This window comes from Neoarius graeffei, chromosome 4 (genome assembly GCF_027579695.1).
Source record: "Neoarius graeffei isolate fNeoGra1 chromosome 4, fNeoGra1.pri, whole genome shotgun sequence".
Classification (NCBI taxonomy): domain Eukaryota; kingdom Metazoa; phylum Chordata; class Actinopteri; order Siluriformes; family Ariidae; genus Neoarius; species Neoarius graeffei.
In genome coordinates, this window is record NC_083572.1 from 76,706,756 (window position 1) to 76,778,844 (window position 72,089).

General features: G+C 41.5%; 1 protein-coding gene across 3 annotated transcripts; it reads right to left on the minus strand.

Moving 5' to 3' along the window:
- Positions 1 to 28,031: 28,031 nt before the first annotated feature.
- Positions 28,032 to 47,093, minus strand: znf326 (zinc finger protein 326). 3 transcript variants are annotated; one of them, XM_060919735.1, is made up of 13 exons: positions 47,017 to 47,093; positions 46,883 to 46,926; positions 46,321 to 46,378; positions 45,900 to 46,206; positions 44,648 to 44,798; positions 43,842 to 43,858; positions 43,716 to 43,761; positions 43,364 to 43,445; positions 42,816 to 42,963; positions 42,654 to 42,747; positions 38,655 to 38,785; positions 38,458 to 38,553; positions 36,057 to 36,440 (listed from the first exon to the last, which is right to left on the minus strand). In XM_060919735.1, exons 1-13 carry the CDS (start codon positions 47,091 to 47,093, stop codon positions 36,351 to 36,353), a joined length of 1,341 nt encoding a protein of 446 aa, XP_060775718.1. In that variant the 3' UTR covers positions 36,057 to 36,350. The 3 variants fall into 3 exon arrangements, 2 of the variants coding, with proteins under 2 accessions (XP_060775718.1, XP_060775717.1); XR_009654573.1 differs by lacking the exons at positions 46,883 to 46,926; positions 47,017 to 47,093 and adding an exon at positions 28,032 to 28,132 and having other exon boundaries at positions 36,276 to 36,440; positions 46,321 to 46,373; XM_060919734.1 differs by lacking the exons at positions 46,883 to 46,926; positions 47,017 to 47,093 and having other exon boundaries at positions 42,654 to 42,729; positions 46,321 to 46,373.
- Positions 47,094 to 72,089: the final 24,996 nt, after the last annotated feature.

Sequence of the window (72,089 nt, forward strand, 5' to 3'; positions counted from 1 at the left end):
ATACCCATCTGAAGCAGTGAACACACACATGCGAGCAATGAGCACACACACATACCCAGAGCAGTGGGCAGCCACGCTAACAGCACCCGAGGAGCAGTTGGGAGTTAGGTGCCTCGCTCAAGGGCACCTCAGCCCAAGGCCGTCCCATATTTACCTAACCGCATGTCTTTGAACTGTGAGGGAAACCGGAGCACCTGGAGGAAACCCACGCAGACATGGGGAGAACATGCAACCTCCACACAGAAAGGCCCTCATCAGCCGCTGGGCTCAAACCCAGGACCTTCTTGCTGTGAGGTGACCGTGCTAACCACTTACACCACCGTGCCACCCACAATACTGTATACAACACACAGTTAAACTGCATCCAAATACTCAGTATGTACTAATGTTGGTTAAGTACCTACTACCTGAGCATTACTATAGTATGTTCTATGAGCGAGCAGTAAGTATACAATTCATATGTACTCCACCACCATCTTACCTATCCTCTAACCCATGTTCAAAGATGACTTGTATCCACATATGCCATGAAAATCTCATCTCATCTCATTATCTGTAGCCGCTTTATCCTTCTACAGGGTCGCAGGCAAGCTGGAGCCTATCCCAGCTGACTACGGGCGAAAGGCGGGGTACACCCTGGACAAGTCGCCAGGTCATCACAGGGCTGACACATAGACACAGACAACCATTCACACTCACATTCACACCTACGGTCAATTTAGAGTCACCAGTTAACCTAACCTGCATGTCTTTGGACTGTGGGGGAAACCGGAGCACCCGGAGGAAACCCACGCGGACACGGGGAGAACATGCAAACTCCACACAGAAAGGCCCTCGCCGGCCCCGGGGCTCGAACCCAGGACCTTCTTGCTGTGAGGCGACAGCGCTAACCACTACACCACCGTGCCGCCCCCATGAAAATGTGTAAAAAAAAAAAAAATAATAATAAATAAAATTAAAAAAAATCTACAACAGAAATGTTTGAACTATTCCTGATACTTAAATTTGGATTAGGAGGATCCCTACAAAGACACACCAATGTCTGTTTACCTCAATAGCTAAAAAGAAATTGTAGAAAATGACTCATTGTTTTACCTTTCACTTCTTCTGGTCTCTGACACAGCGCCCCATTCAGTGCCTGTAGTCGATTATCGCACAGAGGGGCTGTTTTCTGATGTGGAAAGGAGAAGTCGTGCAGAATTTGTGAAGAAGACTATTTCTAAGGTAATACCTGACTAGTTAGCCAATTGTAACAATATGAATGAGTGTCTGACAACATGGAAAGGATCCCTTTTGTAAACATCAGAAAACAGCCCCATGTGATAATTGACTACAGGCATTGAATGGAGTGCTTAAAAAAAATTACCAACAGCGAACAAATGGCCTAAACAGTAAAAACTTTACTGTGCATATACATGACATGCTTACAGTAAATGTTAATATTTCAGTCTCAACAAGTTTAGCTTAAACTCATCACCTAACTTTTCATATGACCAGTTATAAAATTATTTTCCTTCAAGCATTTGGTTTTTACCCACAGGTTATTTATTGTATCATTTATTGGAATTGTACCTTTGCCTGTTTGACTGATGCGAGTCTTTATGAGCAACAAGAGAGTAGAAGGCCAAAGATATGAAACAACTCCACTGGTGCAAGGCTCAAAAGAGGGAACAAAACATGAACTCCTGAGCTAATAGTTCCGAGTATGAACTGTGCTTTCTGTGTCAGGCTTTATTCTACCGTTCAAAGTTAGCTTGGCATGATAGGGAGTCATGTCTCACAACCATGGGTGTTACATGTGGGCTCACCTGGAAAGAAGTTTGGGTTTGCAGACATGACAAGCGCTGAAAGCTCTGTTATCTTTTTCCACAGTATAGACGTAACCGCTCTCTTAAACAGCATTGTTTCTTCTCATCTGATAGCTTGGCATACATTTACTAGGGGATCCATAATACTTCTTGGGAACTGCAAGCGTGGGTTTAAACTGGTCACTACCAGGTTTGTGAGGTGAACTATGGATAGGTTGAATATGTGCTGGGGTTAATTAACAACATACCAGTTTAACAAACTGATAAGTGCTATCCAAAAATTGCATCCAGAAAGCAGACATGGGACAACATGTAAAAGACTTCACAAACTAAGTACAGAGATAAGACAAAGGCCCTAGCTAAACACAGAAGTCAAAAAGCAGGGGAAAATATGCAGGGTTTATATAGTTGAGGAGCCAGGACATCCACCATAAAGGAAGTGCTGCACAATCCTTGGGAGATTGTGCCCTCATCTGGCTGGGAGGGGTAATGCAATGAGCTAGCGTAACCATACCATTTAGTGAAGTTAACTTAATTCTATGGTGGTGTAGTGGTTAGCACTGTCACCTCACAGCAAGAAAGTCCTGGGTTCAAGCCCAGCGGCCAACAAGGGCCTTTCTGTGTGGAGTTTGCATGTTCTCCCCGTGTCTGCATGGGTTTCCTCTGGGTGCTCTGGTTTCCCCTACAGTCCAAAGGCATGCAGGTTAGGCTAATTGGTGGCTCTAAATTGACTGTAGATGTGAGTGTGAATGGTTGTTTGTCTCTATGTGTCAGCCCTGTGCTGACCTGGTGACTTGTCCAGGGTGTACCCTACCTCTCACCCATAGTCAACTGGGATAGGCTCCAGCTTGCTTGCGACCCTGAACAGGACAAGCGGCTATGGATGGATGGAACTTAATTATATATATTTACATATGCACAAGTTATGGGCCAATAAATCATCAGCAACACTACTTTCAACTTTCCCAAGATGTCCAAACAGCTACAGTGGGGCAAAAAAGTATTTAGTCAGTCACCAATTGTGCAAGTTCTCCCACTTAAAAAGATGAGAGAGGCCTGTAATTTTCATCATAGGTATACCCCAACTATGAGAGACAAAATGAGAAAAAAAATCCAGAAAATCACATTGTCTGATTTTTAAATAATTTATTTGCAAATTATGGTGGAAAATAAGTATTTGGTCAATAACAAAAGTTCATCTCAATACTTTGTTATATACCCTTTGTTGGCAATGACAGAGGTCAAACATTTTCTGTAAGTCTTCACAAGGTTTTCACACACTGTTGCTTGTATTTTGGCCCATTCCTCCATGCAGATCTCCTCTAGAGCAGTGATGTTTTGGGGCTGTCACTGGGCAACATGGACTTTCAACTCCCTCGAAAGATTTTCTATGGGGTTGAGATCTGGAGACTGGCTAGACCACTCCAGGACCTTGAAATGCTTCTTACGAAGCCACTCCTTCGTTGCCCGGGCGGTGTGTTTGGGATCATTGTCATGCTGAAAGACCCAGCCACGTTTCATCTTCAATGCCCTTGCTGATGGAAGGAGGTCTTCACTCAAAATCTCACGATACATGGCCCCATTCATTCTTTCCTTTACACGGATCAGCCGTCCTGGTCCCTTTGCAGAAAAACAGCCCCAAAGCATGATGTTTCCACCCCCATGTTTCACAGTAGGTATGGTGTTCTTTGGATGCAGCTCAGCATTCTTTCTCCTCCAAACACGACAAGTTGAGTTTTTACCAAAAAGTTCTATTTTGGTTTCATCTGACCATATGACATTCTCCCAATCCTCTTCTGGATCATCCAAATGCTCTCTAGCAAACTTCAGATGGGCCTGGACATGTACTGGCTTAAGCAGGGGGACACGTCTGGCACTGCAGGATTTGAGTCCCTGGCGGCATAGTGTGTTACTGATGGTAGCCTTTGTTACTTTGGTCCCAGCTCTCTGCAGGTCATTCATTAGGTCCCCCTGTGTGGTTCTGGGATTTTTGCTCACCGTTCTTGTGATCATTTTGACCCCACGGGGTGAGATCTTGCGTGGAGCCCCAGATCGAGGGAGATTATCAGTGGTCTTGTATGTCTTCCATTTTCTAATAATTGCTCCCACAGTTGATTTCTTCACACCAAGCTGCTTACCTATTGCAGATTCAGTCTTCCCAGCCTGGTGCAGGTCTACAATTTTGTTTCTGGTGTCCTTTGACAGCTCTTTGGTCTTGGCTATAGTGGAGTTTGGAGTGTGACTGTTTGAGGTTGTGGACAGGTGTCCTTTATACTGATAACGAGTTCAAACAGGTGCCATTAATACAGGTAACTAGTGGAGGACAGAGGAGCCTCTTAAAGAAGAAGTTACAGGTCTGTGAGAGCCAGAAATCTTGCTTGTTTGTAGGTGACCAAATACTTATTTTACAGAGGAATTTACCAATTAATTCATTAAAAATCCTACAATGTGATTTCCTGGATTCTTTCCCCCCATTCTGTCTCTCATAGTTGAAGTGCACCTATGATGAAAATTACAGGCCTCTCTCATCTTTTTAAGTGGGAGAACTTGCACAATTGGTGGTTGACTAAATACTTTTTTGCCCCACTGTAAGTCACTGGCTGGCTTCAAATGACAACTAAAGACTTACCTCTTCATAGAATCCATCCATCCATTTTGGCATATAACTACAATGAGATGGCCACTCTGACAGCTTCAGCCATCAGATTGTCTAGGGAATATTAGAGTAGTGGTTTCCTGTTGCCTTCTACTGGATTATTATAGAGGTTTTCTCCTCTCAACCATTCACACCTATGGACAATAGAGCCACCAATTAGCCTACCTGCATGTCTTTGGGAGAAACCAGAGCACCCAAAGGAAACCCACACAGACAAGGGGAGAACATGCAAACTCCACACAGAAAGGCCCCCGTCGGCCACTGGGCTCGAACCCAGAACCTTCTTGCTGTGAGGTGACAGTGCTAACCACTACACCACCATGCCACCTCTTCATAGAATACTTTTGTTGTGTTGTCTGTGTGTTTCGCAGTATTGTGTGTAACGCGATGTTACACACATTTCAAAGATGTGCAAGACAGATTCCTTGTCTTTTATCTCATCTCATTCATCTCATTATCTCTAGCCGCTTTATCCTTCTACAGGGTCACAGGCAAGCTGGAGCCTATCCCAGCTGACTACGGGCGAAAGGTGGGGTACACCCTGGACAAGTCGCCAGGTCATCACAGGGCTGACACATAGACACAGACAACCATTCACACTCACATTCACACCTACGGTCAATTTAGAGCCACCAGTTAACGTAACCTGCATGTCTTTGGACTGTGGGGAAAACCGGAGCACCCGGAGGAAACCCACGCGGACACGGGGAGAACATGCAAACTCTGCACAGAAAGGCCCTCGCCGGCCACGGGGCTCAAACCCGGACCTTCTTGCTGTGAGGTGACAGCGCTAACCACTACACCACCGTGCCGCCCCTTTTGTTTATATCATTTACATAAATAAGCAAAACTGGGGATAAAAATGATTTTACATTTTCTATAAAATGAAAAGGGATAACTTGGGTTAAAGAAATTGCCTTTGCTAGAAAATATACGTATCAGTACAGTTATATCATATGATGGACTCCTGACTAGCCTGTTTGGTGTCAGCCAGTAGTACATAGCGTATACAGTAATTAAAATACAGCATTACTATACTGACTTAATCAAACTGATTTTTTTATGCATTGTGTCCTCATCCATCATCAATTATAGTACGCATGCACACAACCCTCATTAATCTTTCTGGTCAACATCCTTTAATACTGCAGAAGCCATTACCATGATAGTATTAAATGAAGTCCTCACAGGCCCAGATCACATATTCAGCAAGCAGATTTCTGGCTATAATGAGGCCTTGTGGCAAGGTTTTTTCAGATCCCCTCCTGCACCAGTTAAAGGGACCTTTAAGCTTTCATACATCATGCACTGTAAAGTCAGGACCTGTGGGCAGTGCCCTGATGTGTATTACATATAAAGTGAACTCATAAACACAATAGAATATATAGCAGAAGAATATAGCTTTTAATCTTTTGAATGGGAAACAAAATTTTATGACAAAAAATACCCATGGACTCCAAGGCCTGACCCTATGAAAAGGTTACCCTGGTGAAAAATAAATGTACTTTATTGTATTTAAAGTATATTCATATTTTCAATAGTATATTGAAAATGTACTTACACAAATTGTACTTTTTGTAAATATATAAAAAGTATACTAACATCACGCTTTCACGCTAACACTTTTAACACACTTTAAAATAATTATACTATATTACACTTTATAGAAATATATTATACTAAAATATACTTTAACTGAAAGTTAAGTGTAATTTAGCACATAAAAGTACACTAAATACACTTCAAGTTGCACTTTTCTACAATTTAATTACAATTAAAATATATTTAGTACAAAATTAGTTGTTCCAAAATAGCATGCCTCAAGTTAACTAATCATAAACGCACTTGAAGTATATAGATGATTAGTGTGGCTTCAAGTACACAAAAGTATGCTAAATTTTAGTATACTTAGCACATTTATTTTTCACCAGGGTATGCATTTTTGGAAGAGGAAAGTCTCATAGAAACCGACCTTATACAGTATATACTCTTATGCTTCTCTGCTTGATCAGTCCTGGGCAAAGGAGAGCAAAAATTATAAAAATGATTGAATAAAAATTTAGATAAATGATTTTATTGTGTAATGTGTGCAATCAAGTTCATTACAGAGGTATACTACATCACAGGGGAACCCATGTGGCCATGAATTTTTCAGCACAAACATTTCTCCCTAAGTTTTTGCCTATAAATATTTCTGGAGGTCTTGGATGAATTTTTCATGGCCGAGTGAAGGAGATGAAAGCGGTGATGTTGGGATCAGGGGGACGAGAGCACCAGGCTGCTGACACAAAGTAGAAAGCTGCCTCGTATCCAATCTTTATCAGTGACATCCTGTGTATGTTATTGCTGTAATTATCCAGTGCTTTGTCCCAGCCCAGCCCTCGTTACCAGGACCAGGTGAAAAGGAAGAGGAGTGAGAGAATGTCTGGATGTGAAGTGTTCAGGAGGAGCACAGTTTATATTGTATGCAGCTTGTACATAAGCCTTTTTTTAAAGAGTGAAATGTCATAAGAAATGAGCATGTTCACACTGCAATATGTTCAGAACCAGTATGAGCTGCCATTGATGACAGCAACATGGTGGTGAGACCCAAAGTTATCCAAAATTTGTAGCCATTCCAATGATTAAGAGGAGGTTTGTTGTATTTGTTATGAATGAAGTGAATATAAATTCATATGAATAAGAAAAATTACAAGGGCTAACCTGTTAATCGGTCTTAAATTTTTATAAAATTGGTTTACATTACGGGCGGCACGGTGGTGTAGTGGTTAGCGCTGTCGCCTCACAGCAAGAAGGTCCTGGGTTCGAGCCCTGGGGCCGGCGAGGGCCTTTCTGTGTGGAGTTTGCATGTTCTCCCCGTGTCCGCGTGGGTTTCCTCCGGGTGCTCCGGTTTCCCCCACAGTCCAAAGACATGCAGGTTAGGTTAACTGGTGACTCTAAATTGACCGTAGGTGTGAGTGTGAATGGTTGTCTGTGTCTATGTGTCAGCCCTGTGATGACCTGGCGACTTGTCCAGGGTGTACCCTGCCTTTCGCCCGTAGTCAGCTGGGATAGGCTCCAGCTTGCCTGCGACCCTGTAGAAGGATAAAGCGGCTAGAGATAATGAATGAATGAATGAATGAATGAATGGTTTACATTACGATTGACTCTTTGGATTGATTGATTGAATTGTTTATCATTTGACAGCAAATATGTGGGCAAACCTTATGGCTATTGGCATTACCTTTAACCATATTTGGCACCAGGCAGCACAGTGGTGTAGTGGTTAGCACTGTTGCCTCACAGCAAGAAGGTCCTGGGTTCGAGCCCCGGGGCCGACAGAGGCCTTTCTGTGTGGAGTTTGCATGTTCTCCTTGTGTCTGTGTGGGTTTCCTCTGGGTACTCCAGTTTCCCCCACAGTCCAAAGACAGACAGGTTAGGCTAATCGGTGGCTCTAAATTGACCGTAGGTGTGAGTGTGAATGGTTGTTTGTCTCTGTGTGTCAGCCCTGTGATGACCTGGTGACTTGTCCAGGGTGTACCCTGCCTCTGGCCCATAGTCAGCTGGGACAGGCTCCAGCTTGCCTGTGACCCTGCACAGGATAAGTGGTTACAGGTAATAGATGGATGGATATTTGGCACCAGTGCAAAACTAAACAAGCAAACATCTTCAGACTAAAGGCCTGTACTCGAGTTGAGGGGGGATGGGGGGATGCCATCCCCCCTGGAATAAAAAATGGTCAAAATCATCCCCCCTCTAAAACGGGCATCCCCCCTCCCTTCCCTTGAGCAATTTTATCAATAAATGTGGACATTACTTCTATTTAACATTGGAATTAGAAATGCCATTCCACGTAGCTTTGCTGAAACTGAGCATGCAATAAGCTACCGCAAGAGAGGGCACGCGCAAGCGAAGCGTTTGAGGAGGTGACATTCAGTTGGGGTTCCGTTATTTTTTATTTCATTTGGCATCAGTGACAGCAGCGGATTGCAGCATCATGGCCAAGCGGAGTGGACAGCAAGACCTAAGCAAGTTCGGATTTAAGATCGCAAGAAAAAACATTTCAGGAGGTAAGTCAAGAGTTACGAATGTCAGTCACACTTTCTGTGAGCCCACTATCATGCTGTAAAGTTGCCGATATGTAGCCTAATTTGTGGGCGGCGGATAACAACACAGCTATCATAATGAATGTTAGTTTGGAGTCTAGCCAGCTATCGATAGCTTACTCAGGTTCATGTTAGCTTTGATTTCTTGTATAAGGCCATTAATTTAATCAGCCTGGACGTTCGTTTGTTATTCTTCAGGCAACAAAAAGTGTTATTCAAGACAGGAAGGCTAAAATAAACAACACTAGCAGTTTTGAAGGCTTCATTGCCTCATTAAAGAGCCAGTCACAACATGTAAGGCAGAGCAGGATTGGTGTAGGACTCGACAAAGTGTCTGCTAAAATGCAGCTTTCTTTTTCTTCGTCATAGGCTCTTCTTCTGTCTCCTCAATGGGCCTTTTCCCCTTTCCAAAGAAACTTTCCAAAGATGCCTGCTTTTAACTCATTTTGCTAGCTTGTATCCAGTATGTATCAAAGTGCTGCTATGTATCGAAGCAAAGTATCAAAGTATCCAAGGCAGCTCCTTAGTAACCGTCAACGTTAAGGTGTCACGTGACCTAGATAACAGCGGGAATCAACGTTACAGAAAGAATCCGGTCATTTTTCAAAGCTCAAATCCTCGTTCAGATAATAAATAAATCAGAAATAACATAAGTAATTTTCTTTCCATTAAAATAATAAACGGTATGGACATGTATAATTTGCATTACTCATAAGAATAAACACAATAATAACAAAAAGGAAAAAAACAAAAAAAAATGCATAATGCCTCAAACATCTTTTAGGAAGTTTAGTCTGATTTACAATTTACTGTTGCTTGTTTTAGCTTATTGGTTACCTACCTACTGTACCTCTGTATTTAACTCAATGTTCCCAATGTTCAGCTTTGAATAAAAATTCTATTGACTTGATATGAAAAGATTCAGTTGTTCATTTACATTGCCTGCTGAGGTTTTAATAAATTATTTACCAAACGATTTAAAAGGAGCCTACCATGACTATGAAGTACACTTCAAATTTGTCATCTGCATTTCACCCTAATATGGAGAATGTGGTAGGTATGTCAGCCAGGAGACTGACTAAATGTGACACATGACATCCACACTGTGCATGTTTTACAGTAAAATACCAGTGTATTATGTTTTTTACAACAATAAAAAGGGTACACAGTGTGTACTACACACTTTATCAACACAAAATACTGTATGTCTGGTAAATGAACAAGGTCCACAGACCTACGTTGTGTGCAAACCCTCCTAAAAGCAAACCAGTTTCCCACCGACGGACCAACCGATGGGTCGACATACAACTAAAAATTTCACCATCCCCCCTGGTTTGATTTTACAACTCGACCATTGCTAAAGGCACATATTATGCTCAAGTACTAGTTATCTGGGAATGTGGCATTGTCTCTGTCAGTGGTGGATGATGAAATCAGCAAATGTACCTGCTAAAACTCAATGAGTAAATCTGTCCAAACCTTTGACTGGTACTGTGTGTGTAACGATAGCAATTTTGTTGCCCTCTGTCACTGATAATTCACAAACTACTAAGTAAGCATTAGCAGTCTGAGCAGTTTGCAGCCTACACAGATCACAATGCATGATGTCAAAAAATACTGAACCAATATCCTAATTTAAATTAATGAAGTAACACACATAATGGTACACCATTCCCTCTAGACACTGAATGCTAGTCATCCAAAAAGTTTGTAGCTTTAGGTAAAGAATAACACATGACAGGATGTGCTGTTATTGGAAGATAATCAACTTTAGAGTGTTAAAACTAAAGTTGATTACTTACCAATAACAGTACATCCTAAAGCACTTTATTCTACTTATACCACAGCAGTTTGTCAGGGCCCTGTGATGACCTGGCGACTTGTCCAGGGTGTACCCCGCCTTTCGCCCGTAGTCAGCTGGGATAGGCTCCAGCTTGCCTGCGACCCTGTAGAAGGATAAAGCGGCTACAGATAATGAGATGAGATGAGATGAGTTTGTCAGGTTTTTTATTTATTAATGACAAACACATCACACTTTTTAAACATTTATAATTACATTTACTATAAAAAGGCATAGAATGCCTTTATTGTCACTGCACAATGAAATTTAGTTCATCATAGGAGAGCAAAACCACTGCACATGTGTGCACCGCCACTCTTGGGCACTTCAGCCTAAGGCCGTCCCATGTTAACCTAACTGCATATCTTTGGACTGTGGGGAAAACCGGAGCACCCAGAGGAAACCCATGCAGACATGGGAAGAACATGCAAACTCCACACAGAAAGGCTCCTGTCGGCTACTGGGCTCGAACCCAGGACCTTCTTGCTGTGAGGCAACAGTGCTAACCACTTACACCACGATAAAAGTTAGTACCTGTTATTACATATTATAGCAGCTATAAACAATAATTCCCTTAGCAGCTTCCCTTTGTTATTTGCCATTAAGTTAATAATATAAAAACACAGCTGTTACTATAGGAATGATAACTTGAGTTGGTCTTGATATAAGTGAGTAATGAGTTCATTAAATTATGTTAATTAATATAAATGAATATAATTTTACAGCCACCATTGTGATCAAAGCTGCTATTATAGAAACTTAACACTATCTAATCATTTAGATTTGAGAATTCAACAGTGCTGTGTTACTGTGTAAAATATTTAGTATACTGAGAATATACAGCTTTTATTAATTATGACTGCTCAAGAATAACTACAGTTATCAGTGCAGAAAGAACATGTTTACATGGTGTAAATGACAGCAGTGGGGTTTCAAGAAATCTGTAATACAAATACAGCATTTGTTTATGTAATTATTGGGGATTCTCCCATGGCCCACATTCAGAGATGACAAAAGCTGTTTGTTTGTTTTTTTAAAATAACATCAGATGTCTTGGGTCATCATATATGATGCTATAAAGGTGGAACACATTTGTTAGAAGGGTGATACTGCACCACTAACGTCTCTTGGGATGTCACTGACTTCCACATGATTATTTAATCAATTTTCCATTCAACACATCAAAGTACCAGTAACAAGTATTATACAAGCAATCACTTCAAAAGCTATGCTATCTGACAATACCTCATTCTTTTAACTAACTATTTTCTCATCCAAAAAAATTCATTGTAGTTTGTCTTGTTCTCTTGCATTTTAATGGCTTTACTACAGTAGGTGTGAAAGTGCTATGTGTAACTAATACTCAAGATTCAAGATTCTTTATTACCATGTAGCTATATTGGTTTTAGTACAGCTCTGTGTTGGCCCAAATTAGCAATTATGCATTAAAATATTCAAGTACAAAGCAAGACAATATGATTGAATTTCAGTGTCTCTCCCCCATTTGTTTTAGCTGTTTGAAAGAAGGATAAATAAAAACCAACATAAGAATAAAGGTTCATCTCATCTCATCATCTCTAGCCGCTTTATCCTTCTACAGGGTCGCAGGCAAGCTGGAGCCTATCCCAGCTGACTACGGGCGAAAGGCGGGGTACACCCTGGACAAGTCGCCAGGTTATCACAGGGCCGACACATAGACACAGACAACCATTCACACTCACATTCACACCTACGGTCAATTTAGAGTCACCAGTTAACCTAACCTGCATGTCTTTGGACTGTGGGGGAAACCGGAGCGCCCGGAGGAAACCCACGCGGACACGGGGAGAACATGCAAACTCCGCACAGAAAGGCCCTCGCCGGCCACGGGGCTTGAACCCAGACCTTCTTGCTGTGAGGCGACAGCGCTAACCACTACACCACCGTGCCGCCAAGAATAAAGGTTAGTTAAAAAAATTAATCTCTCAACAAATTCGTTACTGTTAACTCCTCATCCACCCAGGGTTTCCTTTCCTACACAAACATGATGATAACATGCCTGTATTGTCAGCTGTGCATTACCTCCATCCATCCCTCCATTATCTGTAGCTGCTTATCCTGTGCAGGGTTGGGGGTAAGCTGGAGCCTATCCCAACTGACTATGGGCGAGAGGCGAGGTACACCCCCGAGTGACAAGTCACCAGGTCATCACAGGGCTGACACAGAGACAAACAACCATTCACACCCACGGCCAATTTAGAGCCACCAATTAGCCTAACCTGCATGTCTTTGGACTGTGGGGAAAACCCAGAGTAAACCCAAGCAGACACGGGGAGAACATGCAAACTCCACACAGAAAGGCCCTCGCCGGCCGCTGGGCTCAAACCCAGGACCTTCCTGCTGCGAGGCGACAGTGCTAACCACTACACCACCATGCCACCCACATCAAAATCTTGATTTAGTGGAAGCATGTCTTATCTCATCTCATTGTCTCTAGCCGCTTTATCCTGTTCTACAGGGTCACAGGCAAGCTGGAGCCTATCCCAGCTGACTATGGGCGAAAGGTGGGGTACACCCTGGACAAGTCGCCAGGTCATCACAGGGCTGACACATAGACACAGACAACCATTCACACTCACACCTACAGTCAATTTAGAGTCACCAGTTAACCTAACCTGCGTGTCTTTGGACTGTGGGGGAAACCGGAGGAAACCCATGCGGACAACATGCAAACTCCACACAGAAAGGCCCTCGCCGGCCACGGGGCTCGAACCCGGACCTTCTTGCTGTGAGGTGACAGCGCTAACCACTACACCACCGTGCCACCCCGTGGAAGCATGTGATGTTGATAAAATTTAGGATGCTGTATAATGCTGTCCAGTGGATTGGCAGACCTAAGCTTTCTGTTCCTGGTTGTAATCAAATAGATCATTTATTTTATCTTAAGTGCATTTTTATTTGTAGCTCAGCCATTTATACATTTGTTCATGAAGAAAAATAGAACAAAGATAAACAAGAAATGACTAAGAATAGCAGAATTGTTCACTCACCTGGTGTTTTCTACAGCAGTGTTAATGTCCAGTGGAATGACGCATGTGCTGATCTCTATAGGAAGAAGTGTATTCTGTACACTATGGCAGTCAATAAATGCCAAAACTTTGTCCAGTTCTTTTAACATTTTTTATATTAAGTTGATGCTTGATAAAACGAGAAAGTCTTTAAAATAAGAATAGCAGAAACTATTAAAAAGATTGATGAACACACAACTGTTTTTCCCACAAATGTTCATTTCAGTTGAAACTTTTATAATTCATGATAAACTGGACAGAGGAATGAACAGTTAAACATGTTTAAACTTCACGCTGTGTCATTCTACCAGACATGTTTGGGACTTGACGGTATTATTATACAATGTTTAAAATCTTTATTTATTAGCAAGAAGGAGGAATTATAATGTAACTAGTAAAAATCAGGACAACAACATGTACAAGATAACATGATCAAATTTATTGAAATGTAATATTTATTCATTCATTCATGTTCAGTAAGGGGGTGGTGTAGTGGTTAGCACTGTTGCCTCACAGCAAGAAGGTCCTGGGTTTGAGCCCAGCGGCCAACGAGTGCCTTTCTGTGTGGAGTTTGCATGTTCTCCCCGTGTCTGTGTGGGTTTCCTCCGGGTGCTCCAGTTTCCCCCACAGTCCAAAGACATGCAGGTTAGGCTAATTGGTGGCTCTAAATTGACCGTAGGTGTGAATGTGAGGGGGATTCGTGGGCGAATAACAGGCCAAGGCATGGTCCGACCTGGCCTTGCCCATGCTGGTTCGAAAGGGCACGGGGAGGTGCCTGTAAAATTTGGCTTTGGTGGCCAAGTTATGAATTTGTAAAGGATTGCTGGAGCCTTTCTGTGTGGGGTTTGCATGAATACAGTACACCGGGATGAGATGCCAGTTCATTGCAGAGCACCCCATGCCCCACCTACAGTGGTGCTTGAAAGTTTGTGAACCCTTTAGAATTTTCTATATTTCTGAATAAATATGACCTAAAACATCATCAGATTTTCACACAAGTCCTAAAAGTAGATAAAGAGAACTCAGTTAAACAAATGAGACAAAAATATTATACTTGGTCATTTATCTACTGAGGAAAATAATCCAATATTACATATCTTTGAGTGGCAAAAGTATGTGAACCTCTCGGATTAGCAGTTAATTTGAAGGTGAAATTAGAGTCAGGTGTTTTCAATCAATTGGGATGGCAATCAGGTGTGAGTGGGCACCCTGTTTTATTTAAAGAACAGGGATCTATCAAAGTCTGATCTTCACAACACATGTTTGTGGAAATGTATCATGGCACGAACAAAGGAGATTTCTGAGGACCTCAGAAAAAGCGTTGTTGATGCTCATCAGGCTGGAAAAGGTTACAAAACCATCTGTAAAGAGTTTGGACTCCACCAATCCACAGTCAGACAGATTGTCTACAAATGGAGGAAATTCAAGACCATTGTTACCCTCCCCAGGAGTGGTCGACCAACAACGATCACTCCAAGAGTAAGGCGTGTAATAGTCGGCGAGGTCACAAAGGACCCCAGGGTAACTTCTAAGCAACTGAAGGCCTCTCTCACATTGGCTAATGTTAATGTTCATGAGTCCACCATCAGGAGAACACTGAACAACAGTGGTCTGCATGGCAGAGTTGCAAGGAGAAAGCCACTGCTCTCCAAAAAGAATATTGCTGCTTGTCTGCAGTTTGCTAAAGATCATGTGGACAAGCCAAAAGGCTATTGGAAAAACGTTCTGTGGATGGATGAGACCAAAATAGAATTTTGGTTTAAATGAGAAGCGTTATGTTTGCAGAAAGAAAACCACTGCATTACAGCATAAGAACCTTATCCCAGCTGTGAAACATGGTGGTGGTAGTATCATGGTTTGGGCCTGTTTTGCTGCATCTGGGCCAGGACCGCTTGCCATCATTGATGGAACAATGAATTCTGAATTATACCAGTGAATTCTAAAGGAAAATGTCAGGACATCTGTCCATGAACTGAATCTCAAGAGAAGGTGGGTCATGCAGCAAGACAACGACCCTAAGCACACAAGTCGTTCTACCAAAGAATGGTTAAAAAAGAATAAAGTTAATGTTTTGGAATGGCCAAGTCAAAGTCCTGACCTTAATCCAATCCAAATGTTGTGGAAGGACCTGAAGTGAGCAGTTCATGTGAGGAAACCCACCAACATCCCAGAGTTGAAGCTGTTTTGTTCAGAGGAATGGGCTAAAATTCCTCCAGGCTGGTGTGCAGGACTGATCAGCAGTTACCGAAAACGTTTAGTTGCAGTTATTGCTGCATAAGGGGGTCACACCAGATACTGAAAGCAAAGGTTCACATACTTTTGCCACTCACAGATATGTAATATTGGGTCATTTTCCTCAATAAATAAATGACCAAGTATAATATTTTTGTCTCATTTGTTTAACTGGGTTCTCTTTATCTACTTTTCAGACTTGTGTGAAAATCTGATGATGTTTTAGGTCATATTTATGCAGAAATATAGAAAATTCTAAAGGGTTCACAAACTTTCAAGCACCACTGTACACACACCCACACACTTACACATTCATTGACAGGGGCAATTTAGTGTAGTCAATCCACCTACCGGCATGGTTTTGGGAAGTGGGAGGAAACTGGAGAAACCAGAGGAAGCCCATGCAGGGGGTGGCATACTGTATGTGTATGCATACTATACTGTATGTGTGTGCACGGTTTCATGCAGTGGACTGGAATCCCATCCACCTGTATTCCCACTTCATGCAAAGTGTTCCCAGGATAGGCTCCAATCCCCCACAACTGTGACAAAGATAAAGCAATTACTGAAGATGAATGAATGAATACATGAATCTCAAAAATGCAGGAATGTGAGAAAGGCAGGTCAATGTATGATTTTCCACATACAAATGGAATAAAGAAAGCATTTTTTTTATCCTCATCAACTCCTTTTTTTTCCACTTTATTTTGAATGGTCCAGTTTACAGTTCTTGTTATTTAGTAGATGATTTGTAGAGTGTATACATTGGACTATGCAAATAAAGTGTGGCCAATGCTTGAATTCAAGCTCTAATTCTACGCAATTCATTTACATGATGTTAACAAATCAACTCTCTGGACTCTGAATCAAGTAAGTCATCAATGAAAACAGTGCTTTAAAATCTCACACCAGCTTCTCTCTGCCAATGAGAGTTACATCCCTGCCCTCTTTGCTCTTGTTCACTTCTTCTCATTTCGTCTTGTCCTCTATCTCTCTGCACAGCATCGACTCTTAGCTTCTAGGCTTCGGCGGAGGCATGAGAGCCCCTGTATATGTTACTGATAATAAATTTATAAACCAAAGCTTGGAGGGAGGAGTATTAAACAAGCCAGCGAATAGCCGCAGTTCGCTTTACTGAGCAGACGTATCCTTTTGATCAACCAAAATAACTCTTCAAAGGCCGTAAAAGCATGCTTAGAAAGTAAAGGGCCATTTGAGCAGGCGTGCAGAGAATCATAGAGGGGTGGGGGTGGAACAGAAACGATTCAGTTTGAGAGTGAGAAACATTCCCACCAACCTACGAGCTAAATCAGGCCTTTGAAAAACATATAGTGCTTTTAATAATTCAGTCTTTGGTGAGATTGAGTAGCTTCTTTAGCGTAAAAAAATCTGCTATCTCCTGACATAAGATCAGTCCCCATAGGGTTCTCCCTCTCTCTCTCTCTGTGCACTGAGTTTTCTCAAGCGACCTACAATAGCACCAGATTAAGGCCTGTTCAATAACAGAACCCAAAATTTCTCCTTAAATCTGATAATTAACATTAGAGCTTTATTCACAGGCAAAAGGAGGATGGATTTTGAACGAAGTAGTTATAGTAGATGGCTGGCATCTGAACTGGGGTTGTAAACTAACACGAAGTTGTAAATATTTAATTAACTTTGCACCCTGAACACATTTATATTTCATCACGTAACATTTTCCGTGCAGTTTATTCTCCGAGCAAAGTGTTGGACTGCATAAATATTCCAGTTTAGCATTTTCTTTTCCAGCCTATTACTTACATAAATACAAAAATTTGAGTTATCATTCCTCTGAGGGCTAATTTAAGAGAAAACACACATTAATTAATATAACCTAGATAGAAAAGAAGAAATCCCTGAATACGTCGCTGCCGACCATCAAGGTCCGTTGCCATCTACAAAGGAAATTGGGATGATTTTTGGAGGAAAAGGTGATTATTATTTTACACTTTCAGAGACCTGGGTTGCTCTGACTGGCAGGTAGGCTGATCTTCTAGTTTCCTCAGGACAAAAGCTCCAGAAACCACAGATGATTCAGAGTTTGATGTCAAAGCAAGGTCAGCGAATGCATACAAATCATTCATATATTCAGTTAAATACTCATTCAAGACCTTTAATGCCCCTTGTATGAAAAATCACTGACACATCAGATATTAAAGACTACAGAGTTTATCATAACTAATGAACAACTAATAGCTTTTTAAAAAAGCAGTGATATAAATATATCTTTAAATATTTCAAAGTGTTTTCCTGCCAGGCCATTTTTTTCTGCTTCTGTAACAAATGCATTGTCTGCTCTGCCTGGCCCAATCCATCACTCTTTGTCTGGCTTGGAAAAAAGCACTTTCCTGCAGTGTATGTCTCATTCTTGTAGCACTCAAGAGACCAGGCTGATGGACACTATGGACAAAGCAATGCTACAGCAGGTCGGTAAACCCCTGCGCTCCCAAAATCCACTTTTGCACTCACACTCCAGGCTAAATTCCTCTGTGGCGCATCTCTCCATCCCTCCTGTCTCAGAGGAAAGAATGGTCTTGATGCTAACCTGTAAACCACCGTATATATACACACCAGACTATGAACAGAACCTTCTGCCCTGAAGGTGCAAAGTTATGAGCTATGTTTACACAGAGCTAAGTAGACAGAAATTAGACAATAAGTGCATCTCTAATTAGCAAGTCAATATAAAATCAAGAATTAAATGACATAGTATGCTTCTGGGCATGTTAGCGCGACTCTTTTTTTTTTTTTTTCAAAGGATGTGGCTGTATGTCAGAATGATCTTTCAGTGGGAATGCCTTACCCGGAGATCTTGCTTGCATGTGCTAATGCCTCTTTAACATTAGCATTAAACAGAGAATGTTTCAGCACATCAGTGTTTGGAGCAATTATGTTGCTGTGTGTGTAGTCACACTGAAGCACGCCGCATATTCCCTCTGACAAACAGAGATTTGATTTCTAAAACGTTCTTTTGTCTTTTGTCGGGGGAAAGAGGGAGCCTTCACTAGAGAAGGTGGGCTGGAAGGCAAATCTAGGTGATGTGTACTCTCTCAGAGTGCCCCTGGCTCTATCTCAAGTAAGTAGGGTCTGACAAAGATCTGTACAGAGGGGGAGGGAAAAAAATCCACCGCTCTGCTCAAGCATGGGAAATTAAACCCAACTAAAGATTCTCTCTTAAAATGCATTCCCAGCCTTCTCGCTCTCTCTTTCTCATCTCGCATCTCTCTTTTGTCCCTGCCATGGCAGAAGAAATTACAGATTGTGCCATTAGAGAAATTCCCAGCAGTACCTTCTGTTAAGACCTGAAGGTCTTGACGGAGTCCCACACTGTGTGATCCTGTAGGTATGTTCAAAGGGAAAACAGCGCCAGGCGTCTAGGGAATGTTTAACTGATTGCAAGGATGAGTATTTAGAGAAATTCTGCGGGGAATTCAACAAGTTTGGCAACGGCAGAGTTTAACTGTCAGGTAGCATCATGTCTCAGAGTTACCTCATAAAAAGAAATGATCTTGACCTTTTTTTTTAATTTCCTCCAACAAACAGCATCACCACAGGGGAAACATGCTGCATCTCACAACAGTGAGCAGTGCACTTCATTTGAATTTAAAACACTGTGGCTAAGCGATTTAAATGGGAAGTTTATCAAAAATTATAGCTGCGATGGAAATGCGATTCCCTGTTTTTCTTCTCAGTAGCAAACACGGAGAGAGGGAAGGCAGGCAGAGGGTGTTTTTAAGGAGAGATGATGAATTATTAAAGACTGTCAGACATAGACCTAATGAACCATTAGTGAGTTTTTTTTAATATTGGAAAGAAGCTTACAGAAAACAAGCTGGTTATCATCGGTAATAATTCAGGCTGTTTAGGTGTTTTCTAGTGTGTAAACAGATTTGTTTTAAAGATGGAGAATTACAAGTTACGCAAGATAGAAATACGTTAATCAGAAATGGCTGATCTTGACCTATGCCTTTTGTCCACCTTAATGCTTAAAAAAACACCCATCGAGCTGATTGTGTTTAAGAGGGGGGGGGGGGGGATGCATCATTTGATATTAAGCAGAAAGCATAGATAACATCAAAACAAATATTTAAATATTTTCAAGCTTCTTTTTTTTTTTTTTTTAAATCTCGGTGGTGCAAAGTTATACTGGAGGGCCCTCTAATGTTCAATCCAAGGGTTTGTAGCATCTGTATGGTTATTTAGTTTACATACAAATTTGTTATTAGAGCTCCAATTATTTTAAACCTGAATAGGTTTCACCATTGTTATACCTCATAAACACATGTAAAAGTATCTCTATTTAAAAGCCTCAATAGTAAAGCTCAAAGTATTCTTGAGCTTGTTTTGGTTCACATGTTTCATATTTCAGCAAGTTTACATTTTGAATAATTCATAACCAAAATGTGAAAGTTTAAGAAGCTGTGATGTATTAACTATAGGTTACTTTGTAAAAGTAATCAAGTCTGTGGTGTGGTCTTATGCTCTGTAATCACGGGGCGTTGTTCTGCCCTTTTCTCCTGTGGGCTTGCCTGACCTTCTGAGAGCTAGCCATGTGGATTAAAGCAGCCCATTTTGAAGCTCTTGCTCGAATCCAAACCACATTATAGATTTTACCTCAAGAGGAGGTGGTATGAGGCCCAGGAGAGACTCTCTGCAATTTTACCTGTGGAACAAACTAAAAGGATAGGTTGGTCCTCCAGAGAGGTGGCATAAAATGAACAAAGGTGCCATATGTGTACTTGTTTGTACACCATGACTGGCCTGAGCGAAAATTGAGCTTTAAAAAAGCTCAGAAACCCTGAGCAAAAGGGCCAACACCTCAGGGAGAAAACAGAGAGTTCTTAAAGTGTTGAGAACCAGATGAAGGTTCCCAAACTGAGGAAGGCACTGAGTGAACAAGTAAAAGGCAAAGAGGAAGAAGTAAAGGAAAAAAGACACAAGGACAGGGCCTCTGAAGGATAAAACTAACAGTTATTAATGGGAAAAAAGGCTTCTCAGTCATCTCTCAGACCCTGTGTACGATCAAGCCAGAGATGCAGACAGATCCAATCATGACACGTGTCACTTTGTGGTGACAGGCTCCTTTAATAAGTGATGAAGCCTCAATGCCTGTGGGAGCAGGAGGAGCAAGCAAGTCCTCACTCCGGGCCATAGCGGGGCCAAAGCGCCTGTCAAAGTCGAGCAACGGATGCCCTTTTTAACAACAACTTGTCCCAATTACAGCCACTCTGTGCCCAATTGGTGCCCGGCTGTCTCACAAGCTGCCAAGATATAATGACCACATAAGGCTCACGTGGCAATTAGTAGACCTCATAGAGCTGTTTTTCATTACTGAATGTTTTTAAAATATGTCTTAATTTGAAGATGGTTGGAGTTTTTCATGCAGAATTGAGTGTGTGTGTGTGTGTGTGTGTGTGTGTGTGTGTGTGTGTGTGAGAGAGAGAGAGAGAGAGAATCTGAGCTGGGAGAGAGAGAGATGCCCTAAAGATATAATTAAATCATAATTACTGCTTATCATCTGTGCAAGTGCTTACAAAGTGCCAACACTGAATCTCAGTTGCTCTCCTCTGGGCAACACACACCAGTTAACAGATCTGATGAAAATGCAGGCCATCTCCACTTAATGCCCTCCTAACACAGTATCCATTTCCAGAAAAACACAAATGACAAAAAGTCTACACACACAATTGGCTCCATCTTTGTCTTTCAGAGCATCTTGGCACATAATTAATAGAATAAAATCAGATGCTACTTTTAGCTACGTAATCTTTATTAATATGTTCTTGTCACATTTTACTTTCTTCATTTTCTTAAACCAGACACACATTACCTATCCTTGGCTACCAAACAACAGAAGCTGTAGACTGCACCATTTCATCACCTCAGGCTTGAGTTTTAAAGTTTGTTTACTGCTGTAGCCTTTGTGATTACTATCTCATTGAATTCATGAAACATGAACTTGTCTTGCTACACACAGATGCGCTGCTATTGTAAGCTTCTGACAAGCATGTGTATTTGACACGAAGCTCCTGTCTCATTAGAGGAAACAGAAAGAACCACAGAGATGGCAGATATCTCAGACAGGACACTGGATAGTACAAGGCAGAAGCGGGTAAGGGGGCATCATGATGCAAAGAAAATAATGATGTGTTCTCTGTGGAGGAGGTGACTTGACTCCTCAGTATGATGACATTGCCATAACAGGCCTCTGCAAGTGACTCAGAAGCCCTTTAGACCATGAGATATGTCGGATTCAGACACCATAGGTGTGTCTATTTTTTTAAAGGCTCATCCTTAGTAGCAGCAGTCTTAAAGCAATCCTAGTTCTAAGCTGTATCTAAAATTGAAACAGTCTGAAAAGAATGTATGTTAGCTGATTACAAAAATTATATTCAGTTATGTAGATTTGAAGATCTGTCAGTGTTAGTTTGTTTAACAAGGGCAAAGAGTACCATGAATGTGAATAAGAAGGCTGCTTTTTTTGTGCTCATCTCCACAACCCAGTTGCTGTACACATGTCTGGATTGAATAATAAGTGGTTGACCTAAATACTACAAGATAAATAAAGCCTGTCATTGTTCAAAATATGGTAGCCAGTGTGCTTTATAGATTGTTGTAATAAATGTAATAAACAATTAGAATAAGCCTATTTCTGTTTATAGATGATGGACAGCCCTGTACCGTATCTAATGTTCAAAATTCTCCTGGCTTGGCATTTGGTTTATCAGCATGAAAATCGTTAGGGTCATCTGAATACCCAAAATGCTCATCATATTTGAAAGCAATGTAGCAGCCTACATTTAGGTTAGGTATCAAGCCTTAAATGTATGACCTATTGGATGGAAATGAGTGTTTTACTCGGAAATATATCACTCATATTTTTCATACAAGATACAGCCAGAACATGGAGATTCAAAACCGTGACATAAATCTCTATATGTCACTCATGAGGAAATCAATGAATAGTTTTGATTAATTTGGGTATTTTTTGTTTGTGAATGTGTCTATAAAATAAAGAAAATCACACATTGGCTTGAAGATATTGTTTATCTTCTCGTGTTGAAAAACTCACATTTTTCATATGAAATACATCTTGGAGCGGAGAGACATATTTAAACAATATTGGCTGGCTTTTTTTCATGGTCTATCAGATGTATTCCATTCAGCTAGCATGATCTTGACGAGTTCAAGATCATGCTAGCTGAATGGAATATATCTGATAGACCATGAAAAAAGCCAGCTACTACTACTACTACTATTATTATTATTATTATTATGCATACACACTCTTCATATCAGCATTCTCAAAGGCCAATGCTAGCTTACCCACGACTCAGAGCTGTTTGTACGTAGCACAGCAATGACAGACCAGACGCTCGCAGATTAAGAACAAACTCAGGGTTTTAATAGACACAGTGAGAGAAGGCAATGTACAATAACCAGGCCAGGTCAATACCGGGAAATCCAACTGAGTAATGAGGGCTAGACAAATCATGGTCATGAAACGGGCGAGAGTCCAAGAACCGGAAATCAGGAAAACACAGGCAGAATAAACAAGGGCTAGGCAAATTGGAGTTGAGAAACAGGCAGAGATCAAGAAACCGGGAAGCGAGAGAAAAGAGCAAACAAACAGAAGGGCTAGGCGAAAGGGGAAGAAACCGGAAGGCGAAAAGGGTCATACACGGAAATGCAATCAGATACAAATGCTCAGTAGGCTCAAGAAAAATGTGGAGGCAATACTGTGCCAAGAACTAAACAAGCAGAGGGGTATAAATACAGACATAAACAAAAAGGTACAGGTGATAACAATTAGAACTTGGGGGAGCCACTCCTAGGAAGTGGCTCCGGATTGGTGGACTGGGTGCACGTGGTGGTGTCAGGTGTGTGAGTGGGATTGTGGGAAGTGGAGTCCAGAGTGTTAGGTGAGTCCAGGAGCGTGACAGTACCCCCCCCCCAGGAGGCCGAGGGACGAAGGCGACCACCACCCATGCTGCCGGAAACACTCCTGAGTGAGCCTTCAGAATAGCCATGGTGCTGGACGGAGGGTCATCATCACAGATGACCCCTGGGACCACTGCTGCACAGACCGCCAGGAGGGCTGGACCCATGGCATCTGGGACGGGCTTCTCTGGATGACGCTTATGGAACTCCTCCACCAACCCTGGATCCAGGATATTTCGTGCAGGAACCCAGCTACACTCCTCAGGCCCAAAGCCCTCCCAGTGCACAAAGTACTGCAGAATCCCACCTCTCCTTCTGGAGTCCAGCAACCGATGGACATCATACACTGGGGTACCTTCGACGTCCACCGGTGGTGGGGGTGTGGCAATGGGTGTGGCCTCGTCCAATGGACCTGGGACAACAGGTTTCAAGAGGGACGAATGAAAAGAGTTAGAAACATGGTAATGTACAGGCAGATCCAATTTATATGTAACTTCATTAATTCTCTGGAAAATTGTGAACAGTCCTATGTATTTGGGTAATAACTTTCTACCTCCCTCAGGAAACCTGATGTCCCAGGTCAACAGCCACACTCGGTCCCCTGGGAGGTAGGTAGGGGTGTCCCCTCTATGGTGATCTGCCTTCCTCTTGTGTCGGTGGAGGGCGTTCTCAACCTGCTGGTGGGTCTGCTCCCAGACCTGCTCACTCTGTTGCATCCAACTGTCCACAGCCGGGTTGTCAGAGGGTGTGGCCAACCATGGCATTAAGGGAGGTTGGTAGCCCAGCATCTATTGAAAGGGGGTGAGGCCAGTAGAAAGAGCTGATTAACGAGTTTTGGGCTATTTCAGCCCAGGGCAAATAGCTCGACCAATCGGCTGGGTTCTCATGACAGTAAAGCCTCAAAAACTTTCCCAGTTCCTGGTTAACCCTCTCACATTGACCATTAGACTGGGGGTAACCAGAAGTGAGGCTGACGTTAACCCCCAGTCTCTCAAAGAACGCTAACCAGACATGTGAGGTGAATTGGAGCCCTCGATTGGACACTATGTCTTCTGGGATACCAAATAGACAAAACACATGATTAAAAAGGGTCTCAGCTGTCCAAAAGGCAGTGGGCAGGCTAACAAAAGGAACAAATCTAACCCCACGTGAGAACCTATCCACAATGGTCAGAATGACCATGTAATTCTGTGAGGAGGGAAGGTCAGTGACAAAGTCTACTGCTACATGGGACCATGGGTGAGAAGGGACAGGCAAGGGCTTGAGTTTACCGGCAGGAAGAGTTTGGGGTGTTTTACATTTGGAACAGGTGGTGCATGAGGAAACAAACTTATGGATATCAGAGAACATGTTCTCCCACCAATATCTGCCAGCTAATAACTAGTGCATATGGGTCTCATCTGGATGGCCAGATGACAGAGAGGAATGGGCCCATGTAATTAACTAACCCCTGCAATGAGTGGGTACATATTTACTTCCGACGGGACAAGACTCTGGGACAGGAGTGACAGATATTTCTTGGTCGATCTCTTCATCTACTTCCCATCTAATGGGGGCAACCACAACGGATGGGGGTAGTACATTGACTGCTACTGAGGAAGCTTCGGGACTGGGATATATGTGGAACAGGGCGTCGGCTTTTGTGTTACGGGAACCAGGGCAATAAGAAATGGAAAAATTGAACCGGGAAAAGAAGAGGGACCACCGGGCCTGATGGAGGTTGAGCCATTTAGCTGACCGTAAATATTCTAGGTTCTTGTGATTGGTTAACACAAGGAAGGGATGCATATCTCCCTCTAGCCAATGGCACCATTCTTCAAAGGCTAGTTTCATAGCCAGAAGTTCTTGATCCCCGATACCGTGATTACGTTCGGCAGGGGTCAGTTTATGAGAGTAGAACGCGATGGGATGTAGTTTACAGGGGTCACCTATGCACTGAGACAGCACCACCCCAGTGCCCACTTCAGAGGTGTCTACGTCAACCATGAAAGGCTGAGTTGGATCAGGATGCTTCAGGATAGGGGCAGTGGTGAAGGCAACTTTGAGGGCTTCGAACGCCTCCTGCACCCAGGGGTTCCACAAGAGTCGCTTGGTACTGCCCTTCCATAAGGTGGTAAGGGGAGCTGCAAGACTACTGAAGTTACGAATGAATCGACGGTAGAAATTAGCAAACCCAGGGAAGCGTTGGAGCTCTTTTATGGACATAGGGATGGGCCAATTAGTTACGGCTCTCACTTTCTCATTGTCCATAATGACATCTTCCGGACTAATGACATAACCTAAGAAGGAGGTAGAGGGGAGGTGAAACTCACACTTCTCTCGTTTGACAAACAACTGATTCTCAAGCAGACGCGTGAGGATGGAACGGACATGACGAATATGGGTTTCAAAATTCAGGGAGTAGATCAAAATATCATCGATGTATGCAATGACATATTTGCCAAGCATGTCCCAGAGTATGTCATTTACGAATGCCTGAAAGACAGACGGGGCATTGCATAACCCAAAGGGCATTACCAAATACTCATAGTGCCCCCTGGTGGTGAGAAATGCTGTTTTCCATTCGTCACCCTCCCTTATTTGGACTAGGTTGTAAGCGCTTGTTAAATCAAGTTTTGTAAAGATTTGGGCTCCACGAAGTTGTTCTAGCACTGCGGGAACTAAGGGCAACAGGTAGGAATACGGTTTCGTGACTTGGTTTAACCCACGATAGTCAATGCAGGGCCTAAGTCTCCTGTCTTTCTTGTTAACAAAAAAGAACCGTGCAGCAGTGGGGGAAGTAGAAGGATGGATGAAACCTCATTGTAAGGCCTCCTGAATATACTCCTCCATAGCTTTCTCCTCTGCCTGAGTAAGTGGGTATACCCTAGATTTAGGTGAGACCACACCATCCAGTAACTCGATAGAACAGTCGTATTCTCTATGAGAGGGAAGCTTGGTAGAATTCTTTTTAATAAATACTTCTAGCAAATCACTATATTCGGGGGGTACGGAAACTATGGCATTGTCATTGGGGCTTTCTATAGTGGGAGACAATACCAGGGCTGTGGGAAGTGTGAGACAATGATCATAACAGTAACTGAACCATGAGAGTATTTCCTTATCAGACCAGGATATGACAGGGTTATGTTTTTTGGGTCAAGACAAACCTAAAATAATAGCATACTCAAGTGTTTAACACAAAAAAACGAATCTGTTCAGAGTGCAAAGCACTGACAGTCATCTTGATGGGTTTCATGACCCGGGTAACCAGTCCTTCTCCAACTAGGTCCCCATCAACAGCTGTAAGTCTCAGTGGTAACTCCAACAGCTCCACGGGAATCTGGAGTTGATCCACCAGCTCGGCATGGATGAAATCCCCCTCAGCTCTGGAATCAATTAATGCCGGAAACACACAGACAGACTGAGGGCAGTAAACAGTCACAGGCAGGAGGAAGGACTTGGAGACCAACCCCTTAGTGAGTGCACTCACCACATTAGCACGTGGAGCCTGCTCGATGCGCTTTCCCAGGGTTGATGCCAAAGTGCTGCGTTGATGGAGCTGACAGTCACTTAGGAGGTGACCCGCCGCTCCGCAATAAAGACACAGTCCTTGATGGAGACATCATTGCCTCGCCTCTGCAGACAAATGTAAGGAGTCACACTGCATGGGCTCGGGGATTTCTGGCTCCTGAAGAGTCTGAGTCAGTGGTGGACATGGGCGACAAGGAGCCAGTGTAGCAGCTGGGGCCGTAGGGGATATACGTTGATATCAGTTGGTCCAGGCAAATGGCGAGAGAAATTAGCCTCTCTAGGGAAAGGCCGTTGTCCTTGCATGCCATCTCTGCTAGTATGTCAGGGTTCAGACGGTTGCAAAATGTTACTAATAACGCCGGCTCATTCCAACCCCTCCCAGCTGCCAGAGTGCGGAATTCCAAGGCATAGTCCGATACTGAGCGATTACCCTGAAGTAAACAGGTGAGCGATTCCCCTTGAGAGCAACCCTCATTGGTGTGATTGAAAACAGTGTTAAATTCTTTAATAAAATCATTGTAAATGTTGAACTGGGCAATGTGCCAAACTACGGTAGCCCAGTCTAAAGCCTTGCCTGTAAGGTGAGAAATAACAAAGGAGATGCGAGCCTTGTCTGAGCTCTGGGGGGAATTCGCAAAAAATATAGAATGTTGTAACAAAAACCCCTTACACTGATTCGGTAAACCATCAAATTTATCTGGCTTGCTGACAACAAACAAACAGGTACCTGCCATGGGGGGAGCAGCCTGGTTAGTGACCCTGGGCGCGCTGGGGAGGCTGAGTCATTGGAGTTGAGTTGTGATTTCCTTCATGCTTCCGGCGATCTGTACAAACTCTTTTTGCTGCTCACCCTGCTGCTGAGTAAGATATCTGGATGGACTGGGTCACCGAGTCGAAACGCTGCTGATGTTGTCCAAGCATCTGTCCTTAACTGCTAAGCACCACCTGTAGCTCAGTGTAATCCACTGTCTGCATGTCGGCACAGTATTCTGTAATGCAGCAATGACAGACCAGACGCTCGTGGATTAAGAACAAACTCAGGGTTTTAATAGACACAGTGAGAGAAGGCAATGTACAATAACCAGGCCAGGTCAATACTGGGAAATCCAACTGAGTAATGAGGGCTAGACAAATCATGGTCATGAAATGGGTGAGAGTCCAAGAACCAGAAATCAGGAAAACACAGGCAGAATAAACACAAGGGCTAGGCAAATCAGAGTCGAGAAACAGGCGGAGATCAAGAAACCAGGAAGCAAGAGAAAAGAGCAAACAAACAGAAGGGCTAAGCGAAACAGGAAGAAACCGGAAGGCGAAAAGGGTCATACACGGAAATGCAACCAGATACAAACGCTCAGTAGGCTCACGAAAAATGTGGAAGCAATACTGTGCCAAGAACTAAACAAACAGAGGGGTATAAATACAGACATAAACAAAAAGGTACAGGTAATAACAAATAGAACTTGGGGGAGCTACTCCTAGGAAGTGGCTCCAGATTGGTGGATTGGGTGCACATGGTAGTGTCAGGTGCGTGAGTGGGATTGTGGGAAGTGGAGTCCAGAAGGTTAGGTGAGTCCGGGAGCGTGACACTGTTAGTGTGGCAGTCCAGTTACCTTCCAGCTGGTGTAGTGTTAGCAAAGGCCAATGCTAGTGCAGTCAAGCAGATTATTATTATTATTATTATTTTCCCTGTGTAATTTACTTAGTTGCTTTTAAAATCAACATCGACAGCTACACACAACGGAGCAACCTGGCAGCCAAAATTTTCTAAAAACCTTCCGTTTTTAACGACACAAACCTGGTGACCATATTTGTTTACAAATTGTTACGGTCATTTGCTAATGCGGAAGTTTTACATCTCCAACGTATGACATCATGTTGTCTTGACAACGTGCAATATTGTAACAATATTGCACGCTCATTCTCCATTGGGTATGGTGGTGTAATACATGGAAAATAAGCAATATGATAACAATATTGCATACTATCAATAAACCCACAAGAAGGGAATAGAATACATGTTTTTATTCCATGGAAAGCGTGTCCTGTATGTACAGCGCCCTTCACAATTTTTGGCACCCCTGGTTAAGATGTGTTAAAAGCTTAAATTAAATTCTTATTGCAGAAGCATAATCCCACACTGAAAATTGTAGAAAAATGTAACCTTTAACTCAAGTCTCATCTCATTATCTCTAGCCGCTTTATCCTCAGGTGAATTAAAAAAAATCCCTAAGAAATAATTATTTTTCATAAAATCACCTGTTCCACAATTATTGGCACCCATAACAATTCCTAGAAAATAAATGTAATTGAAGCATTTCTGTCATTTCTACTGTAGTTTATAAAGTTGATCAGAGTATCTAGGAACCTTTAATTAGTAATTCATCACATCCTGTTTCCCTGGAGTATAAATATGATGTGACACAGAGGCCTATTTCTCTTATCCACTCTTCAACATGGGAAAGACAAGAGAACACACCATTCAAGTAAGGCAGATGCATGTCGACCTTCATAAGTCAGGCAATGGCTACAAGAAAATAGCCACTCACCTACGCCTGCCCATATCTACAGTCAGAGGAATCATCAAGAAGTTTAAAACAACTGGAACAGTCGCAAACAAGCCTGGACGAGGATGCAAGTTTATCTTGCCACCACGCACAGTGAGGAGGATGGTAAGAGAAGTTAAAAGTTCTCCAAAGCTCACTGTTGGAGAACTGCATCAAAGAGTAGCATCTTGGGGTCACAAAGTCTCCATAACAACCATCAGGTGCTATCTACATGCCAACCAGCTGTCTGGGAGGCATGCACGGAAAAAGTCTTTTCTCACTTACAAGCATAAATGTAAACATCTGGAGTTTGCCAAGAGGTACTGGAACTTCAACTGGGACCGTGTGCTTTGGTCAGATGAGACCAAGACAGAGCTTTTTGGCAACAAACACTCTGGCATAACACAAAAGATGAGTATGCAGAAAAGCACCTCATGCCCACTGTAAAGTATGGGGGAGGATCGGTGATGCTGTGGGCCTGTTTCTCTTCCAAAGGCCCCAGGAACCTTGGTAGGGTGCATGGCATCATGAACTCTTTGAAATACCAGGACATTTTAAATCAAAATCTGGTGGCTTTTGCCCGAAAGCTGAAGATGGGTTGTCACTGGGTCTCTCAGCAAGATAATGACCCTAAACATGTGGCCAAATCTACACAAAAATGGTTCACCAGACACAAAATCAAGCTCCTCCCATGGCCATCTCAGTCCCCAGACCTCAACCCAATTGAAAACCTGTGGGGTGAGCTGAAGAGGAGAGTGCATAGGAGAGGACCCAGGACTCTGGATGATTTAGAGAGATTGTGCAAAGAGGAATGGTCGAATATCCCTCTCTCTGTATTCTCCCATCTTGTGAAAAGTTATAGGAGAAGATTAAGTGCTGTCTTGTTGGCAAAAGGGGCTTGTACAAAGTATTAACATCAGGGGTGCCAATAATTGTGGCACACATGATTTCATGTAAAAGAATTATTTCTTAATGTGGGATTTTTTCCCACTGAATAAATGCACTTGAATTAAAGGTTGAATTTTTCTCTTTTTTTGCATTGTTGTCCTATATTATTTTTAAAAAATGAACTTATTAGAAGCCTAAGAACACATCTTAATGAGGGGTGCCAGTAATTGTGGAGGGCACTGTATAATAATTCCCAATATTTCACTCCGATGATGTCACTTCTAGTGTTTTCCTGCTGACTAGACACACATTATCAAAATAGCAAACTGGTTCAAAATTAAAATTATTTTGACTAACTTGCATATTTTTTGTGGCTATTTCCATATAATATAAAGAACATTACACTATGGCGTGAAGATACAAAATTTATCTTCTCCTGTTGAAAATATTTTCACTCATTCACTTTGCTCACTCATGAATATATTCACCACCTGAAGACAAACTTCATGTCTGTGCAACTGTGTAATATCCTGTATACATCTAAAAAAGTAGAATATTGTGAAAAAGTTCAATATTTTCCATCAGTTATTTAAGAACATGAAAATTTAATATATTCTAGACTCATTACACATAAACTAAAATGTTTCAAGCATTTTTCTATTATAAATTTTGATAAGTATGGCCTTCAGCACAACAAAAATTAAAAGAAACATCTCAAAACAGAATATTTCATTTCAAGTTGAGTAAAAGAGTATAAATCCTGTATATCGCTCAGTCTAGTTCAGGACATGCAATCACAATCATGGGGAAGACTTCTGACTTCACAGTTGTCCAGAAGATGATCAACAACACCCTCCACAAACAGGATAAGCCACAGAACATCATCGCTGAAAAAGCTGGCTGGAAAAGGTGCATAAGCAAGAGGAATGACCGCAGCCTTGAGAGGATTGTCAAGAAAAGTCAATTCAAGAACTTGGGAGAGTATCACCATGAGTGGCCTGAGGCTTGTGTCAATGTATCAAGAGCCACTGCACACAGATATCTTCAGGAAAGGAACTAAAACTGTTGCTTTCCTAATATCAAGCCACTCCTGAACCAGAGACAATGTCAGAAGTGTGTTATCTGAGCTAAGGAGAGAAAGAACTGGACTGTTGCTCAGTGGTCCAAAGTTCTCTTTTCAGATGGAAGTAAATTTTGCATTTCATTTGGAAATCAAGGTCCTCAAGTCTGGAGGAATAGTGGAGAGGCACAGAATCCAAGGTGTTTGAAGTCCAATGTGAAGTTTCTGCAGTCTGTGATGATTTGGACTGTCATGTCATCTGTTGGTGTTGATCCACTGTGTTTTTATCAAGTCCAAAGTCAATGCAGGCATCTATCAGGAGATTTTAGAGCACTTCATGCTTCCATCTGCTGACAAGCTTTATGGAGATGGCAAGTTCCTTTTCCAGCAGGACTTAACACTTGCCCACAGTTCCAAAACTACTACCAAATTGTTTGCTGACCATGATATTACTGTGTTTTATTGGCCAACCAACTCACCTGATCTGAACCCAATAGGGAATTTATGGGGTATTGTCAAGAGGAAGATGAGAAACACCCAACCCAAAAATAGGTCACTATCAAAGCAACCTGGGCTTCAGTAATGCCTCAGCTGTGCCACAGGCTGATCACCTCCATGCCACACTGCATTGATGCAGTAATTTGGGGTAAAGGAGCCCCAACCAAGTATTAAGTGTATAAATGAACATACTAACCACTACACCATATGCCGCCTATATTCTATATTCATTACATCTCATCTCATCTCATTATCTCTAGCCGCTTTATCCTTCTACAGGGTCGCAGGCAAGCTGGAGCCTATCCCAGCTGACTACGGGCGAAAGGCGGAGTACACCCTGGACAAGTCGCCAGGTCATCACAGGGCTGACACATAGACACAGACAACCATTCACACTCACATTCACACCTACGCTCAATTTAGAGTCACCAGTTAACCTAACCTGCATGTCTTTGGACTGTGGGGGAAACCGGAGCACCCGGAGGAAACCCACGTGGACACGGGGAGAACATGCAAACTCCACACAGAAAGGCCCTCGCCGGCCCCGGGGCTCGAACCCAGGACCTTCTTGCTGTGAGGCGACAGCGCTAACCACTACACCACCGTGCCGCCCGGATATTCATTACATGTAAAGTGAAATACTTCAAGCCTTTTTTGTTTCAATTTTGATGATTACGGCTTATATCTCATGAAAATCAGAAATCCAGTATTTCAAATTATTAGAATATTTCCTAAGATCAATCAAAAAAGGATTTACAATACAGAAATGTCCAACTTCTGAAAAACAATGTCACCTCACAGCAAGAAGGTCCTGGGTTCAAGCCCAGTGGCTGACAGGGGCCCTTGTGTGTGGAATTTGCATGTTCTCCCCATGTCTGCATGGGTTTCCCCCACAGTCCAAAGACATGCAGGTTAGGCTAGCTGATAGCTCTAAGTTGACTGTAGGTGTGAATGGTTGTGTGCCTGTCAGCCCTGCGATAACCTGGCGACTTGTCCAGGGTGTACCCTGCCTCTTGCCCATAGTCAGCTGGAATAGGCTCCTGTGACCCTGCGCAAGATAAGCAGCTACAGATAATGGATGGATGGAATATATGAAAGTTTACCTTTTTGAATTAAATTATGAAAAAATAAATTTTTTCAGGATATTCTAATTTTTTTAGATTCACCTTTGTGTGATATGTATATCAAACATGTTTATTTAAAATGTATAAAAGACCACAAATTTAAAAAAAAAAACAGTATAGAAAATTCAAATAAAGAAAGCAATGATTTCTAAATTTACTGTGACTTGTACTTTATTTCATTACAAACAGTATGAACCCAAGATATTCCATGTTTTGTCTGGTCAACATAATTTCATTTGTTAATTTCCATCCATTCCTGTGTTTCAGGTCTATAAGATATTCCAAAAAAAAGTTGGGACGGGGCAATTTAGGGCTAGTAATGAGGTGAAACAATTAAATAATGATGTGATTTGAAACAGGTGATGTCACCAGGTTATTCTAATCATGATTTGGTACAAAATCAGTATCCAAGAAAAGCCTAGTCTTTGAGAAGCAAAAATGGGCCGGGACTCTCCAGTCTGTCAACAAATGCATGACAGAATAATTGAAATGTCTAAAAATGATGTTTCTCAAATAAAGATATGAAGGGATTTAGATATTGCACCCTCTATGATGTATAATATTTAACGATTCAAGGAATCTGGAGGAATTTCAGTGTGTAAAGGGCAAGGGTGCAAGCCCAAGCTGAACACCCCTGATCTCACACAGCACTGCATCCAGAACTGTCATTCATTTATAGCTGATATAAACATGTGGGCTCGGGATTACTTTGGCAAACCTTTATCAAACATTACAATCTGGCGGTATGTCCACAAATGTCAGTTAAAACTTTACTGTGCAAAAAAGGAAGCCTTATGTTAACTGTGTCCAGAAGCACATTGACCTCTCTGGGTTCGGAGGCATCCAGAATGGACCATCACACAGGGGACACGTGCATCGTGGTCATACATGAGAGCAGGTGCAGTTTTAAGGGGTGGCAAAAGGTGGCAGTTGCCACTGTAAAAATAAGTCTTGCCACCACAGTTGCCCCCCTATTTTAAAAAGATTTATTAAAACAAATTTTCTCATCTCATTATCTCTAGCCGCTTTATCCTTCTACAGGGCCGCAGGCAAGCTGGAGCCTATCCCAGCTGACTACGGGCGAAAGGCAGGGTACACCCTGGACAAGTCGCCAGGTCATCACAGGGCTGACACATAGACACAGACAACCATTCACACTCACATTCACACCTACGGTCAATTTAGAGTCACCAGTTAACCTAACCTGCATGTCTTTGGACTGTGGGGGAAACCAGAGCACCCAGAGGAAACCCACGCGGACACGGGGAGAACATGCAAACTCCGCACAGAAAGGCCCTCGCCGGCCCCGGGGCTCGAACCCAGGACCTTCTTGCTGTGAGGCGACAGCGCTAACCACTACACCACCGTGCCGCCTAAAACACATTTTTGAAATTCAATAATCTATCTACAGAGATACTAAGCCCTCATCTTATCTCTACCTACCGTTATTTACGTTATTTCACACCCCACCCCCGGAATTTTGAAATGGTTTCACCCAGAGAGAGACATTCTTCTGTTTCTTTTAGTTTTATGGAAATCGAGGATGAACACATCTGTACAAGTTTGAAGTCTTCAGTAAAGATCCACAATCTAAACAGTTCGCTATCCGTCTATTTTTTGATACATCACTAGGACAGAATAGTTCCATTCATTGCTTGGGAATGTACTTTCAGAAAAGATGGTTTAGATGGTTGAATCAGTTTTCCTTGATGGTACAATAGCTCAATACATATTTGACCAGATGACTTGTGAGTCTTTCTTGAGCGTAAGTAAAAATTATTTCTACGATTTGCATAAAGTGCTGCATCGACAATCTATGCCCCTGCTTTGCCACCCAAAAGAAAAATCTCTGGAGCTGCCACTGCATGACAGTATTCTGGTATATCTTTTTTTTTTGTAAGGAATGGATGCCATGTGTTCCAGCCCAAAGATGAAAAAGACTATCCAGACTGGGACCAGTAACACGTCCAAAAGCCAGGGTCCATCGTGGTATGGGATTGTGTCAGTGCCCTTGGCAAAAGTAACTCACAATTTTGTGATGGCAGGATTAATTTAGAAAAGTATATCAAGGATTTGAAGTGACATATTCTGCCTTCAAGACATCTTTTCCAGGAACATTTCAACAAGACAATACGAAACCACATTCTGCACACATTACAAAGACATGGCTGTGGAGGACAAGGGTGTAGTGAATTTTGAAATAAAAAAAAATATGACAATGATGACCCTGTACCCTTGTTCACCTGAAGAATGGGACAAAATAATACTTGAAATGCTTCATCATTTGGTGTCTTCAGCCCCTAAGGATCTTTTAAGTGTTGTGAGAAGGAACGGCAACCTTAAAAAGTGGTAAATGCTTTACTATGTCAACTTTTTTGAAATATGTTGCAAGAATCAAAATTGGGAAAAAAGTTTGAGAAAAAAAGCAAATTAATGAGGTAAAACATCAAATAATATGCCGTTCTAGTGTTTTAAGTAATTTCAACATACTCTCCCATTTTTTCCTGATTTGAGTTTATACGTGCAATTCAACAGAGCTGAATTGTGCAGTTTCACACTAAATTCCTCCTTTGCAAAAGATAGATGTAAAAGAGTAATAAATGAATGAACAAAGCAGGTTGGGGGGAGGCTCCCCCCCCCCCCAAAAAAAAAGCATTTATAAGTCCTATTCAACAGCTTCCTCCAAAATTCAGAAATAATGATGCAAGTGGGTGACCACTACAAGGTACAGAGACTGGAAACTAACAAACCAAGGAAGGAAGGAAGGAAGAGATGGATACAAAGCATGACATGAGAATAATTTAACTGCATACATGTATTTCCCCACAGACATGCATAATTCTCCAATACAAATACTAAACACCATAACCATCTCTATCTCAATTTTATATACTCATCAACACCTGTAATTCTGCCATTAAAGTTGAACAGAAAATAATTAACACTTCTAGGAAGATGTACCATCACCAAATGCACAATTTACTACAAACTCAACTTAAAGGAGAACACAATCTCACACCTTTAGAGGTTCTAATTTTGGATGACATCACATGGATTGAGTGAACACACATCAAGCATAAGAGCAAGTTCATTTTTAATCATCATTTTCCATCTTATCGTCCTCCATTTCAGAAAAATCTGAGCTAGTGTCTTCTTTAGCATCCATTACAAAAGGGTCTTCTCCCTGAAAATTGCATACATTTAAAATAAAAATAAAAATCACTGCATGTTACACTATCACTGCCTTATGTACAATCCCAATTCCAAAAAAAAAAAAGTTAGGACACTGTAAAACAAATAATGAAGACTTGTAAAATCATGGAAAGCCAATATTTCATTGAAAATCATATAAAGACCATGTAAATGTTGAAACAAATTTTATTGTTTTTTTTTTTTTTAAATATACGCTCGTTTTGAATTTGATGGCAACAACACATTTCAGAAAAATGGGGACGGGGCAACAAAAAGACTGTAAAAGTTGTGTAATGCTTAAAAAAAAAAGCAAAGAAAAAAAACCCTAAATTTCATTAATTGTCAAGAGGCCAGTAACATGATTGGGTATAAAAAGAGCATCGCAGAGAGGTGGAGTGTCTCAGAAGTAAAGATGGGGAGGGGTTCATCACTCTGTGAAAGGCTGCGTGGGCAAACAGTGAAACAATTTAAGAATAATGTTCCTCACTATAAAACTGCAAAGAATTTGGGGATCACATCATCTATGGTACATATCATTAAAAGATTCAGAGAATCTGGAGAAAATCTCTGCATGCAAAAGGACAAGGCTGAAAACGGACATTGGATGCCTGTGATCTTCAGGCCCTCAGGCGACACTGCATTAAAAGCAGACACGTGTCTGTAGTGGAAATCACTGTATGGACTCAGGAACACTTCAGAAAACTATCATCTGTGAAAACGGTTCATTACTGCATCCACAAATGCAAGTTAAAACCAGATATAAACAATATCCAGAAACACCGTCACCTTCTCTGGGCCCGACCTCTTTTACAATGGACTGAGGCGAAGTGGAAAATTATCCCAAGGTCTGATGAATCAAAAGTAGAAATTATTTTTCGAAATCAACACCACGTCCTCCAGGTTAAAGAGGAGAGGGACCATCCAGCTTGTTATCAGTGCGTAGTTCAAAAGCCAGCATCTGTGATGGTATGAGGGTTAGTGTATATGACATGGGTAGCTTGTACATCTGGGAAGGCATCATTAATGCTGAATGATATATGCACGTTTCAGAGCAATATGCTGCCATCCAGGCAAAATCTTTTTCAGGGAAGGCCTTCCTCCTTTCAGCAAGATAATGCCAAACCGCTTTCTGCGCATATTAAAACTGCATGGCTCTGTAGCAAAGGAGTCCAGGTGCTAAACTGGACCCCTCTCCCATTTAAAAAACATTTGACACATTATGAAGCACAAAATACAACAAAGTAGACCCTGAACTGTTGAGCAGCTGAAATTGTATATCAGGCAAGAATGAGACAGCATTTTCAAAACTACAGCAACTGGTCTCCTCAGTTCCCAAAGTGTTGTTAAAAAGAAAGCACAACTTTATTCATCACACACTTGTGAAATTCCTCTCTGCATTTAACCCATCCGAAGCAGTGAAAACACACATGCACACACATACATACCCAGAGCAGTGGGCAGGCATGCCAACAGTGCCTGGGGAGCAGTTGGGAGTTAGGTGCCTTGCTCAAGGGCACCTCAGCCCAAGGCCGTCCCATAACCTAACTGCATGTCTTTGAACTGTGGGGGAAATCAACACAAACACGGGGAGAACATGCAAACTCCGCACAGAAAGGCCCTCGCCGGTCACTGGGCTCGAACCCAGAACCTTCTTACTGTGTGGCAACCGTGCTAACCACTTACACCACCGTGCTGTCCCAAGTAAAGGTGATGCAACACCATGGTAAACACGCCCCTGTCCCAACTTTTTTAAACTTGTTTTTGAAATCAAATTCAAAAATGGAGCATACATTTTTCAAAAATCAATAAAATTCCTCAGTTTCAACATTTGATATGTTGCCTTTGTACCATTTTAAATATAGGGTTTCCATGACTTGCAAATTCATGCAAGTTATCATTATCGCATTCTGTTTTTATTTATTAGTTTACACAGCATCCCAACTTTTTTGGAATTGTGGTTGTATAACATGGCAAGCATTTATGACCTCATGAGCATAATTCACAGTTACCTTAATGTATTTCTCATAGCGACTTTTAACACTGTCATTATTTATTATGGCTTTTGCCGTCAGCACACTCTCCCGTTTCAGCTGCTCTTTGTACACCTTTAGAGGACACAAAAAAGCCACAATTTGATACAAAATTGATAAAAACAGATGGCACGGTTGCCATTAAATATTTACAGCACAACCCATAGCTGAAGTACCACTTTGGATTTTAGGTGTAGAGGGGAATGGCGATGCTGCTGGACAGAAGTGGAGACAGCAGGAATGTAAATGTTGCAGGCCATACAGTGCACCACCTCTATCTTCCTCATGTAGTCATCCTCAGTCACCCCTGTACAGCATGAATAAGATTTGGGACTCCATCAGAGCACCATTCATTTATATGTAAGGCCTAAAACACAAGGGGATGTGCTGTTTTAGGAAAATAATAAAACAACCGGGTGGTATAATGTGACCATTATGACCCATTGTGGTATTCATCAATAATAGCACATTCCAAAGTGTTTATTCCCCTTTCACCATCACAAATTATCGATTAATTGTTTTTATTAAAAGAAAGGCATTGCATGCTTTTAACACAGGGATGGGCAACTTGCATGATAAAGAGGGCCACAATTTTTCATCACCATCAGAGGGCCACATGACCACGCACTTCAACTAATCAGATATGGGAGAAGTTACAAAAGAATTTTAAATAAGAACAAAATATTTATATATTCTTATGTCTGTATGTTTATTGAACCAACATACATTTATTTAATGTTTTCCACACTGAAATGCATTTTTAACATAATGCTCGTCTTGTTAAACGACAAACAAGTTTGTTTTAAAAGAAACAAAGTGCAAAAGGGCTCACATTCAATGAGGCACAAAAAAAAAAAAAAAAAAAAAAAAAAACAGCGGCCCAACATTAAGTGCAACTTAATGAGATACTTGTGGTTTTGCCTGCTGGCACACAATAGACTGGATATCAATGTCAATCTTTGTGCATCCAATCCGCATCAAATGAAAAAGAGTATCATCCGTGAGTCTGTTCCTCTCTTTTGACTTAATGTGCTTCATTGTTGAAAAGCTGCTCTCACAAATGTAAGTGCTCCCAAACATGCTGGCCATTGACAGAGCAAAATCTCTGAGGAGTGGAAAACGTGCCTTTGGTAGCAGTCTCCAAAATGAAATTCCCCCCTCATTGCGCTTTGCTTGAAAATACGGATCTGACTGCAACTCGCAGAGTTCGAGCTGCAGTTCTGATGGTTGCTCGCTGACAGCAGCAGAGACGGGGTCCGTGAATAGCGCAATTCGTGGTTTCATCACATGAAAATCTTGGAAACGATCATTAAACTGCTCCTGCAATTTTTCGATGTCGGCCCTATACTTCTGAAGTAGTTTCTCGCACCTGGGGTTATCTTTTCGCATCTCCTCACAAGCGGGAAAGTGTGCCAAATTTGGATGATGGGAAGAAAATCCTTCTATGAACAGGTCGAGTTTACGCTGGAATGCGGTTGTGTGTGCATACCACCCACGTGCAATGAACCGGTGCTACAGGTGCTCTAGCCCCTGCCCCTTTTCTGTTTGCTGTCCAAAGTGCCCTTTTCATAGGGACTGTTTTGTTGTTTTTTAATATTTGTAAAAGATAAGTTAGCTCCAACATCAATATTCTCTACAATTTGACAATAATATATGAAATTATAGATTTATAAAATAACGTTTTTCTATGTAAATGCGGGCATCAATCCGTGACGTCATGCATTCAGTGAGCCTCCGTGCAGAAAGCGCATGCAGGCGGTTGACAGTGGGAGACAGTGCGAGGAACGGCATGGTAAGGTCACACTGAAAGTCTCCTTTCATTTCTTATCTGAACATGCAATATTGTGCAGCTTAGAACACAACAGTAAATGCGTAGGGTTGTTTATCATTTAATGAAGCCGCCTAGGCTATATTTAAACAGTTTGCTCCATCCATTTCATTAACGTGGCAGATTCGGAAACTTTAGTTTGAACGACGGCGTTAATAACATATTCTAGCAGCTTCGAAAACTTAAGGCTGAATGACGACGTCCACAACACATTCTATCAAGACTATTATGTTATAGTAGCTTAGGTTAGTTGAGTTAAAACATAGGGAAACGTTTTCTAAATAAGTGAAAGCCTGCATTATGCAAAGATGCCAAGGAAAGAGAGGATAAAGAAGCAGAAAGAGAAGGAGCTGCAGGAGGCAGCAAAAGGCAGTGGATCTCTGTCCAGTTGGGTCAGAAAGAAAACTACAGGTCAGACTAATCTTCACTTCAGAATGAACAAGAACTATCTGACATGTCTTGTTACCAAGATCAACTATATTTTCATATTAATGCTTCAATAAATACAGTGGTAGTGAAGACAAAACTCCGCAGCCTTTGTCATGAAGAAAGGCTGTCAGACCTTCTTCTGCTGGCAATTGAGAAAGATATCCATATTGAATACAGTGTTGTCATAGACATTTTCAAGAACATGGCAAACCGAAGACTGCTGCTTTGAAGAATACTGCAGCATTTAGATGGATCTCACTCACACACACACAGAATGTTCAGTTGCAATTGAAATTTAGTTTTGAATAAAGTTAACTTGTGTGAAAAATTTGTTCCAAGTGCCCTTTTTTGAATGTTGAGCCCCTGCCCCTCCAAAGGTCTTTGCACGGCCCTGGTGCATACAGATCGCAAACAGTTTGGTCTCTCCCCTGCAAGTGTGTGTTAATGTGGTTGAGATGCGAGGTGATGTCTGTCAGAAAGGCCATGTCGCAAATAAACTGTGGGTCTGAGTTTTCTGCAGTAGGTGCTTGTATCACCACCAACACTGTTCTCCAAGAACACTGGTAGTTCAGAGCGCAGCGCAAAAAAACACTCCAGACACTTCCCTCGACTCATCCATCTGATCTCATTTGTAAATCCCCATACACGGCGTCCACTTCATCCAAAAAGGCAATGAACCTCCTGTGACAAAGGGACCTGTTCCCCCCTCTGATAAGATTTGTTACTTTGGTCACTAAATCCATAACGTGGCTAAAGTTCAGTGTCTTCACGCAGAGGGCTTCCTGGAGAGATAAAATGCATGGTATGTTGTTTTTGATATTGTTTGCATAGGACGCGCCCTCTATCGGTCAGTGTAATTACAACCGTAAAAAAAAAAAAGGCCGCGGTTAATTTTTCATCTCATCTCATTATCTCTAGCCGCTTTATCCTGTTCTACAGGGTCGCAGGCAAGCTGGAGCCTATCCCAGCTGACTACGGGCGAAAGGCGGGGTACACCCTGGACAAGTCGCCAGGTCATCACAGGGCTGACACATAGACACAGACAACCATTCACACTCACAGTCAATTTAGAGTCACCAGTTAACCTAACCTGCATGTCTTTGGACTGTGGGGGAAACCGGAGCACCCGGAGGAAACCCACGCGGACACGGGGAGAACATGCAAACTCCACACAGAAAGGCCCTCGCCGGCCACGGGGCTCGAACCCGGACCTTCTTGCTGTGAGGCGACAGCGCTAACCACTACACCACCATGCCGCCCACGGTTAATTTTTTTTCCTGATAATTAATAAAGTGATCTACGGGCCGCACTGAGTAAGGAGGCAGGCCGCCAGTTGCCCATCCCTGTTTTAACAGTTTAAACAAGTCCCCTGTCCTGAATTGGAAAACCTAACTGTTAGAAAGTATGGATAGTTGAGAATCCTTCCATTAATGCTAAATAAATACAAAAAAAACCCTTACCATATCAACATTTGGTAAACAATTTGCATTTTAAATTTTTTTAATCAATTTATTTGCCTTAGATTATGTGGAGTTTAAATGTGAATGAGCTGCTACTTTATAAAATAGCATATTAGAACAAGTACATTAATATAAACCTCATGGTACCATCACAAGAGTAGCTATTTGAGAAAATTAAAAATCAATACCTTCTGACCAAACAGATTTGTGAATTCAGCAGCTCTGTGGTATAAATGTATTAGACTCCAGAAAAAATGAACGAAGGGAAATCACTCTTGAATCTTATGGCCATTATTCCTAAATATTTGAGCACCAACACCAAAAACCTGTTACTCATATTGCTTTGCTGAAACTGCACAGTTTGGACAGAGGATTAAAAATAAATAAATAAATTGGTCCTTATGAGAGTAAGGTGCTTGCTTTCTTTTTAAATCCACACCAAGTTAAAGAAAACCTACCTTCCATGACTTTCTGGTTTGCCTTTTGGTCTGAAACGCTGCGCAACTTGCACAAAGCAGAGACTGTCTTACGAAACTTGTGCACCATACAGTCCTTGAACAAAAAGAACAGTAAATCATATACAAATGATTACTTTAAAAATTCTTTTAAAGCAGACTTACATGGAGGAAGCTAATGACCCGGTCATCAAACTTGGCCTGTCGTCGAATATAGTCAAGTGTTTCATGGTGATGTGTGCTTCCAAAGTGCTTCTCAATATCTTGGTCATCAAATGTGCGAAATTTACAAAAGGCACATGTGAAAGCTAATCTAAAGAGAAACAAACCATTTTTACATTGTGAACACTGAAATGAGAGCTTGAGGTAGCGTTAAGGCAGTACAGCACAACAAAACACATGCATGGTCACCTACTTAAGTATTGCAAAGGTTGCCAGTGGCCTTTTAGTTTTACATTTCATTTTTTAGACTGATTTTTCCATGTTTCAGATTCATGTGACGTTCCCCCCTCCCCAATTTGAAACAGCAAACTATCACAGACTCCTAGCAAAATAAGAAATTCTATCTAAAATCCTAAAGCTTTGGGGGTTGTTTGTTTTATATCTATGATGACAAATCCAAATAGATGTTCACAGGACAAACCTTGCTGGGTACTCAATAAACTAAGATCAAATCCATAACCAACTCTCAGCCAAGTTTGAGCATTTATTACCTGTGCTTGTCTCCATATTTCTCACAGTTCTTTTCTCGTCTACGTCTTCGCTTCTCTCTGACTCGAACACGCTTCTCCTCCACTGATGACAAAACACAAGGATGGGGAAAAACACTGAAATGGAATATTTTCCAAAATAAAAAGTTAAGATTAAAGGGGAATACTTAAGCAGAACATCTTGATTTGCACATGAAAACGTGCTAACTGCATTAGCATGCCTGGATGATGTAGCCTTCAGTTATTTTGTACCAAGTATTAAATAAGGGAGTACTACACTAAGGCAGTCCATTTTTTGGAAATGCAAAATTGTTCTCATGAAATTAGCCATAATGCCAGAGAAAATAGGACATACCAGCTTTTCCCTTCATGTCCTTTCCATCAGAGGAAATATGACCTTCCTTTAACAATAAATGAGTAAACAGATAAATAAATGTAAGTAGTAAATAATTTAGGAAATTCATTATATGAGTATCCTCACCTTTGCAGAATTCATTCCTGAAGATGGAAAAAATGAGAAAAAAAAGTATATTAAAAAAAAAAATCATAGAATACATTTTATATTTTTCCATTTTTGAACCAGAAGCAATATTTTTACATTTCTGCTCCAGCATAGCTGGAAACTGGTTAGAACAAAATAAAGGAACATTAACATATGGCCAATTGTCATTTGGTTGTCGGTCAGCTACTTCACAAGGGCGTTTGTTGATTGTCATCTTTAAAACCTTCCACATAAAGTGAAAGAGGTTCTCTTTGAACAGGATGCTGCTGATTACCAGCTCTTACATCAGAGCATCGTTCTACTTTGCAATGTGATCTGTTATTTGCAGAATCATAGGATTCTGCATTGGACTGCAGAACCAGTTCTTTCTACACAGACTTTCCTGCCATAATCGTATCTTTGAAAAGCTAGCTAACTAGACTTATAGCTTCCTGTCACCATGTATGCAGGAATTCATGACTTCTGGACAGGAATTTGAGTCTAATGAAAAAAATGTTTTGGTTTAGCCTATACTTTAGCCTATACTTTCTTTAAATCATACAGGAATGGGAAAATAACATTAACTGGTTAAGCACTTTTTGAAACATTTTCAGTCTGGAAAAATTAAGAGTAATTTTAATTTGTATTTTTGAAAAGGTTTCATGAAAATGTGTGGTTTTGGTTTCCATTTTTGCTCCCTGTAATGTTTCTGATCCTTGACGATTATGAATTAATCATATCTTTTACAGATTTGTTTAAGTATCCAGGAACTTGAATCCAGCACAACCACAATTATGTAGACCCACCTGCCCTGATGCTCATTTCAACCTTCTGCCTCTTTGCAAACTTGCTTGGAGGGCCTGGAGCCATCAGCATCCGCTTTGTGCCACGAGGTGTTGGCATCACCATGTTTGAATGAAAGCTCTGGAGGTTAACAGCATCTCTCGACCTGAAAATCTGATCAGATGTACATAAGCTTACATACACTCATTGTCCATTCCATCAGACTTTGCAGGGACATAACTATTGGGTTCTTAATTCCTTTTCACACCTCATTGATTCTACATTTTACAGCCCATGAGCATAAAATCTATCCAAAGCCATTATTTAAAAGAACAAATTCCTGTAACTGATTAACAGAATCAGGGAATGAAGAAAACAGTGTCTTATAGAAAAAAAAGTATTTTTATTGGAGCACTTGACAAATCTATGGTATAAAGGCTTAATGTCCAATAAAATAAACTATAAGAAGTCTAAGAGGCCATGTCCACTCATACACACATTTTGGTCAGAGGTCACAGGCAGGCTGTCTACCATCGTCAGACTCCGCATCCCTAACAACCCCACACTTGGATTATTAGGGTAGTGATCTCTCCACAACACAAATGACCCCAAAATATAAGCTATTTCTGTTAACAACCAGGACAATAGTTAAAAAGGTAATTTTACTCAAATATAAAGACCACACCAAGCTTTCAGTCCTACTCTGGTTCAACCTTCTTGAAGAACACGCTTCTTTTAATAAAAAAATAAAAAAAATAAGCTCACAGCAATTCTCAATGGAACATAATCAAGACGCATTTATCTAACCAATATCTGACAAGTTGATTCCTCTTACAAAATCACCTTTAATTTTTTTAAAAAATATTTTCATTTACTTATTTTTTCCTGAAATCATATTTATGATTTAGCCCATCAAAATAATATATAAATATAGTAGGCAATAATGTGCAATCCCCCTCTACTCCCTAAACCCCCCTGTCTTAGCTGCTCCCATCACTTAATTCAAAACCTTTAGAATAAAAACAAATGTCTTTTTTTAATCCTTTTCCCTGGATAGTTTGTTAAATCTTTGTTGTTTGGTCTCTGTCTTTCTTTTTGTCCCTTCACTTTGATAAATGTGCATGTTAAAAATAAAGAAATCCTCCAAAGAGGAGAGGCAGTAGACAAAGAATCTTGGGCAACAGGACACTAAAAATGTGCTTAGCTTCAAGAAATGGTGATTTTACCAGCAGTTCCTGCATCATTGCATTCTATTTTTGTTGGCATCATACTCACCCCTCTGCTTTTCAATCTACATATTGCAGCAGTATCTCCTCCTCTCCCACGCCAGCCAACAGGTCTAGGCTTTATGCACGGTGTGTCAAATAAAGTGGATGAACCCGAGATATCGCTGAAGGTGGTGTACTGACTGCTCTCACTGTCTGAAAATGGTGACCTGGACCTCCTAGAGGAACCTAGATAAGGCAAATGAGAGTCTAACAGCACATCATCGATCAGAGCAGCAGCTTGGGTGCCATCACAGGAACTTCCATCACATCCAACATTTGTGGCTCCAAGACCAAAGAATTCATAGGAACCATAGCTGGGGGGGGGGAGTTTGTGAAAAACAGAAGAAATAGTATTGGTCATGTAACTGCAAACTAAATGCAAAAGTTAAATAAAATAATCATCTGGATTTTAAAATGGATCATCTCACCTCATCTCAGATGATTTGGATGGGAACAGTGTAAACTGTTGCCAACTGTCACCCTTCTCTAAAGAAAACAGAAGACAAAGGGTTTTTTTATTATTATTATTATTATTATTATTATTATTATTCCTTGTGTTATGTACCTGTAAAGCAAACTTGCATGTTAGAAAGGCACTATATAAATCAAACACTTGAAAAAAAAAACAGATCTGCATAACTACAAAAGCTGGTTAGAAAGGTATTGCCATGATTACACCATTTGCTATTACTTTCTCTCAGATGATAATGTGGCCAATAGATAGATAGATAGATAGATAGATAGATAGATAGATAGATAGATAGATAGATAGATAGATAGATAGATCACACCATGTATAAAACATGTCAGTGGATCAAACTTTAAAAAAAAAACACCACAAATCCAAGATAATAATAATAATAATAATAATGACGACATCAATACATGCCAAATAAAGATCAATAGCTAAAATGGCAAAGGTAAACTTCCTGTATGTGTGCATGTGAGTAAGAAAGAGAGACAGATAAATAAAAGGACAGATGGACTTGCCTGCATCCTCAGGTGTTGACATAGATGATGCCCCATCCACATTTCTTAAAATAGTCAATTAAATATTTGGTTTTCACAATGCAACACCATTTCCACAATTGGCTTTTATTAACAAACTCAGGCAAATAACCTACTTCTGAAGAAGACCACAGGACTCTTCACATGATCTTGGAGCAATTTCAGAGATCTTTCCTATTGAATCACCAGACATCACTGTCTTTAAACCTTGGATCAAGCACATATAGATCTAAAAGGCAAAAACTTATCATTATTCTACTCAGTCTGGCTACCGAACATCCGAATCAAACATCTAGGCCAAGTTTTTACCAGGGATATATAAGAGTTGTGGATGCTGCTTAGCGAGCCAAACAGTTTTTAAAAATAAATAAAAAATAAATAAATAAATAAATAAAGCCCAATAAAGCAGAGGCATTTAAATCATCAGAGGGTATCAACAGCTAAATAAACAGTGATATTCAACACAGTCAGAAATGTAAAAGAGAAGATTTTCTTTCACTTGAAACCCACAATATACTGGTGTCTCTTCCCCAATCCAACACACCTGATTTAAATTGTTTGCAGATAACTCCAATCAGAGTGCTTTGCGTAGAGGCACAGTGCTAAAAATCTCCTCTGACTAGCAAACCAATATGGAAGGTTTAATTCATACAATCCACTAGCATCTAGCACATTAAAGTATTCTTCAGTGTGTTATTTTGGGGGAAATCCTTAAAGGTTCTATGTAGAAGCTTATAACACAGTTTTCTTTTCAGAAAGGATTTAGAGAAGTAGCACCTTTGCCTTGATCTTTTACCATTCAAAAAACTCTTTAAAACTGAAATATCTTGCTGTTAATTTAGCACAAGTATGGCCATCACTCGCTCTTGCCTTTAAAGGACATAAAAAGGGCTTTGTCCCAAATGGTACCATTAGTATTGTTTACTACAACATAAACTATTTTTAAAAAGGATCTAAATGCTAGAACAGTTTGTTTTCACACAAGGTTATTCTACAAGTTATATATTGCCTATGCGTGCTTTTCACTTGTTAAAATAAAAACTAGTCTTCTTCTTCTTCCTTGGGGTTTAATGGCAGCTGGCATCCTTTGAGTTGCATTGCTGCCATCTACTGGGCTCAGCTTGATCTGAGTTTCATTCGATTCTATTTATCAGACCTGTGTTTCTTAAGAATTCAAATAAAAACTGGTGACCCTGTTCATTTTCAGTTTGTATCAGGACTTTATCCAGATTGGATCCTGTGAGACCCAGTTTTTTCTATTTCCATTAACATGAAACTGTGTCAAATACGTAAGCGTGGATTTAGACCAGTCTCTTAGTGGTAACCATATTGCTGACAATATTATACGTAAGGCCAACGCCAAACTCAAGTTTCTATATAGGCAGGCCAGGAACCTCGATAAGGCAGTCAAGAAACTTTTAGCGTCTGCTCTTATCCAATGTCATTTTGACTACACCAGCTCCACCTGGTACTCTGGCCTTGCCAAGAATTATAAGAATCGTTTTCAGGTTAAACAAAATAAAATTATTCACTTCATACTTAGTGGACTCCTATAGGATATACTGAGTTCAAACAGGTCACCATGTTGCCAGTCCATCTCCAAGTCAAACAGCTAAAACTAAATCACATCCACAATGTTATATGGTAATACTCTGAGATATCTCACATCTTCTATAAGTGTTCAGAATACCCGCCATAATACCCGTTCAGGTCCCATGTCCCTTTATGTTCCCTCTGTTAAGTCATTTGGCCATTCTTCATTTAGATATACTGCGATCACTGCCTGGAACAAACTACCATGTCAGTTGTAGTCCATAAATGTTTTACATAGTTTTAAATCTAATGTCATGAATTTTTTTATTTGATCAATTTTATCAGCATTCACAAAATCCTTTTATTATGTCCTAGTTAACCTTCTAGTTCATGCCATATTTTATTTTATTTTATTTTATTTTGTATACCTCCTGGACACTTTTTTCTTCCTCCCCTCTTTTGTTTATAGCCCCCTTTTTTGGCACTTGATGTACTTGGACCACAATGGAAATAAGTGTTTACACTTTATTGTGCTATCCATGTATTTTAATGTACACTATACTTGTATTTTGTACATTATTTTACTAAATAAACATCATCATCATCATCTGTCTTTCAGCCTCATACTTCTTACATATGCAGAGAACATGTTTGACTGATTCTGAGAGCTAACAGAAGTCACATAATAATAATAATGGCGGCACGGTGGTGTAGTGGTTAGCGCTGTCGCCTCACAGCAAGAAGGTCCTGGGTTCGAGCCCCGGGGCCGGCAAGGGCCTTTCTGTGTGGAGTTTGCATGTTCTCCCCATGTCCGCATGGGTTTCCTCCGGGTGCTCCGGTTTCCCCCACAGTCCAAAGACATGCAGGTTAGGGTAACTGGTGACTCTAAATTGACCGTAGGTGTGAATGGTTGTCTGTGTCTATGTGTCAGCCCTGTGATGACCTGGCGACTTGTCCAGGGTGTACCCCGCCTTTCGCCCGTAGTCAGCTGGGATAGGCTCCAGCTTGCCTGCGACCCTGTAGAAGGATAAAGCGGCTAGAGATAATGAGATGAGATAATAATAATAATAATAGTTGGGTGTTCCCCTATTATGTGTAGGGTTTTATTTAGATCGCAATGACCTACAGTATACTGAGTGTGGTCATTATTACTTCCTTCCTCCTGTCAGAACCTCCTCCTTTCATCTCACCTACCATACTCCTGATTGAATATGTGTCTGCCTTTTGTTCGCAGATTCCAGTATTTTTGGCTTTCTAAATGTACTCTGTTCTACACGATTCCACTGATGATCCATTCTTGATGATTTGTGGATGAGCTTGATTTGGAGTCACTTCATATGAGTATTTTGCTGCTTTGAGACTGTTCTTTCTATCCATTCTATCGCCATTAATATTGCATAGTGCCACTGTGAATACATTTAAAAAGTCTGATGTACGTTTTTCTATCTTTATGTTATACAACGGAACTAAAACTACTGAACCAGTGGTATTTAATTCTGGATCCTTTGAGCCATTGGTGAAGATGTGGGTGTACCCTGGGTATGTACCTTGTAGATGCTGACAGAATAAACTTATTAAATCAGTATTTCTACTCCTATCCTTTAATAATCCCAGATCAATTATTGGAGCTTCGAGTGTCCATAATGGGACAGGGGACTAAACTACTGTTGAACTAATGTATCTGTCATACATTCCCGTGTCTTTTAAAATCTTATCCCCTATCCATCCAAGTCTAGGCTTTCTTGTCTTTTTCTTTTCCTCACAGTCCTTTAGGACAGTTTTTGTTGGATGGCTGTGTTCATGGCCTTTCAGGTTGAACCAGTAGTTGGCTATTAGGGGTTTCCTTCTAAGACTCAGTGGCATTTCCTCTGTTCGAACCTGAAGTGTGCAAATTGGCGTAGTGGTTACTGCGACTATGTGGATTCTAAGAGCCTGGGCCTGGATACTTTCTTTCTTTCTTTCTTTCTTTCTTTTCCATAATGCACCATCACCTGCAAGCAAAGAGCTTCCTATATTTACTGGAATATCGTCAAATATATTGTTTATCATGACTAGGAATAGCAGTGGGTTTATTACACTTCCCCGGAAGGTCCCATTTTTGACGATATACTTATTAGACTTGACAGTTCCTATTTTAACTTGAATAGATCTATTATTCAAAAAATCCCTCATCCAGTTAAAAGCCCTGCTTTTGATTCCCATTAAATGTAATTTAATTAATAATCCTTCTTTCTAGAGCATGTCATAGGATTTTTTCAACATTGAAAAATACAGCAACTACTGTTTCTTTGATCACTTGGGCTTTTCTTATATCATCCTCTAAACAGATAATCTAGTCCATTGTTCCACTTCGCTTTCTGAATCAGCTTTGACATTTCACCATCTTTCCTCTTTTTTTCTCAAGAATGTTAAGCCTTTCCTTCACCATATCTTCCACTAATTTACAGATATGTGATGCTTAGGCTATTGGTCTATAATGAATTGGATTGTTAGGATCTTTCCCTGGTTTCCTTATTGGGACAATCATGGCTTCTTTCCAACTTATTTGGAGTCTTCCTTCCTCCCATACTTTATTATAGAGCATCAAGACCTTATTAAGCCCATCATCAGGAAGGTGTTTTATCATTATATAGCAAACCTCATCTTTACCTGGCAAACTCATTTTGGTGTTTGCCTGTGCTCTTAGTAGCTCATTCATCATAAATGGGGCACTTATTTCATCTTCTGCAAGGGCTTTCTTTTTCATAGCTTACATACTGCTCGTCATAGTATTCTCCCTAATTCTTCTGGCCTCTTCACAGAGATTATTTGCGATTATATGTACTTTCACAAAAGTTCTCGCCATTCAGTCTGCCTTGTCTATATTTGTTACTGCAAGTTCTGTTCCACTGGAGAGGACTGGATAATTCCCTTCCCATTTGACTCCTCTCATCTTTTTAATCATTCCCCAAATATCCCCTATTCGAGTTTCTTTATCAATCATCTAACAGAAGTTTTTCCAGTATGTTCTCTGAGCTTGTCTCACAGTTTTCCTTACCACTGGCTGAGCTTTTTTTATGCTGCATCAAGTGTTGAAAGCTATGGGACCTTTTAAGTATTCGAAATGCTTTAGTTCTATTTCTCACTGCTTCTCTGAATGACTCGTTCCACAATGGAACCATTTTCTTCTGTCTTGTACAGTACCTTTGCTCTGAGTAATGGACATTGTTGCAGCATCAATTATACCTTCTTTAATTTAAATATCTATATTATATTCACATATATATTGCTTTTTATTTGAAATAATAATTTGTCACATTCTTTTTTTTTAAAGCTCTCCCAGTTTGCTTTACCAAACATCCATTTTCTCTCTCCTCACTGTTGAGTCAGAAGTATTTATATATATTTTACATATTATAGGGTGGGTGGCACAGTGGTGTAGTGGTTAGCGCTGTCGCCTCACAGCAAGAAGGTCCAGGTTCGAGCCCCGTGGCCAGCGAGGGCCTTTCTGTGTGGAGTTTGCACGTTCTCCCCATGTCCGCATGGGTTTCCTCCGGGTGCTCCGGTTTCCCCCAAAGACATGCAGGTTAGGTTAACTGGTGACTCTAAATTGACCGTAGGTATGAATGTGAGTGTGAATGGTTGTTTATATGGGATAGGCTCCAGCTTGCCTGCGACCCTGTAGAACAGGATAAAGTGGCTAGAGATGATGAGATATTATAGGGTGCCTTATAGTTCCTTCTTTATAATACAACCCCAATTCCAAAAAAGTTGGGACACTGTGTAAAACATGAATAAAAACAGAATGTGAAGATTTGCAAATCATGGAAACCCTATATTTCACTGAAAATAGTACAAAGACAACGTGTCAAATGTTGAAACTGAGAAATGTTATTGTTTTTTGAAAAATATATGCTCATTTTGAATTTAATGTCAGTAACACGTTTCAGAAAAGTTGGGACAGGGGCATGTTTACCACTGTGTTGCATCACTTCTACTTTTAACAACAATCTGTAAACGTTTGGGAACTGAGGAGACCAGTTGTTGTAGTTTTGAAAGAGAAATGTTGTCCCATTCTTGCCTGATATACAATTTCATTTGCTCAACAGTTCAGGGTCTCCTTTGTCATATTTTGCGCTTCATAATGTGCTAAATGTTTTAAATGGGAGACAGGTCTGGACTGCAGGCAGGCCAGTTTAGCACCCGGACTCAATCTCTAGACCACTGCTGTCTGATCTCTCAGGTGGGGTTTACATTAGACCGTATCAGTGGATCATCAGATTAACGTTTTTAAAATGATTAGCGTGCACACAGCAACGCCAATACACGATTCACGTGCACACAGCAATGCCAATACATGGATACGCTCAGCTCCGCAGGCATCCTGCGCTCCAAATCACTCCGCCCTGAACAGCGAGTGCCCTCTGGAAGGTGTGCACTCCGGCCCTGCGCAGCTCACAGAGCGCGCGAGTGAAGCGCATGAGCAGTGATTCGGGACTGAGCCGCTGTGTGTGTGATCCCAGTGCATATTGGGCATGCGCGTCACTTACCACTTGCAAGTGGAAGGATGGCAAGCCTAAAGACAATCATAACTACACAATGGGCAGTATTTGCATCAGTATTTGCAGTATTTTCATACTTTTATACTCTTTAATGAAAGGTGATACAAGGCGGAAGTCCGCGCCGTTTTTCAGCAGTCGCGTCACATGACCAACGCCAGCGAATCAGGAAGGTGGATGTCATAGTGACGTTGTCCAATGACGATGCCAGCTAGAGCTCAGCACAGCGTATCCGCGTATTCTCAATGTTTACACAGCACCGGACCAGACACGATCTGGATTGAATACGTGGACCCTGGCGGATTCCCGTTTCCCGGCGTTTCCAGGCGTTTTAATGTAAACGGACAGTGCATCCGCGAAGAAAACGAGACAGATACAGTCTAATGTAAACTTGGCCTCACTCCCCCAAAGTGTGCTATTCTCTTTAATTAAAGTCTCCACATATTAGATTTGGATCATCAAGACCTTTAATACTTTTCATTTTGTTTGTTTCTAGATTTTCTTACAAGGATTAGAATTATTTATTACTTTATACTTTTTCTTTTCAGCCCATACTTCCACTGTTATGTATTCCTGTTCATGTCCTATTCCCAGGAGTCCATAAGGAATTCCTTATTTGATAAAGATAGCACAACCTCCTCCTCCTTCATTTTTATCATATATTATGAAGTTTATACTTGGTTTCATCCATGGTTCCTGGGTGCATAATACAGTCAAGTCAAGTTTGTACAGCGCTTTTAACAATAAACATTGTTGCAAGGCAGCTTTACAGAATTTGAATGACCTAAAACATGAGCTAATTTTATCTCTAATCTATCCCCAATGAGCAAGCCTGTATTATATATATATATATATATATATATATATATATATATATATATATATATATATATACACACACATTGCTTGAAAGTTTGTGAACTCTTTAGAATTTTCTATATTTCTGCATAAATATGACCAAAAGCATCATCAGATTTTCACACAAGTCCTAAAAGTAGATAAAGAGAACCCAGTTAAATAAATGAGACAAAAATATTGTATTTGGTCATTTATTTATTGAGGAAAATGATCCAATATTACATATCTGTGAGTGGCAAAAGTATGTGAACCTCTAGGATTAGCAGTTAATTTGAAGATGAAATTAGAGTCAGGTGTTTTCAATCAAAGGGATGACAATCAGGTGTGAGTGGGCAACCTGTTTTATTTAAAGAACAGGGATCTATCAAAGTCTGATCTTCACAACACGTTTGTGGAAGTGTATCATGGCACAAACAAAGGAGATTTCTGAGGACCTCAGAAAATGCATTGTTGATGCTCATCAGGCTGGAAAAGGTTACAAAGCCATCTCTAAAGAGATTGGACTCCACCAATCCACAGTCAGACAGATTGTATACAAATGGAGGAAATTCGAGACCATTGTTACCCTCCCCAGGAGTGGTCGACCAACAAAGATCACTCCAAGAGCAAGGCGTGTAATAGTCGGCGAGGTCACAAAGGACCCCAGGGTAACTTCTAAGCAACTGAAGGCCTCTCTCACATTGGCTAATGTTAATGTTCATGAGTCCACCATCAGGAGAACACTGAACAACAATGGTGTGCATGGCAGGGTTGTAAGGAGAAAGCCACTGCTCTCCAAAAAGAACATTGCTGCACGTCTGCAGTTTGCTAAAGATCATGTGGACAAGCCAGAAGGCTATTGGAAAAATATTTTGTGGCTGGATGAGACCAAAATAGAACTTTTTGGTTTAAATGAGAAGTGTTATGTTTGGAGAAAGGAAAACACTGCATTCCAGCATAAGTATCTTATCCCATCTGTGAAACATGGTGGTGGTAGTATCATGGTTTGGGCCTGTTTTGCTGCATCTGGGCCAGGACGGCTTGCCATCGTCGATGAAACAATGAATTCTGAATTATACCAGTGAATTCTAAAGGAAAATGTCAGGACATCTGTCCATGAACTGAATCTCAAGAGAAGGTGGGTCAGGCAGCAAGACAACGACCCTAAGCACACAAGTCGTTCTACCAAAGAATGGTTAAAGAAGAATAAAGTTAATGTTTTGGAATGGTCAAGTCAAAGTCCTGACCTTAATCCAATCGAAATGTTGTGGAAGGACCTAAAGCGAACAGTTCATGTGAGGAAACCCACCAATATCCCAGACCTGAAGCTGTTCTGTATGGAGGAATGGGCTAAAATTCCTCCAAGCCGGTGTGCAGGACTGATCAACAGTTACTGGAAACGTTTAGTTGCAGTTACTGCTGCACAAGGGGGTCACACCAGATACTGAAAGCAAAGGTTCACATACTTTTGCCACTCACAGATACGTAATATTGGCTCATTTTCCTCAATAAATAAATGACCAAGTATAATATTTTTGTCTCATTTGTTGAAGTGGGTTCTCTTTATCTACTTTTAGGACTTGTGTGAAAATCTGATGATGTTTTAGGTCATATTTATGCAGAAATATAGAAAATTCTAAAGGGTTCACAAACTTTCAAGCACCACTGTATGTGTGTGGTTTGTTTTTTATACACACACACACACACACATATACTGTATATATAATTTATAAGCTATTGAACTCCTTGCGTTCCATTGTATAATATTACTTATAAACTTACCCTACACAAACTGGTTCTTGACTAGACTGTTCACTGAGGCTATCCCTCATGTCTTCCCATTTCAACCCAACCATATCCAAAGAGTGTATAGCTGCTTTTACAACCATCTGTATCCTTTCTGTTTTTATTTAATATCAGATGTTGCATTCATCACCCCTGCAATAAATGTAACTATTTTCTTTTTCTCCATCCAGACCTTCCTAATGACTCACTTGATATTCTCTGTTCTTGTCATATTTTTCTTTTTCATCCTGTTGTATGCTGGATTTTAGTTATTCTGCTTAGCCATTTTGTTCACCCCAATGACAATATTTTGGAGACTCCTTAACCATACCTTCCATACTTATATTCTCCTGCAGATCTGGCACACCTCTTCTTTCCCTTACAAACTTTTGTGATATGTCCATATTCCTGATGCTTAAAGCATCTTATTGGTTTTTAAATAAACTCTCTCACTGTATATTTGATATACCCAAAATACAGATCTTTTAGGATTTCTCTGGTCTCAGCTTCTACCAGGATAGATTCTGTTTTTATTTTCTCTTTGCCCCTATTCAACTTTTTGGCCATTTTGACTGTTCCAGGCTTTTACATGTTCTCCTAGCTCCTTTATGCCAATATCAAAGGGGACTCCAGAAGTTAGGCTAGGCTGACACTTGCACGATTCTGTGGCACGCATTGGCACGACTCGAGTCGTGCCAGTGCGCAAACTAGTCGTAAACTGGCGTGAAGTGTGCGTAAACCTGTCATGACTGCATGCCATGTCAGGACGAGAATTTTGAAATGTTCAAAATTTTGGTCACGACAAAATTTCGCGACCGGGTCGTGAACTATGCGCAAACTGTTCGTGATTTCGTCGTGAACTCGTCGGGACGATGCAGGAGGATGCGTGCCAGTGCGTGGAAGTGCGCGCCATGCCACGACTGTCACGAACTGCCACGAATAGTTCACGAACAGCTCACGTCGAGTTCACGAGTAGTTCACGACATGTTCACGAATTGGTGCGCGTCGCAGTGTGGCCATGCCTTCCCACTGACACGGTCACGCATTGATGGCACAAGCAGTTCACAACTAGTTTACGCACTTCACGAACAGTTTGCGCATGGCACGAGCAGTTCACGACGAGTTCACAAGCAGTTCACGAGCAGTTCACGACTACTGCGCAACAGTGGCGCTCGCGTCGGTGCGGGGGTATATATAGGGCTTCCCGGACACTTCTCGCCATTCGCAATTTTTTTTTCTTGCTTTTTTCTTTAATGTCTTTTATTTTCTATTCCTTCATGACTTTTTTTTGGGGGGGGGAGTTTCGTTTCTTTTATTTCAAAAATGGAACAACTGTGGATGCAGCTCATGAAGCTACTACCATTCTCTCTTGCCAAGGGACAGCACCAGCAGGGGACATGTAGTAATGTGACAGGTAGTCTCGCTGATCCTTTGCATCCTTCTGGGTGTGATGGCCAGTTAGAGGCAGCAGCCCCTGCAGGTGTCGGTCAGTCCTCCATCCACCAGGGATCAGATCATGTGTGTCCGGATCTTCGCGGTCCACTTCTGAAATTGCGTGTGGGTATCTGATGAGGATGAGGTTGTGCATGACACAGGCGTGCCCAAGTCGGCATGACACCGTCCGAATTGCGCAAACTCGTCGTGCCAATGCGGGAAGTGCGTAAACTATGCGCAAACTATGCGTGAACTCGTCGTGCCAGTTCATGAATGTGGACGGGTGCGCATTCGTGAACTCGTCATGAACTATGCATGAACTAGTCGTGAACAGTGCGGGAGCCTCCCAGTTCGTGCCCCAAAATGGCACGACTTGCCACGACAAAATCGTGGCCAAAAGTCATGCAAGTGTCAGCCTAGGGTTACTCCTAATCCTCCTTGCATTTTCCACTCATCTATTTTAACAATTTTTGCAACTTTAGCAACTTTAGCTATATCCTGTAACTTTTGAGCTTTCACTTCCTGTTTCTCTGAGTTGCACCCATAACAGATTACCATCTCTAAGCATCTTGCGTATTTAGCTTCACATATTTGTGCTATAATTATTTTGGTCAATTATAGGATATATTTTCTTCACTCCTTCAAACCTTACTATCACTATAGGGGGTTCTATCTTGGGAATTCTGGATATTTCTTCTCGGCCTTCACTTTCTGATCCTGCAGAACTCACTCTTCCCTGTTTCTTTCTCTTCCTTACATTAGATGTTCAATATCAGCCTCCCCTCTCTACTTGTTCCCATTCGTGATTTCCTTCTCTGTTTGTCCTCTTCTGCCTCATTCATGTCCAAACTGTTATAGCTGCCTTAATGCATTTTAGTCCTTGCCATAGCGTGGCTTTAACGAGAATCAGAGCAAGAATATCAATACTGGACCTACACAGGCCATCAGCCGATATTCCTACTTTCTGCTCCCCACCAGCCAGCCTACAGAAGTTGCAATTTACTGCTGTTGTTAGCTCCGTCAACTTTTCTGGAGAAGGTTATGTTTCCACCTCCGTTTGGTTTGCTTGTTTGGTCTGTTCCCAACATAACTCAAAAAGTAATGAACGGATTTTGATGACATTTTGAGGAAATGAGAGTCATGGGCCAAAGAACAATTGATTAGGTTGTGATGCAAATTCAGATATGGATGTGGATCCAGGATTTTTGTTTTGTCTGTTCCCAACGTAACTCAAAAAGTAGTGAATGGATTTTGGTGAAATTTTGAGGAAAAGTGAGTCATGGGCCAAGAAACAATTGATTAGATTGTGGTGCAAATTTGAACATGTGGCTTGATGGAGGTATGCATTCTACTGAGTGTCCTTCTCATTGTTGTTGCTGTGGTTCCTCAAAAAAAACGTCGTACCTGCTCCTCTCTCACGCTTTCTCTCACAGGCTATCGGGTCCGCCAACCCACCCTTGCCAAATAAATACATACATACATACATACATACATACATACATACATCTGGGTTGCCAACTCTCATGCAATGAGCGTGAGACACACGCATTTGATTGTCTTCACACGCTCACACGCCATACCTCCGATTTCTCACGCTAGAAAAAAAATCTAGTTTATCTATCTGATCTAGGCTACCCATTGCGCCGCGCCAACCACTTGCGATCGATCAATTACGCCTTACGCACGGCTAAACAGGCAGAGAGGTGTTCCCTTCTGTACACACTCCGCTATGGTAGGTGGCGCATCTAATGATGCTGCACTCGCCGGAAGTTGGATAATTGCCTACCGTCAATTTAGAGGAAGAGGAGGGAGAAGAAGGTATCCGAGTTGAAGATGAGCGTCTCAGACAGGTTTGTACATATGCACGCCAATGTGTGGTGTTACTGGCGTAATTATGAACTTATATAAAGTTTCTTAATCGTTTTAGCCTATAAGTGTTGTGAGAATATTTAATGCCATATCGAGAGTTGTGTACTAGGCATGCTAAATCATTATAGGCCTCCTGCCATGCCACAGCCTCTATCTTCCCCAACAAGCAGCACGGGAGAGCACCTCCTTAGCACACGTTTATTAAGGCGCATTTTTAGTTTGTTTACTGTATGTTATCATACTTTATGACTTTATTTGAAGCCATACTGGAAATGTTGTAAAATAAAGCAAGTAAGAGATAATATTACAAATGCAAGAAGAGCCATTAGCCACCATACCTATTGTTTATTTACAGGGTATTTATTTTTAATTATTTATGATGTATGTAATTGCTCAGTTAAAGTAAATAAAGCATGGTCACCTGTAATATCAAAGAACGTGACCGTTTTACTGTAGGCCTGCCTACCACTCAGAGCAGGTAAGATTCAGAATAAACACAAGAAACTTGTCCTCTAGGAAAAGGCATGTTGTTGTGACTGCGTAGATTTATTAAACCAACATGACTATTTGAATTCTTTCAAAGGTAAGATGTCCCGAAGGGTAAGACCACTGGCAGGACAAAAGTGGAATATTTTATTTTGACAGTCCAGCCAAGGGGCGGCATGGTGGTGTAGTGGTTAGCGCTGTTGCCTCACAGCAAGAAGGTCCGGGTTCGAGCCCCGTGGCCGGCGAGGGCCTTTCTGTGCGGAGTTTGCATGTTCTCTCCGTGTCCACGTGGGTTTCCTCCGGGTGCTCCGGTTTCCCCCACACTCCAAAGACATGCAGGTTAGGTTAACTGGTGACTCTAAATTGACCATAGGTGTGAGTGTGAATGGTTGTCTGTGTCTATATGTCAGCCCTGTGATGACCTGGCGACTTGTCCAGGGTGTACCCCACCTTTCGCCCGTAGTCAGCTGGGATAGGCTCCAGCTTGCCTGCGACCCTGTAGAAGGATAAAGCGGCTAGAGATAATGAGATGAGATGAGTCCAGCCAAGCCAGAAAAGGCAGACAGGACAGACAGAACAACAGACAGAAGAGCAACAAACAGGGCAGACAGAAGAGCAGGTCTATAGGGCTACAGGAACATTGGCAGTCATCTGTAGTTTTCTAGTGTGGGGGCTTTTAAGCCAAAACTTGGTGCTTTTGTTGGCCACAAGCTGAAGGCCTGGCAAGTCAGGGTGTGTAAGAATGTAGGTATGGCACAGCAGGCCACTCCAAAAATCCACCAGAATGCAGGAACATCTACTAAATCCAAAATCTCAACCAACCCCCCCCATTGTTCATCTCCAGCTGGACGACCCACAAACAAAACACCAGAATGCAGGGGGACAAGTGAATATCAAACTGAATACAAAATTCCCACTTACTGCGTGGTGTGCGGAAAAACTTTGCCGTCAAACCCCCCCCCCCCCAAAAAAAAATCTGACTCCAAGGAATTTTGAAAAGTTGGCAGCCCTGCATACATACATAACTCGTCCCTTACATCTCCTAGATGTACAGCCACCTATCAATGCCGCAAATATGAAGGCTGTACGACACAACTTAATAATTGGCGCTGGTTGCAATGACATAATTTGTCCGCCAGAGGGAGACAAATAATGTCATTTCAATATGGCACACAAGACGGATTATACCAAATACCAAAATCAAACCAGACTAAATCATGACTAACTTGATAATCCAAGAGGCTGACTCACTATGGACTATGCACGAAACAGGTAACACTGCTCTGTTCATATAAAACACTGACATCTTTACATATATCTCTTCTTCACTTAAATGTTCATCTGTTCTGAAAAGTGTCATGATTTTATTTAATCTACAGCCTTCTTTTTCTCAAAATAATGGAAAATGAAGTTTATTTGCCTCCATGTTTCTAAAGAACTGTAAATCATACTGCTACCCAAAGAATGCTCCATTTTGCAACAAAGATTTTTGACAAGTTTGATAAATACTCCCCCAGGGAGAGAGACTAAAATATAGTGATGTCTCTAAAATAATATTAAAAATAAAACTGTGTGAAAAGAGAGACCAGAGGCACTTCTGTCTGAAATGAAGTGAATAAATTTTTTTAATATAATCACTCAGGGGGGCGGCGTGGTGGTGTAGTGGTTAGCGCTGTCGCCTCACAGCAAGAAGGTCCGGGTTCAAGCCCCGTGGCCGGCGAGGGCCTTTCTGTGCAGAGTTTGCATGTTCTCCCCGTGTCCGCGTGGGTTTCCTCCGGGCGCTCCGGTTTCCCCCACAGTCCAAAGACATGCAGGTTAGGTTAACTGGTGACTCTAAATTGACCGTGGGTGTGAATGGTTGTCTGTGTCTATGTGTCAGCCCTGTGATGACCTGGCGACTTGTCCAGGGTGTACCCCGCCTTTCGCCCGTAGTCAGCTGGGATAGGCTCCAGCTTGCCTGCGACCCTGTAGAACAGGATAAAGCGGCTAGAGATAATGAGATGAGATGATATTACATGGTTGTGCAAAGATATGGAGTTTATCTTCAAGTGGTGAATATATTCATGAATGAGTGAAAAAAATTTTCAACATGAGAAGATAAACTTCATATCTTTGCACCACCATGTAATTATATGGACATGTGCCCAAAAAACGCAAAATGCAAGTTAATCAAAAGAATTTTAATTTCGAACCAGTTTGGCATTTTGACAACACGCGTCAAGTCAGTGGGAAATCACTGGGAGTGACGTCATCAGAGGGAAATATCTGAAAATATGTCACTCAGATCCATGATGTATTTCATGTGAAAAATGCGAGTTTTTCAACATGAGAAGATAAACTTCGTATCTTCAAGCCAATGTGTGATAATCTTTTTATTATATAGACACATTCACAAACAAAAAGTACCCAAATTTATCAAAAGAATTCATCAGTTTCTTCACACGTGATATATAGAGATTTATATCACAGTTTTGGTTCTCCATGTCCTGGATGTAGCTCGCATAAAAAATACGAGTGGCGTATTTCCCAGTAAAACACTTGTGTCCATTACACACACACACACACACACACACACACACACACATTAATTAATTAGTGTGCTTTTAAAGAAAACATGCTTGGCTCCAAAGCTGGCCTTATTCCCCCAGACAGTAAAGTCTGCTCAAGAATTGTTGCTATTTGCAGCCTTGAGCAATCTGGAAGTAGTCTACACCCAATCAAAGCAAGGAGTTTGATCTGTATTGATTGCATACAGTCCATCTATGGTTTCCTGGGTCTCTCACAGCTGTAGCTCACTGGTGAAAAGATTTCTTACAGCACTCAAATTACTGGTACTTCCTCCAGTACAGTGGGAGTGTTGTAAGAACCACTAAAGGGTTGTGCTACCATAATAAATAATGCATCAAACTGATATCACAAGCTGCCTGTATCTCATAAAACCTTTCAGTTAGTATACTGAGGAGTTGCTGAAATGGTGTGTGATAGCTGTCTGACATCAAGACTCCAATAAACTCCAAAACCTAATTTGCAATCCCCACCCACTGTCTCTGCAGACCACACAAAATTCATTTCCTGTAGTGGTTCTTACAACACTCCCACTGTACTGGAGGAAGTACCAGTAATTTGAGTGCTGTAAGAAATCTTTTCACCAGTGAGCTACAGCTGTGAGAGACCCAGGAAACCATAGATGGACTGTATGCAATCAATACAGATCAAACTCCTTGCTTTGATTGTGTGTAGACTACTTCCAGATTGCTCAAGGCTGCAAATAGCAACAATTCTTGAGCAGACTTTACTGTCTGGGGGAATAAGGCCAGCTTTGGAGCCAAGCATGTTTTCTTTAAAAGCACACTAATTAATTTATACACACACACACACACACCTTCTTCCTTGCATTAGTCCCACATGGGTGCAGGGTCCGCAGCTTGGCTCAGCTGTCTCCACTTACTCCAATCAAAGACATCATCTGGTTTTGCTTTAATGGACTTCAGGTCCTCCTTTATTGAGTCAGCCCATCTCTTCCATGTGGCCGCTTGCCTGGAATGTCCAGTGCTGTTGCAGATTTATCCACTGCTCCATCTGAGCTTCGCATGATATGGCTATACCATCGGCGGCGCCACTCTCTCATCTTTGCAGTGATTGGAACCATCTGCATTTTCCTATGGACTTCCGTATTTTCATACAGATATTAGTATCTTGCAAAAGTATTCATCCCCCTTGGTGTTTGTCCTGTTTTGTTGCATTACAAGCTGGAATTAAAATGGATTTTTGGAGGGTTAGCACCATTTGATTTACACAACATGCCTACCACTTTAAAGGTGCACATTGTTTCTTTATTGTGACACAAACAATAATTAAGATGAAAAAACAGAAATCTGGAGTGTACATAAGTATTCACTCCCTTTCGTATGAAACCCCTAAATAAGAGCTGCTCCAACCAATTCACTTCATAAGTCACACAATTAGTTGATTAAGATCCACCTGTGTGCAGTCAAAGTGTCACATGATCTGTCACATGATGTCTGTATAAATCACCCTGTTCTGGAAGGACCCTGACTCTGCAACACTACTAAGCAAGCAACATAAAAAACGAAGGAGCATTCAAACAGGTCAGAGACAAAGTTGTGGAGAAGTATAGATCAGGGTTGGGTTATAAAAAATATCCCAAACTTTGAATATCCCAGGGAGCACCATTAAATCCATTATAGCAAAATGGAAAGAACATGGCAACACTACAAACCTGACAAGAGAAGGCCGCCTACCAAAACTCACAGACCAGGCAAGGAGGGCATTAATCAGAGATGCAACAAAGACACCAAAGATAACGCTGATGGAGCTGCAAAGATCCACAGTGGAGATTGGAGTATCTGTCCATTGGACCACTTTAAGCCGTACACTCCACAGAGCAGGGCTTTATGGAAGAGTGGCCAGAATAAAGTCGTTGCTTAAGAAAACAGGTTTGGAGTTTGCTCAACAGCATGTGGCAGACTCCCCAAACACACGGAAGAAGATTCTCTGATCAAATTAGACAAAAATTTATCTTTTTGGCCATCATGGGAAATGCCACGTGTGGTGCAAACCCAACACCCTGAGAACACCATCCATACAATGAAGCATGATGGTAGCAGCATCATGCTGTGGGGATATTTTTCATCTGCAGGGACAGGAAAGCTGGTCAGGACTGAAGGAAAGATGTCACTAAATACAGGGCAATTCTGGAGGAAAACCTGTTTGAGTCAGCCAGGAGGTTTGAGACTGGGACGAAGGTTCACGGTCCAGCAGGACAATGACCCTAAACATACTGCTAAAGCGACACTGAAGTGGTTAAAAGGGAAACATTTAAATGTCTTGGAATGGCCTAGTCAAAGCCCAGACCTCAATCCAATTGAGAATCTGCGGCATAACTTGAAGATTGCTGTACACCAACACAACCCATCTAACTTGAAGGAGTTGGAGCAGTTTTGCCTTGAGGAATGGGCAAAAATCCCAGTGGCTAGATGTGCTAAGCTAATAGAGACACACCCCAAGAGACTTGCAGCTGTAATTGTAGCAAAAGGTGGCTCTATGAAGTATTGACTTTGCCAGGGGATACCTATGCACACTCCAGATTTCTGTTTTATCATCTTAATTATTACTTGTGTCACAAAAAAACAAAAATTTTCACCTTTAAAGTGGTAGGCATGTTGTTTAAATCAAATGGTGCTAACCCCCCAAAAATCCATTTTATTTCCAGCTTGTAATGCAACAGAACAAGACAAACACCAACGGGGATGAATACTTTTGCAAGGCACTGTGTATAACATACACACAGTCACGTGAAAAAATAAGTACATCCCATGGAAATTGTAGATTTTTTTCAACATATTTCAACAAGCAAACATTTCACCCTTTTGATTCAGTGCCCACAAATAAACATGATATACTTGAACAAAACAAGGAAAATTCGCTCTTTCAATCATTTATTCAACAAAAATATCAATAGATGTAATATCGGTCTGTGGAGAAAGTAAGTACACCCTTGACTTCAGAAGCTAGTATTGCTCCCTCTAACAGAAATAGTTTCTTGTCGACGTTTTGTATAATTGTCCACCAGTCTCTGACATTGGCTTGTTGAAATTTTTGACCACACTTCCCTGCAAAATTCCTTTAGTTGCAGGATGTTTGAGGGTTTTCTTGCATGTCCTACCCTTTTCAAATCTCCCCACAAGATTTCACTGGGGTTCAAATCTGGGCTTTGACTCGGCCATTCCTTAACCCTCCATTTATTCTTTTTGAGCCATTCCTTAGTGGATTAGTGAGTGTGCTTAGGATCATTATCTTAAAGGTTCACCTCCGGTTCAACTTCAACTTTTGAACATTATCTTCAAACACTCTGATATAATTCAGAATTCATAGTTGAATACAAGCTTCCCAGTCCCTGAGGCAGCGAAGCAATCCCAAACCATAACATTTACACCGCCATGCTTCACAGTTGGTATGAGGTTCTTCTCCTGAAAAGGGGTTTTTGGTCTGCGCCACACGTGTGCACTCTTACTGTGGCCAAACAACTCCACCTTTGATTCATCTGTTCAGAGCACATTATTCCAAAAGGCCTGTTCTTTGCCAGTGTTCACTGGCAAACTGTAGTCTTGCTTTAACATTCCTTTTGGAGAGCAAAAGCTTTTTCCTGGCATGCCTCCCATGCAGGTCAAATTGGTCCAGTCTCTTTGTGATTGTAGATGTATGTACTTTCATCCCAACAGTTGCAAGAATTACCTGCAGATCCAGTGCTGAAATTTTGGGCTTCTTGGAGACTTTTTTCAGCATCAAATGGTCTGCTCTTGGACTGAATTTGCTGGGGCAGCCAGTCCTGGACAAATTGGCAGTTGTTGCAGTGTCTTACAGTTCAGATTCATAGGCATCCACAACCTTTTTTCTGAGGTCCTTAGAGAGCTCTTTAGATCTTGGCATGATGACACTACACACTTCAGTAGCAAAGAGAAAACCAGACCCTAGATATCACGTTTAAATAAGACTGGTTCCACCTGCACCTTCACCTGCAGGAGGATCTAATCAATGGCTCCTAATCTGGGACACCTGATTCTAATTTATGGACTTGAAAATGTGATAAATGTAAGGGTGTACTTACTTTTTTTCAGAGTGTCATTACTTTTTTTGACCGATTTTTTTTTCTTTTAAATTATGAAAATGATGATAAAATATCAATTTTACATGTCGTTTGTTGGAGTATATCACCTTTATCTGTAGGCACTGTATTAAAGAGAGTGAAATGTTTGCTTGTTTAAATATGTTGAGAAAAGTCTACAATTTCCATGGGATGTACTTACTTTTTCACATGACTATTTTATATTTATCTTTTTAGCTGTGACACCAACAAAAGTGCAGGTATCAGCCCAAGTTCTGTACATGGTGTTTAGAAAACCATGACTGCTTCACATCCAGTGCTTGAATAACAGTGACGTGATATCAAACCTCAAAGCACTCATGGAAGCTGGATACACAAACTATTATTCAGTACATTCAAGTTTCCACAATGTTGACATTTTAAGAACATTAAAAATTAAGTTCCAAATGTAATTACTACAGGGCGCCACGGTGGTGTAGTGGTTAGCACTGTTGCCTCACAGCAAGAAGGTCCTGGGTTCAAGCCCAGTGGCTGGCGAGGGCCTTTCTGTGTGGAGTTTGCATGTTCTCCCCATGTCTGTGTGGGTTCCCTCCGGGTGCTCCGGTTTCGTCCAAAGACATGCAGGTTAGGCTAATTGGTGGCTCTAAATTGACCATAGATGTGAATGGCAGAGTGTCAACCCTGTGATGACCTGGCGACTTGTCCAGGGTGTACCCCGCCTCTCGCCCATAGTCAGCTGGGATAGGCTCCAGCTTGCCTGCGACCCTGCACAGGATAAGCAGCTACAGATAATGGATGGATGCAATTACTACAGGCCTTCATACTGTATTTTTAGGAGCTGTTTCAGCAGCTGCTGAAGCACACATTTTTCTGTCTTTCCATTACTAGTGCACAAACCAAAATACTCTGACTGCTAAACTATGACTGCTTACCTGCAACATTACCATGATGGAAAGGGTTCCTGAAATGATTAACAAACACTTATCCCTCATAGTAGTAATTTTGATTTAAATCACTAGCTTAATCAATTATGAAAGTGGGCTTCATTTGCTATAACTAGACATTTTAAAACACTGCTGAATTGAGAATAGTGTACACAGTATTTGAAAACCTCAGCAATGCTGTCTCCTGATAAACCTGTACCAAAGACGGACACTGAAATGTGTGACATTTTGCCCTTGATACGTACTATGAGAAAATCCAAACAACTCAACCAAGGTGTCAGAAAAAATGTGGAGCTCCAGAAGTTCAGATCTGCCTTCAGAACAATTTCCAACATCTAAACAAAGCAGCGAAACTCCCCGTGTTCTCACCTACTTCTCAGGATAGGATGCACCCCAAATGTTCTTTTTTTCCCCCTTTTTTGTAAAAGAAAAAGCACCAACTCATTCTTCACTTATTGACTCTATCATCATGCAATTATTTTTCTGGAAAGCTCAGATAATCACATCTCATTTAATGTGAATTATTAAATGTTGGGTTAAATGAATCTACTTTTTTTGCATATTTGCATATTCATGTCGCGCTGTATATGTAAAGGCCTGGTATAAAAAGTAAGACCACAGTTTGCAGATGATTACAAGCCCATGAATCCCATAGAAAATTTGTGGACTAAACTGAAAAAGCGTTTCTGCACGAGCAGGTTCACGCACCTGACTGAGTTACACCAGTTCTGTCAAGAGCATTGGTCAAAAATTCCAGAACAGAAGCCTATGGAAGGTTACCCCAAGTGTTTGATCCATCCATCCATCCATTATCTGTAGCCATTTATCCTGTTCTTCTGGGTCACAGGCAAGCTGGAGCCTATCCCAGCTGACTATATTACCCCTTTTCCACCAAATCAGTTCCAGGGCTGGTTCGGGGCTGGTGCTGGTTCACAACTTGTTCAACTTGTGAGCCAGCTGAGAACAAGTTTGCTTTTCCATAGCTCACGGTGCTAAGGGAAGCCACGTCATTACGTCGTTGTATACGTCATTACGTCACTGTATACGTCAGTTACGTCGCTACGTTTGCATAAACCTTGGCGCGAATATCGAAGCAAAAACACGGAAGAAGCAGCAGCAGCAGCAACAACAACAATTAAAGCCGCAAGCGGCCTTGACGGGCCCTCGCGCCAGCGGCCAAGGGGGGCGGGGGCATGCGTCCCCGCGAAATACCTTCCACAGCTTCTTCGGCAAGAGACATTACCACAAGGTAGTGGTGTGAAGGAAAAGCATTATGGAATTATTTACCAAAAACCCGTGTTGGAGCAATTGCGTCGGCCAAAAACAGCGCCCCCCATGGACGAAAATTCCCAAAATGTGGTATACATGACATGGGAGGTAGTAAGAGGGTGGCCGTGAAGTTTGACCAAATTTGAGGAAAGATTGGATTTTTTGCCCAAAAATAGCGCCCCCAGTGGCGAAATATCACAGAAATTGGGTAACATGTCAGAAGCCCAATGAGTGATTTGCGTGTGAAGTATGAGCAGTTTTGAGCAATTAGAAGATTTGTTAAGAATTTTTAAGCATGTAAAATTTTGCAGTGAAAATTGATTGACGTATAACTTCTGAACGATTTATGCCACGTGAAACGTATTTAGAAACTTTTGTCAGCCATGTCTGTAAATCATGTGTATCAATTTTGGTGACATTCCTATGAACGGTCTAGGAGGAGTTGTGCCGTGTTCGTGGCTATGCATTTCGCACAAAAGTGAAATTACCTCACTTCCTGTTGGGCGTGGCTAATGCATTGGCATTACATTTTTGTCCGGCTTAGTGAGATACATATGCGTACCAAATGCCATGCCACTACTACAAACTACATGGCAACCAGGCACCTTAATGCAGGAGGCCAAAATCACAACGAGTTAGGGGGCGCTATAGAGGCCCTGAGGCCCGCCTGGATCTGGGCTTCTGGTTCCGAGTAGCGGTGGCAGTCTAAGAAAAAGGAGCCAAATTTCGTGCGTTGTCGACCATGGCAAGCGCCCCAATAAGGGTCTTGTAAAGAGTTTGCTTGGCAAGTTTGACAGATCAGAAGCTGCAATATCATTTTTGCCATAACCAGCACCCCCAGGGGCGAAAGTGCACAAAATTTGGTGTAGATGTCAGGTGAGCGATGAAGAGTTTGCGTATGAAGTTTGATGACAATTGAGTAAATAGAAGATGAGATATAGATTTTTGAAGAATAAATTTTGTGGTTTTTCCCATGTCAGTAGGTGGCGCTATGCTGTACATGAGCGATTATGAGTTGGAAAAATAAGTGTCTACAACAGCAACGTACTGTCACAAGGTAGTGGTGTGAAGGAAAAGCATTATGGAGTTATTTACCAAAAACCCGTTTTGGAGCAGTTGCGTCGGCCAAAAACAGCGCCCCCCATGGACGAAAATTTCCAAAACGTGGTATACATGACATGGGAGGTAGTAAGAGGGTGGCCGTGAAGTTTGACCAAATTTGAGGAAAGATTGGAATTTTTGCCCAAAAATAGCGCCCCCAGTGGCGAAATATCACAGAAATTGGGTAACATGTCAGAAGCCCAATGAGTGATTTGCGTGTGAAGTATGAGCAGTTTTGAGCAATCAGAAGATTTGTTATGAATTTTTAAGCATGTAAAATTTTGCATCGAAAATTGATTGACGTATAACTTCTGAACGGTTCATCCTACGTGAAACGTATTTAGTAACTTTTGTCAGCCATGTCTGTAGATGATGAGTATCAATTTTGGTGACATTCCTATGAACGGTCTAGGAGGAGTTGCGCCGTCTTCGTGGCCATGCATTTCGCACAAAAGTGAAATTACCTCACTTCCTGTTGGGCGTGGCTAATGCATTGGCATTACATTTTTGTCCGGCTTAGTGAGACACATATGCGTACCAAATGGCATGCCACTACTACAAACTACATGGCACCCAGGCACCTTAATGCGGGAGGCCAAAATCACAACGACTTAGGGGGCGCTATAGAGGCCCGGAGCCCCGGCCAAGTTTGGGCTTCTGGTTCTGAGTAGCGGTGGCAATTCTCGGAACTGGTGCCAAATTTCGTGCGTTTTCGCCCATGGCAAGCGCCCCGAAAATGGCCCAACAGCGGAGAAAAATAAAGAAGAAGAAGAAGACGGAAGAAGAAGAAGAAGAAGAAGACGGAAGAAGAATAATAATAGTGAACTCTTACAAGAACAATAGGGCCTTCGCCCATAGGGCTCGGGCCCTAATAATAATAATGGATGACTTCGCATTTGTACAGCTGCTGCTTCTCGCCGCTTAAAAATGGCGATCTTTCGCGGTCTTGTTATTGTTGTTGGTCTTAACAACTCTGCCCCCCCGCTGACGTAAGCGGTTCTTTCCTCTGGCCCAGCAGAGAGTTGGTGCTAGCCTGGAACCGTTTTTTCTGGCCCCAGAGCCAGTTCTTTGTCAGTGGAAACAGAAAACCCAGTTCCAAACTAAGCACTGGCCCCGAACCAGCCCTGGAACTGCTTTGGTGGAAAAGGGGCATATGGGTGAGAGATGGGGTACACCCTGGACAAGTCACCATGTCATCACAGGACTGACACAGAGACAAACAACCATTCACACTCACATTCACACCTACGGTCAATTTAGAGCCACCAATTAGCCTAACCTGCATGTCTTTGGACTGTGGGGGAAACCAGAGCACCCGGAGGAAACTCACGCAGACACGGGGAGAACATGCAAACTCCACACAGAAAGGCCCTCGCTGGCCACTGGGCTCGAACCCAGGACCTTCTTGCTGTGAGGCAACAGTGCTAACCACTACACCACCGTGCCGCTTGTTTGATTCACATTCAAGCAATTAAAAGGCAGTGTGATTGTAAAGGTAACGTGTATACTTTTGACTTACTGAAAATCTTAAATAGTAAATAAAAGTTGAAATAGAGTGCCTTGAAAAAGTATTAATACCCCTTGAACTTTTTCACATTTTTCCACCTTACAACCACGAACTTAAAAGGTTTTATTGAGATTTTATGTGATAGACCAACACAGAGTAGCACATAATTGTGAAGTGAAACGAAAATGATAAATGGTCTTCAAAATTTTAAACAAATAAAAATCTGAAAAATGTGGTGTGCATTAGTATTCAGCCCCCTGTACTCTGATACCTCTAAATACAATCCAGTGCAATCAATTGCCTTCAGAAGTCATCTAATTAGTTAATAGAGTCCTACTGTGTGTAATTTACTCTCAACATAAACACACTTGTTCTGTGAAGGCCTCAGTGGTTTGTTAGAGAACACTGAAGAACAAACAGCATCTCATCTCATTATCTCTAGCCGCTTTATCCTTCTACAGGGTCGCAGGCAAGCTGGAGCCTATCCCAGCTGACTATGGGCAAAAGGCGGGGTACACCCTGGACAAGTCGCCAGGACATCACAGGGCTGACACATAGACACAGACAACCATTCACACTCACATTCACACCTACGGTCAATTTAGAGTCACCAGTTAATCTAACCTGCATGTCTTTGGACTGTGGGGGAAACCGGAGCACCCGGAGGAAACCCACGCGGACACGGGGAGAACATGCAAACTCCGCACAGAAAGGCCCTCGCCGGCCATGGGGCTTGAACCCAGGACTTTCTTGCTGTGAGGCGACAGCGCTAACCACTACACCACCGTGCCGCCACAAACAGCATCATGAAGACCAAAGAACTCACCAGACAGGTCAGGGATAAAGCTCTGGAGAAGTTTAAAGCAGGGTTAGGTTATAAAAAAATATCCCAAGCTCTGAACATCTCAAGAAGCACTGTTCAATCCATCATTCAAAAATGGAAAAAGTATGGCACAACTGCAAATCTACCAAGACATGGTATTTAAGACATAAGTTAAACTGTAAGCAAAAAAAAAAATTTTTTGTAAGTAAAAAATGGACTTTAGAAAAATATACAATTGTGCAAAATAAGTTGTCTTACAAAACAGTGGTCTGCGCAGGACAGTTTGTAGCCATACAGTCTGTTAGAGCAAGCCTAACAGCTTGAGCACGGAACTTGTGAACACGGAACTGCCAGTGTTGCCAGATTGGGCGGTTTTAAGTGCATTTTGGCGGATTTGAACATGTTTTGGGCTGGAAAACGTCAGCAGTATCTGGCAAC

What these genes read in the sequence shown, in the direction of transcription:
- znf326 (XM_060919735.1), bottom strand. Translation starts at nt 47,093, where the DNA reads ATGTCTGGTGATTCAATAGGAAAGATCTCTGAAATTGCTCCAAGATCA. An exon ending in AAACCAGAAAGTCATGGAAG is followed by an intron (nt 38,786 to 42,653) that starts GTAGGTTTTCTT and finishes CATGCTGTACAG; the next exon opens with GGGTGACTGAGGATGACTAC. An exon ending in GCTATGAGAAATACATTAAG is followed by an intron (nt 36,441 to 38,457) that starts GTAACTGTGAAT and finishes TGCAATTTTCAG; the next exon opens with GGAGAAGACCCTTTTGTAAT.